The 72,089-nt window shown below is 41.1% G+C and overlaps 1 protein-coding gene and 2 long non-coding RNA genes across 39 annotated transcripts in view; 2 read left to right on the top strand and 1 right to left on the bottom strand.

Moving 5' to 3' along the window:
• Positions 1 to 233, top strand: part of SATB1 (SATB homeobox 1) — a 114,883-nt gene extending 114,650 nt beyond the window's left edge. For all 33 annotated transcript variants that reach the window (XM_083404817.1, XM_083404818.1, XM_083404798.1 and 30 more), the window contains one exon: positions 1 to 233. This exon is cut by the window's left edge. The gene's annotated coding sequence lies outside the window, so the exon portion shown is untranslated.
• The window catches only part of LOC310660492, a 16,911-nt gene extending 1,239 nt beyond the window's left edge, over positions 1 to 15,672 (bottom strand). Inside the window, exons 1-3 of one of the 2 annotated variants that reach the window (XR_014503430.1) lie at positions 15,347 to 15,672; positions 3,436 to 3,511; positions 1,461 to 1,550 (exon numbers count right to left, since the gene is read on the bottom strand). This is a non-coding gene — a long non-coding RNA (uncharacterized lncRNA). Of the gene's footprint in view, positions 1 to 1,460; positions 1,551 to 3,435; positions 3,512 to 15,294 lie in introns of both variants that reach the window. The other variant, XR_014503431.1, reaches the window with a different exon arrangement.
• Positions 15,673 to 19,758: 4,086 nt separating this feature from the next.
• LOC310660491 lies at positions 19,759 to 45,062 on the top strand. Of its 4 annotated transcripts, XR_014503427.1 has the most exons (4): positions 19,881 to 19,897; positions 33,040 to 33,128; positions 39,666 to 39,802; positions 44,375 to 45,062. It is a non-coding gene; the product is annotated as an uncharacterized lncRNA (long non-coding RNA). The 4 variants fall into 4 exon arrangements; XR_014503426.1 differs by lacking the exon at positions 33,040 to 33,128 and having other exon boundaries at positions 19,759 to 19,897; XR_014503428.1 differs by lacking the exon at positions 19,881 to 19,897 and having other exon boundaries at positions 32,896 to 33,128.
• The last annotated feature ends 27,027 nt before the right edge of the window (positions 45,063 to 72,089 follow it).

Genomic DNA, 72,089 nt, shown 5'->3' on the forward strand with positions numbered 1-72,089 from the left:
TTGCAATGTGTCTTCCTTTGGTTTACAATCAATTTTAAAGCTACAGCTGTATAAATTTTCTGTATAAAGGTGTATTTCTTTTTTATGAGTTTATTGCTATGAAAACACCAGTTATTTTGTTACAGCTGGCTGTTTTTATAAGTGTATCACAATTTTCTTTAAGCAGAAATGTTCTGACTAGGAGTGGTTATTGACTGTAACTACACAATTAAAATTGTTTGTATGGTATGATACGACAGGGTTTGTCTGCTTTTATATATGTGTTGAAGTAGCATCCTAAAACATATGTTGGTACTTTTATCCATCACTTTGAGAGAGGTTTCTTCAATTTGCCTCCTTATTTCTTATTTTCAATGACCTAAAACTATGAATCTGACAAACGGATACTTCTAAAGGAAACCCAGTTTTCCTGTGAAAATCATAACCTGTCTCGTCTTGGTTTTAAAAGTTGCCTGCCCAACAGAGATAGCAGGATATTATTGAGTCAAAAGGCTATCAGGCAAAAACATATTTACAGTTCCTGGCAGTAATGCACTTATAATGGATGCAGCTGGTTTTGTTTTACAGTATTTGAATTTATGATAACACTGTTCCTTATACTAATGTATACACATGTTTTGCTTTGTTTTTTTAAAAAAACCATTAATAGTCACAAAGTAAATAGGAAAGACGTACAATCCCTTACTAGGCAAGATTATTTTTAATGAACATTAATAAGCTGGTGATATAGAAGTAATAATTATAGGGTTTTGATTTCATATGGACTACATGTTGAGGCTTGTAAGAGCTGAAGTAAGGGAGACAAAAGAGAAAGCTAAAGAATATTGGTATGTTTCTCCAAAATAAAAGCTTATTGAGGAGCCTGAGAGTTCCATTAAATGTTTAAATAGAAATTTAAAGTAATCATGCTAAAAGGATTTAAATGATTACAAGCATTATGCCTAGAATAATTCTTCAAGAAAGTGTATTTTAGGAAAACGTTTTCACCATGTGTTTTGCAAATAACACAAGAAAAATTCTACTTCCATTGAAAACTGGTTTATATTTTGCTAGTGTCTGCCATCTTGTTAGCACTACCATTTTTTCTTTTGAAAGGAATATGTCTGACAATTCAAGATGTGCAATACAATACCCAATGTGCATTTGAAAATTCTTCAATTTCTACTTGCCAATAATTGTTTTTCTTCCCTGCAGGTTGTTTTGCTTCCTTTTAGTTTTTCACTGTTGTTGTTAAAGCAGGTACATTAAGATAAATCCAACTGGTGCTAGGTCAACAGCTGATGGAAACTGGGTATGTCCGCCAGGAAACTAATGCCAGATTTATGCTAAAGAAAATGTATCAGTGAAACTCACTTGGGTGTTAACATGTTTTAGATTGAATTGCATGTGTCTGTTTGAAGAAGACGGGGGCAATTAACAGTTCTAATTTAGACAATGATGGGAGAACAGGTAATACTTACTTTCAGTCCATGAAGTAAGAAGGCCTCTGGAAGGTAAAACATTGGTCTGCAGGTGGCACGAGACTAAGTGGACTCAAGCTTCAAATAGCCCTTGAAGGGAAATAATAAACAAGTGCTCTTTACTTGTCAGTGAATCAATATTTTCTGCTTGGGAAAAACTATTGGTGTTCTTGGAAATGATGATGTTCTGTATTAAATAAACTCCTTTGGGTATGACTACTGTTTCAAAAGCCAGAGCCTGAACAGAGGATAGCAGCAACTTAGGCAGATATGAGTGGGAAAACAAGTGTCATAAAAGGCTTTCTTATATGGAAATACAAAAAGCTAGCACCAATTCATTCAGCTTCAAACACGTATTTGCATCACTTGAGCACTTATGCTTCTTTTTCCAAGACATTGGAGTACAGAAATGGTCTTGCAGTAGTGTTTCACACTAAGCACTATTATGCAATAGCAGTATCAGGTGGTTGAGTACCTATCATCTGGAAAGCAAAATGGGACTCCCCACCCTAAATTGAGTATTTTCTACTTAGTTGTATGGGCTCCTTAGATATGCTGAAATATAGAAATCTGTATAAACAACACAAAGTGGGGAGATCAAATAGACAATATGTGGATTGGGTAAATGTTGAGTGTCCGTTAAAAACAGAACGTTGGGGAAAGGGGTAAAGCTGCCTGCTGGAGCCCCTAACAGCTTATTAAATCTTCAGCAATTTAGTGTGAATTTCTCCTAATACATTTTTGTATACAGTTTCGACGGATGTACACATTTTTGCAAGCAATTTCTCCCAATACTACCGTAAGTCGTGTGTTCATTTTTATGCAAATCTTCCTCCATTATATGTATTTCAGTAAACATTGGGTGGAGAACGGATAAATGCAGATTTTAATTATGGTTGTGTTTGGATTCTCATTTCGAAAAGTGAGAATTTTGATAGATTCAGCTTTAATTGTAAACTGATTCAAATTTCTCTCCATCCCTATTGAGAGGATAAAGTATCAGTAGATGCAGTACCTCATTTCCACATTGCAAACTTCCAGTTCTTGCATATCATTAATTTGTTCTGCATCCTGCTGAAGCTGATTCTTTAAAAATAGAACAGGGTAGTCTTTGAGGTGCCACTAGGCTCACACTTTCTTTTCTCACATATGCGACTAGATACTATAGCATCAATACTGAAGCAATCCTAGTTTTTACATGTGAAGGTTAGCTTACAGCTTCAGCATATTATCATGAGTTCAAAATTTTGCATAACACTCTGGCTAGTGTTTGACAGCATTAAAGTGGAGAAATGACAGAAAGTCACATTCTGTCCTAATGGCCTTGAAGGGTGAGAACTATGGATGCATCTTGTATTATTCTGATTTGATTCTGTTTCTAAATAATTAACATAGTAATGACATAGCAGATACTCACAGTTCCAGTTGTGAATGATAAGATTCGTTTGATGATAATCTTATTGATTTTGACATAAGACAAGAGCGCCTTAATTTTTGGCTTTCTGCAATGAGTGATTTCAGAACAATTGTTTGAAAGATTTTATGAGCTGCATTGTATGGCTGGGATCCAAGCAGCTACTTTTAAGTGTACCCAAAAGCTTGAGAATTCCCAGTGGAATTTTTGGCTTTTTTTCCTTTGGAACAGATTCCCTCCCCCATGCAATGTACCAAAACTGCTTGTAAATGTTGCTTTAATTTAGTGTTGGTTGCCATATTGCCAAATTTTGTCCAGATTGTAATCATGCCACCCAGCACCTATTAGCACCAACAGCTGGCCTAGATCCCTAGCTTTCATATTTCAAAAAGAGCAAGTCTCTAGCCTTTGTATAACTCAAGATATGAAGCAAAAATATGCAGGAGCTATTCCTCCTAGTTACATTTTGAGAATCCCCTTCCTGCCTCTTAGTGTACTTAGCCAATGACTGAAATTAAGGAAGTACTAGTCATAGAGATGAAAAAGTTAAGAGGGACGCACCAGTTGTCTGGACTTCCAGGTTTCATTTCTAATCTTCTTTTTACTTCTCTGCTGAAGACTTACTGCCTACAGAGCACTGTTGAGAAAACCAGAATTTAGTGTAGCTGTGACAGAAGATAGCAGGGAAAACACGAGTCATGCTGTTTATAACTTATGCAATAAAAAGCTTTTGTTTTGTTTTTTGTTTGTAAACATTTGAAAATAATACCCAGCCAATGCAGATAAAGTTGATGCAAGACCATGGATTACATCAGCTATGCAAAGTAGCAGAGTGTTGTTAGATCCAGGATGCATCCTGATTTGTTTGCATGGAGGTTATCCATTAAACAGTTATCCAGCCACCAATTGCTATACCAAACTTTATAGTGCATTTTCGTGCCATTTTTCCTTACTACAAAATGTCCAGTTTTTAAATGTGACTTTGTTGCACCATAGCACTTTAATCTGCTTTAACTGCATAAACCCAAAGTTGTTAGTATGCAATTGAATCCCTCCTGCAAAAAGTGACAGTCTGTAGGGGAATCTATATTGTTAGAATGGTGAATGAGTTGCAGTTTGATTGGTTGCTTGGTTCTCCAGTCAAAAATACCCTCTGCAAAATATATTTTGGGTCTCAACAAAGATCATTTGACTTCCATTGCCCCTATCAGTCTTCCATCCCAAATCCATTACTTAGTTGCACACACAGTTTTATTTTGCATTGACCTGTATTAGCCATATACACATTGCACTTTCCCCAGCATCACGTGACTATACAGTGGAACCTCGGGTTACAGACGTTTCAGGTTACATACGCTTCAAGTTACAGAAATAGTGCTTCAGGTTAAGAACTTTGCTTCAGGATGAGAACAGAAATCGTGCTCCGGCAGCGCAGCAGGAGCAGGAGGCCCCATTAGCTAAAGTGGTGCTTCAGGTTAAGAACAGTTTCAAGTTAAGAACGGACCTCTGGAACGAATTAAGTACTTAACCCGAGGTACCACTGTACTAAGTCCCAACCGCTTGAAGTTAAAGGCTCAAATTGCAGTCTCTCATGCCTTTTCCCATATGTACAGTGATATCCTTGGTTATTTCACAGGGGTGCAACAGGTTAAACTGTAGAACCTACATACAGTCTGAAACGGTGTTTGACCTTGCCTTCAGATACCCCCCCAAATTTGGCTTCCTATCAACAAAAATGTATGGTGTTTATTAATGCTAGATCATTGTTTCACCTTTGTCTAATATCCTGAAAAGAAGCATGTCACTCCATCAGTTTCATAGGAAAGAGCTTATAAATATATAACCTTTTTCGTTAAGCATCTTTAGTTGGAGTCAGAAAAGGCTAAGCTTCCTTTCAGAAATCCATGTTGCATATTATGCAGAGTGAGTCTTTTGAGTTAGGATGGATGAATGAAGAGGACAATCTCAGTTTATTTCTTATTTTTCCACCCTTAAATCCAGTTCTTCACATCAGTTTATGATTTCTTAAAAAGTCATGGGAATTCATCTACATTTTAGTGCAAATGTTTCCTATTATATAATTTTTAATGTGAAAAATTATGTATATCTGGGAAATTGCAAAGAAATTCTTCATAAAACAATGCATGTTTGTATGCATTTGTACCAAGGTAAAAATTTTTATGCACACTACTCAATATGCTGGAGGACTGTATAGCAGAATTCAGAGAAGTGTAAATTTCAAAGAGTTGTGTTTCAGTTCACGTATGTTTTCGGAAGGTGCAAATTAGATAAATAGGCCTTCTAATGCAAACTGAATCTAATTTATTCCCCACCTCTACTTATGACTTTTTAAGATGCCTGAGATAAGCTTATGGTTGTCAACCAGAACTTTCTTGCCAGCTTCTAACCCCAGAACCATTTCCCCCATGATCCTATTTCCCAGTCCCCCACTTTCTCTACTTCTATTCCCAAACCTTGCTTCCGCCCTCTCCTCCCTAAAGTGTACTGTTAGTGTTGCCATATATCCGGAATTTCCCAGACTGGATGAGGAGGGTAGAGTTGGCCGGGAATTATAGTTTCTGAGCAAACCTGAGTGAAGCCTGCCTCCCTCAGGTCCGTTCGTCAAGCCATGCCCCCCTAAGGCTGCCATGGATAGGCTCGTTTGAATCAGCGGGTTTGGCGGGAACCTATGAGCCTCCATGGCAGCTGAAGGGGGCGTGCTGCACTCAAAATGGTGCGTTGCATTCAAGCAGCAAGGGAAGCACAGTGTCAGGCCACAACCATTGCTTACCGAAGAGGTACGGTAAGCTGCCATTGCCATACATCTGGAATTTCCTAGACATACCCGGGATTCGGCCATCAGGAACAGCGTCCAGGCGGGAATCACTGAAATGTCCAGGAAAATCCAGATGTACTGTTCAATGAAGAATAATAGTGAATGTTCTAAAAAGGGTAGGGGAAATACTGCATCAAATTTAGTAAATTATGCTGCAATCACATACCAAGTTAAGAAGAACCAACTCCCATTGTTTTCAATGTGGCTTACTCCCAGGCAAATGGGCATACAAATGCAGTCTCTATTATTATTTCACAGTGATATCAGATAGACCTAACTTTTCCAGTAGATCCAGCTTTGCCTTAGTTTGAGTTTTTCATTTTTAAATTGGGAGAGCTGACAAAGAAGGGAAGGCGTCAAAGTGCTCGTTAATTTGTTATGATTTCCTGGGTCTTCAAAAAGAAGTCTTTTGGCATCTTACAGATTTTGTTGGTCTCTGCCACAATGTGTCTGTGAATCTTTAAAGTGTCATGCAAGATTCAGCTGCTGCATGACTCAAAAGTGGTAGGCCCTTTTCCTATAGCATTTAAGAGAAACTTCATGTGAACACATTAATCGTGCCTTGCATTAGAAAAGATTGACCCTGCTTGAAGAAATAAGCCTGAGAAGAGAGAGGGAAAATTTTTACATTATGAGGACGCTTTCCTTGACTCTCCGTTGGTGTATTCCTTAACTACTAGCCCTCAGAGGGCACATTGTCTCTGGTGAAAATGAGCAAGATCTTATGCCTTTTTGTCACCCTGGGTGTTTTCCCACTGGTGAAACATCAGAACTAATCAAATGTTTAACCATTTTCTGTCAACAAGTTTTCCCTTCCTGTTTGAAAAAGTCCCCCCCCCCCCATCTTTCCCACTAATTTTGAAAAGTCCAGTAAATGTCTGGTTTCTTGAAACGAAAAGGCTGCCGTTAAATTTAATCCCGTTGTCAGAACCTGGGTTAGTAGTAGATTAATAGTAATAAATAAAATACTTAAACTAGCCTATCACTTTTTGTCCTGCCCTACTCTCAAAACCAATTAAACTTAGTATATGAGGAAATTGCTATAAACCATTTCCAGGGCAATCCTATACATGTGTACTCAGAAGGAAGTCCCATTTAGTGCAAAGGAGCTTACTCCCAATAAAGGCAGTATATGATTGTAGCCTAAGCATCATTTACAACAGGGGCGGGGAACTTCAGAACCAAATGCAGCCATCCAGACTTCTGTATCCATCCCATGGAAGTCTCTCCAGGCCATGCACCCTCTAGGCCACATTCTTCTCCCTTACTTTCCCAGGCCCTGCTCTGTGCTCTCCTTGAGTGCTTGCCTGGCTGGCATATGTTCCTGAACTCTTGCTTGTCTGAAATGAGTGGTGTGGGGATGAGTGTGCAGAAGAAACCTCTGTGTGGTTGGAACATATAACCCATGATACAAAGACAATACATCCCTTGCTCCTCCTCCTCCTCCTCCTCCTCCTGCCTATCGCCCTGCCTATTGCTGGCATTCGGCCCCCAGAAGGTTACCCACAAGGGAATGTGGCCCTCAGTGTTCCCTATTACTTATTTCCAACCTTTATCTTATTTTATTTAACATATTTATACTGGTGGTTTTTTTAAAGAACCTCTCCACAATGCTGCAAACATATCATATACAAAACAGAGTTTAAAATTTTAACAGCACAATCCAGTGCAAGCTTGCTAAGAAGTAAATTCCATAGAATTCAATGAGACTTAGTCACAGATAAGTGTGTATAGGATTCCACATTAGCTCTTCCACCCTTAAGAAAAACCAGTGAAACTAGCCAGCACAGGAAAACAACAGCCCCAACTAGCACAGTAACAGCAACATATCAGCAGCTCACTTAACAGTGGCATTAAGCAGCAGGTGCAAGAGGTGTCTTCAAGGCCCACTTAAAGATTTGTAGGGATGGGAAGCAAATGCCACAGATGTGGGGCCACATAATCAACCAGTATGAACACTATTTTGCAGGTGGGCATTTGAGGCAGAGAGAAAGCAAGGGTGAATGGTGTAGATAAAACTTCTAACATGCTCAAGTGTTGTCTTGAACATGATCCCAGGCCCAAGTTTGGTACTCTGTCATTCCTTCTGGCCATGCAATACTTGATTGGCAGCCTCAATATTTCATCTATCTACACCTCTTCGGAATACACTGTTTAAATGGAAATATACTTCTTCAAATATCTGCAGTAACAGCAATGGACAGAAGACACCACCTGCTTTTCACTCTTATGCCCACAGGCAGTCTCTTCACCCCTTTTAATGAAGAGAAATGTCACTCGGTTTCTTTACATTTTCAGCTAAGAATTGCTTAAGAAGATCTTGAGCAAAGCCCACTCACCCTGCTTTGGAGGCAGCAACCTTGCAGATGCTTAAACTGGGCATCTCTAGATCTGATGTCTCTACTGAAATTAATGGAGTAGTCTGTCTAGGTAGGCGGCAGCTGATCACATTAAAACACCAGTTAAAGAAATACCACAATTTGATATGACTACTGTTTGCAGCCAACCTTTCTTCAAACTGCCTCAGGTAAATCACCCAGCACCGTCTCTTTCCTCCCCAATAATAATAATGCATTCCATATGTCCTTTAGAACACCAAGTGCCTGTTATTTGAATACACATGGTATCAGTCCTTAAATTAGAATCTCTTGCAATCTACCTGAGAAATAAAGCTCATACTGAAAAACAAATATTTTTTCACATTCTATTTTAAGCATATACTTGAGGTCCCTCACCCTGCATATGAAAGCCAATGCCAAATATTGGGAAAATTATTTGTGCTTTTTCTAGGAATTATTTGTATCTTACCGGGGGCGGGGGGGGGGGGGAGAGACTTCTACACATATTCTAAGAAGTTGCAAATCCTTTCTTAAAAGCTTGTAAAGAAAATGACACCAACTTTAATGAAAGGATCAGAGTCATGCTATAGCCTGCTGCCATTTGAATAACAGAAATGTGTCTATTTACTTACATACATTTATATGTCTCCTATGCTTCATAACACTGAACTCAAAATAATTTTAAAAATTGTCCAGTTGCACCTTAGAGACCAACTAAGTTTGTTCTGGGTATAACCTTTTGTGTGCATGCACACTTCTTCAGATACACTGAAACAGAAGTCACCAGACCTTTATATATAGTGGGAGGGTGGGGTGGGGTTTTTCTCAGAGGGGTAGTAGGAGATGGGTGATTGACTCAATGGGTATGGTAATCCTGTTGACAGCTGTTAATGACTGCAATTAGTCCTACAGGAAAAAGCAAGGGATAGTATGAAGATGACCAAAAATAGCTTTAGCATATGTAATGACGCAGTTACATGTGGCTCCCAGGCCATCTCTTGTAGAGGCACTGACCAAATCTAGACCTGCTTGGCTTCAGGAAGGTGGTAGCCTCAGCTCCTATCAAATCATACCCAGTACAGTGGTACCTCGGGTTAAGTACTTAATTCGTTCCGGAGGTCTGTACTAAACCTGAAGCTGTTCTTAACCTGAAGCACCACTTTAGCTAATGGGGCTTCCTGCTGCCACCGCGCCGCCGGAGCACAATTTCTGTTCTCATCCTGAAGCAAAGTTCTTAACCTGAAGCACTATATCTGGGTTCGCAGAGTCTGTAACCTGAAGCCGAAGTGTATGTAACCTGAGGTACCACTGTATAGGCCCATGTGGCGAAACATGTTATCCTTCTACAAAACACATCTGATGCTCTAACTATAAACACAATTGATTAGCAACGCGTAATGCCTTAATCGGGATGCGGGTGACGCTGTGGGTCAAACCACAGAGCCTAGGACTTGCCGATCAGAAGGTCAGCGGTTCAAATCCCCGTGACGGGGTGTGCTCCCGTTGCTCTGTCCTTGCTCCTGCCAACCTAGCAGTTCGAAAGCAAGTCAAAGTGCAAGTAGATAAATAGGTACCGCTCTGGCGGGAAGGTAAATGGTGTTTACGTGCGCTGCTCTGGTTTGCCAGAAGCGGCTTAGTCATGCTGGCCACTTGATCCGGAAGCTGTACGCCGGCTCCCTTGGCTAATAAAGCAAGTATAGCGCCGCAACCCCAGAGTCGGCCACGACTGGACCTAATGGTCAGGGATCCCTTTACTTTTACCTTTGATGCCTTAATCATTATTCAAAAATACGTTTAGGACATTATCTTTATTAAGCCAACTAAAGGGTATGCAAGCTTTTAAGTTGCCCAGAACTCTTCATCAGGCTACATCAAGGTGCTATGTAGTTCCAATGTGTGGAAGAAGGAACAGGCAGGATAGGTGGTTCAGAGCCTGCCCATGAGGCAGAGTGATGGGCCCGCCTCAGATGGTGGAAGTGCAAGAGGTGAAAACAGGCATGTGAAATGGGGCTGCAGTATAGAAGGGGAAAGCTGGGGCAATTTCTGGACTGGGCTGACAATTCAAGCTAGTAAAGTGTCTTGTGGAAAGGCCTGGGGAGTTTGCAAGTGGAACAAGCAATGTGGAAGAACCCTCCTAGTCTAGTAAAAATTACAACTTGCTTTTCAACCCATGAAGAAAATGATACAGGGGGCTCCTGCATACCTTGGGCAGCACAAGGTTTCACTTGGCGAATAAGGTGGGCAGCCACCATTCACTAGGCTAATTGTATTTATTGAGAACTGATACTCAGTCTTCAACAAAAAGTTTCCAGAGTGACATACTGGAGCTAGGTGCTCCATGAGAACCAGGCCTGACACCTGCCCTTGGCATCCTAAGGCCACTGCCCAGCACTGATGCCTGTCCACTCCCTTTCTAAAAGTATTTGGGTTTGAGACTCAACATTTCACTGATGGGGAGGGGGGGAGGCTGCCATTTAATTTCACCACAACGCATGGCAGGATTGTGGAAAAAATTAAATTTCAGCTCCTAGACATGCTGAACTGATTTAGAGCATTGCTGATGCTGCCACTGCAGCCACCAGGTGAGCATTGGTGAGCATCAGGGTCCATTGAGGTAGGAGGAGAGTCAACAAAAGGCACTTGGCTAAGAACCCCCTCAAACTTGGAATTGTCCCTAATGCATGCATCCCCCATCATCAAAGGCTTAATTTCTTCATGATTTCCCCCATTGTCGAAGGGGGAAAATTCCCCATCAGTTTCGGCCTACATATGTGAAGCTAAACACTGGGTAGGCAGCTTTGAACTAAGCCAGAGAGTTGGTCTATGGGCCTCTGAGAGAAAGACTGCATTATGCAGATTCTGCTGAAGAAATCCAGATTGTGGCAATATCGAGGGAGTTAGTATTCTATAGTTAGATGAATTTAAAAATTCCAACCATCATCATTAATGATACTATAAAGAAGGAAAAAATAGAAATAAATTATAAAGTGGTGGGAGCCTCTCCCACTTTCCTGTTAAATGCATCCCACCAGGATTTCTAATATGCTCTTCTCCAATAGTGCAAAACTAGCTGGTTTTACTGACTCCTGAACATTCGCTCTGCTCACACATCTTCAAGCCCTTCAGTTGGCTGGTGCCTCGGCAAAGGGGATTACAGCCTGCATCTGGAGATATTTGGCAGCACAAACACCAGCCACCCTCGAGATTGCCAAATTGTAGGCTGGTGTGACACATTGGTTGGAGCATCCTGCAGGTGCTCTCATTTTTGCCTGGGACTGGGGCAGCTCTCCGATGGCTTTGGGCTTGGTAAATTAAGCTTATTCAGCCCAATGTTTGGGTCCTGTGCCAAACTCAGCATAGCTGCACTACAGACTGATCTGTGGTCCTTGTGACGCAAGAAGAGATGCAGTTGTGAAATGAAACCCTGCAGGTGACATCTCTATGAAATATGATTCCCCCTCTATTAAAGGGTGTGTTTTTTCCAAAATCCAGTGAAATACATATACTGACTACACTAAACTACATTCTATCCTAATTGCAACAAAAACTAGAATTTCCTCCTGTTCTCAATTTTGTCAGCTGTGTCTAGTTTGAATACTCCTGCTCTTTGCCCCAAGGGTTGAACACCTGGTGATTTTCAAGAGAAGGATTTAAAAGTGGTTGTGAAATATGTTAGCTAACACATGCTAATATACTGTAGTATCTTGTGTAGATAAATGCAATATGGGTATGTTCTGATTTAGTAAGGACGGAACACTCCACTCCTTTAGCCTGCTCTTCATGGAACATACAAATGTACAATGAGAGTGAAACTGTATTGTGAGATATTTCCATTAGCTTTGTTGTGTAAGCTTCCAGTCCTAGATGCAAAGCCAGGGAAGTGGTTGCCCAGTCTGGAATTTTCTTCTCTGTTTGATCAGAGTTCAGTTACTCTGTTCCGTTTGAGTATTGTTCTAACATTTAAAAAACTGAATTTCTATGGCTACGGCTACATATTTGTTTATTATCTTACAATACGCCTTTGGGGATTTTCTGACCATCTTGAGCAAAAGCACAAAATATTTATAATGTGATACTGACAGGTGATACAAACCTCATGTTCATTCATTTGGAATACTATTTATTGTGCTTACGGGCAACTCCCCACTTGTGTGCAACCATGCACACGCTGGTACTGGGAATCTGGAAGTGGAACCTGAAGTGGGGAGCACCCTGTAGAGTCCTCATGGCTTGCAACTAGACCCTCCCCAGAAGCTCTCCTTGCTAGCTGGAGGTGCAGCAGGGCTTTGTTGAGGCAGTTCAGCTTCCCCGCCTAATAGTTGTGTGTCAGCTGAGCAGTATCAACAAAGCCCCTCTGCCCCTCTGCTGCAAGGCTCCTTCCCTGGAGCCTGAAGAGGTTCGAGCTATGGGGAGTGTCTCCTTGCAAGCCATGAGGACTCTCCAGGGTGTTCCCTATTTAGGCACATTTTGACTTGTGCGTGTAATCTCCCTCTTAAGTCAGGAGTCACCTGTATATACCACCTTTCTCCAAAGGCAGTTTACAATTTTAAGGGTCTCTGAGAAACCAACAGAAGTCATGCTGCTAATGAATCCCTTGCAGCCGTGTCTTCCGCCTCAAGTTGGTAACTGAAAAAAGGATGCAGAGTGAAGGCTGGGGAAAAAATCTGTTGACCCCAGGATGTGCATGTAACAATTGTCACTGTCTTGCACTGATGCCTAGAGGTCTCTGACCACTTTCATGCAGTATATCTGTCCTTAAATGGGTTCATTTCAGACTGGACATTGGAAGACTGGTCTGAAATTAATCTGTAGGGAACAGAGTTCTCTAATCTGGCAACAACTAATTATAATCTGCATCATCCCCAAGTTTTATGAGACTGAGGTGGCCAGTGTTCACAAGCAGTTGCATAAGGAACTCATGTGAGATACTGAAACTCAGGACAGTAATGTAGCCATACACCTATATTCTGGTAGCAGATATGTTTGAAAATGACTCTCAAGCAGTGTGAAAGTCTGCTAGTTTTAGGTTTGCTTTTGTGGGTCAGATCTTCAATTACCTTATATAATGCTACATATAGCTATAAATGTACACATACAGATTACATAATAGATTTGTCCTTATCTTTAGCCATTTTTCACAAACACCGATATAAAGAAATTGAACTTTGCAAAATATAGTGACAGGAAAAGAAGACCCACAGAGAAAAGCAATGCACAATGGCAATATTTCTATACAATTATGAGCTATAATCTATAGATGCTTTCTCTATTTTCTTTTTTTATTCCAAAAATTACTCCCATGTCTGGTGAAACTTTGCCAGCTCATTATTCAGTTGGAAAAGCAGCTTCCAAAAAGAATCTATTTTTATCCCTATGTATTGAAAACCATGTTTTAATTTAGTGGGTTAGCATTCTGCTTAGGCCCTTTAAAAACATGAGGCTCTTGCCATGGTATTTAAATCATCAGTGGGGAGAAAAAGGGTGGGTTTGGGTTCTGCCAAGAATTGGCAAAACTCATTTGTTTCACTTTTTGTCGTCACAGGCACCCAAATATCATGATGATTAGCACAATGGAATAAACACGGGCTCTACAAATACTGTCCATATTTTTATGGCTTTGCACAGTTAGAGCTTGAGGAAAAACAGGCATTTCTTTAGAAATTCCTGGGCTGCAACCATCAGCCCTCCTGGAGCCACAAAACAGCATCTGGGTCAGAAAACAGCGCGTTCCTGGTTTCCACGCACTCGTCAACAAATATAAATGTTTTTGCAATAATCGAGAAATTATTGACCAAAGACAACACCCCCTTTCTGATAAACGGTAGAAATGTTAATACTCTTGGCAAAATTATTTTTGCACTAATTACTGTATCCATCTGCTCCACAAGATTGATTAGACTGTGAAAATGTTTGTTCTCTTCTCTCCTGCAAGGATGGGCCTCTCCTTGGCGCTGGAGGAGTCCTGTGTTGTGTCTGTGCAGAGATGAATATGCAGTTTTAATCAAACTCAAGCCTAGTTCATTTCCACTAAAACCAAGGTATAGCCCTACAGTAATAATATGAAAATATCCAATACATGCAGATAGTATATTGGAAAGTTGGTGTCCCCTGCTCAGTTGTTTCAGTCTTAGAGAGAAAGCAGCCTTTTATGCTATGCACAGATTCTCAGTTCCATGGAAAATATTGGTGGTGGTGAAGTCTACTAAAGAGCCCAGATGCCCATGAAGTCTTTCTCCCACTGGAGCTCAGCTGCAGAAACACAACCTGTATTTCCTTCCTACCTCTTGGCAATGCACTTCCCAAGTGAAGAGCTACATGTCAATTAGCTCCCTGCCTCCATCGGCACCTGCAAAGATGGCTGGCCTGTGATTGGAATATGAATGCCAGCCAACAAGTAAATCCCTTAAAGAGGTGCAGAAGAATAACATCCTCTCCTCCAATTAAGCTGAAATCACTAACTCTCTCTGGATCGCTACTTGCTCTAAGTTCAAATGCCACCTCTCGAACAAATGGGAAATACACATTACATGCAATGACAGGCAGGGCTACTGCTGTACAGAGCTTATCTATAGCTATTTGATGTTGAGTCCAAAAGGAATGTGTACAATCAGAACATAAATCTCTTAGATATGCAGAAACAATGAGGAAAACCACCCAGAATCTGACAAAATCTAACATGGCACTAGCTTACCAAGCATAAGACACACGGGAGAAAAACCTTCAAAGAAGGGAAGAAAGCAAGAGATAACCAGAAAAGTAAGCAAAAGTAATGGAGGCCAGATGAGATTCACTAAAGAAAATAATTGTGATGTGGTGAAGATAAAATAGGATTGTGATTAGCAGTGGCTATAAAAACTGGACTTGTTCTAGTTAAAAACCTCTCAGCATTACAGATGTTGATTGCTTTTGAAGTGTGACTTCATGTCATCTGTGGTATAATAAAAGGGGCATGGGTTTGCAAATATATTACATATGATTTCATGGTAAAAACTTAGAATAGGCTGTAAATTTCTAATACTGAATTTCTTAATCAACAGAATTTTATAAATTACTGGAATGAACTTTTTGTTCAAAAAACATTTTAACATATTATGTTGCATCTGTTCATTATATTTATTTCATTTGGTTTAAAATACAAATAAAAGACAACTTAGGAAATATGCAGAACCTATTGTCTACTGCTGGCAGAACAAAGTCAAAGGACTTAGCTCACACACCCAAAATGGAGATTTGCAACTAACTCACTCTGGAATTTTATGGTGAAGGATAACAAAATAAAAATAAACCCAAAGGGTACCCAATGAAGTCCTGTCCAACCATTCCAGTGTTGTGAAACGGCACAGGTTATGACAGCAAGTCAATAAGAGAACAGTTATTATCTTCACAGGGCTAGAACTGGCCCACAGTCTAGTTATTTTTTGCCTGATTATATACTGAAATCATCTTAGCTTCATTTCAGAATTGTCCCTTGGTTGCTTGTCTCAAATATCTTGACCTTTCCGATTGCCATGAGCCAACAGTCATTTACTTAAAGACAATTGACAGATTTTCTCTGATTATGACTGAGTAACTAAGTAGGCCCAAGAGGCTGCTGAGGCAAATCCATAGTTGTTCTGAAGAGCAGGTTTTCAGCTGGAATGCAACAGCTTTGAAGGAGCCAAGCAATTCTGATTGTGTGTTCAAATCTATTTCGACAACACACAAACTTAGTATACCTGCTGCACACCAACGGGGTCCTTTCTTTGCAATGTCCACCCTTCTTACGATTACAAATGAATCAATTTTTACAAAATAAAAAACAAATCTTCCAGATTATAGCAAATGAGAGTAGACCAATAATTCATTCTACTTTCTCATGTCCACACTCTATCCAGAATATCCAGAGGAGACAAGGAAGCTGCACAGCTGACAAAAGAAACTTACAACTAAAACAGTGGATAAGAAAATAAAACCACAGGTCATGAACGTGATAGCAATAGGAAAATATGTTTTGTTTTCTTCACCTGTTAACTCTACAGCAGGGATTATCTACGTGCAACTATAGCAACTATCTATATGTGGTAGTCTTGATGTCACAGGACTATGGTTTCCATTTCCCCTGACCTTTGGAGCCCAACAACATCTGGAAAGCCACAAATTCCCAGCCACCCCTGATCTCCAGCTTATCCCCTCAAACACATCTTGAGCAATTCCAACTTAACAGGCTTCAGATAAAGAATATTTTCCCCCCTTGTTGCTGCCCTCCATAAAATCTGAAGTGGGAAATAATTTTTAGGGGACCACTCATTGCATGGGGAAAAATAATAACAAATTGTATGAAAAATGAAGAAGGCAAGTTGTTCATGCGGTAGACCTCATATGACAGGCAGAAGAGATGTGGAATAAGGGGGTGTGGTGTGAGTGTGATAAATGCTAATAAATTAAAGATGACCTAGGTCTGTTTGAGGATAAGAAATGGAAGGTAACTTCAGTGTTTCAATGAACATTTTTGTTGTGAAAAGGGGGCTTTGCGGAAACCCAAAATGTTTGCCAACAACTTACCCTTTTCATTTATTTTATTTTATTTATTAAATTTGTATACAGTGGTACCTTGGGTTAAGAACTTAATTTGTTCCGGATTTCCATTCTTAATCTGAAACTGTTCTTAACCTGAGGTACCACTTTAGCTAATGGGGCCTCCCGCTGCCACTGCCACACAATTTCTGTTCTCATCCTGAAGCAAAGTTCTTAACCTGAGGTACTATTTCTGGGTTAGTGGAGTCTGTAACCCGAAGCGTCTGTAACCCAAAAATACTTATCCCGAAGCTACTTCAACCCGAGGTATGCCTGACTGTCCTATAAGCCATAGATCTCAGGGTGGTTCACAACATTTGTATCTACTGGTGTTCACAGTCCTGCTCAACTGCTTCAGCGCCATTTTTTGTTTTTAAACTTACAGCCTTGTTCCCTTCAACAGGGACGACATCCTACAGCAGTCTAGCAAAAGGCAGTGGAGTGAAACACTTGGGTGTGAAATTCTCAAGCATGCCAGAGATCCATTCTTCCCTACATAGCCAAATATGGTTGGCAATATGATGGCATCATTGTTGTTAGGAAAAAGGCCAAATGAAGGACGGGGGGGGGGGGATGACATCAGCACTGCACCACCAACTCAGTATCAGGAGTGTGAGTGTCCTAGATTGCCTGAATATGGCCTGGCACTTCCAGCAGTGATAGCTGGTGTGGACTAGACCCGGTGGGTGGCTAGGTCACAGGGGTGTGGTCAATGAGGTTATGGAGGCGTGGCCAAATTATGGTTTTCTTTCCAGCCTCCTCTCTTGCAAAGATACTTTGGACACTTAAAATGGCATTTGTAAAAAATATTTAGCACCAAACTATTGCATTATTCAGATAGGGTTCCTGTTGACGCAGTTGCTTCTCATACTGAAGTCTCTCACTGTCCATTTCCCCTATTTTTAGTCACAATTCATTAATTTCTTGCATCAACCCCTCTGTGTCTCTGAATCTATCTTCATAGTTTAGTTGATCCTTTATGTATTTGAGTGTTTAATTCCTGGTTTTAGCATTGTTATCGGTCCATAATGTTTCAGGACAGACTTGCAATAAGTTAAATACTAAATAAATAAACAAGTTTGTTTAGTTAGGAAATAATTCTTCTCAGGGCTGGGCAATGAGGGAAGTGTACTTGTTTTATCTCATGTACAATGGAAGCCACTCAGTGGTAAGTACATTTTGTTTCTGTTTCATTTCTATTAAAGTATGACTGTTGTAAACCCTCCTTGTCTTTTGCGGTAGCAGTAGCTGCTCATTAAAATCAGTTTATAACTTGCTGCTTGCAATTGATTTGTAAAAGCACTAATTGCCTCAGGTATAAATGCCCAATTTACAGTACCTGACATCAGAAAAATAACTACCAGTCCCCCAAGATCAGTTATTGGCTGCCCTAGCAGGCTGTTAAGTCACATGCCAAGCACCTAATAACCCCAAGGGTATATGGCCGGAGAACAGTTGAAACAACCGCCCCTTTTTCCTGTGTATTGCTTTACACAGTGGCAGTAATTCACTAAATTGCTAGAGCAGCTGTGTTTACAGACCTGTTTCCATAACCAACATAGTGTATACAAAGTCAGGGAAATCTGGGTTAAAAAAAACCTCAAGGAGAGCATGGCCTAGAGAAGGTACCAAGGGCCAGAAAGAGAAGTCCAGAGGGCCACATTTGGCCCCAGGGCTTGAGGTTCCCCACCCCTTGGGTAGAAAAGTAATAAATAATTTGATAACCATCTTTGTGAAAGAAATGGGTGCTCAGAGCAGAGTGCCCTGTAAGGTCACATGGTCAGGTGGACTGTGATGGGTCTGTAATCTTATTAGTGTGAGGTATTCATGATATCCCATTCAACTCATTTTTCTTCTTGCTCACCTTTGTTTCAACCTCATCAGGAGACCAGCACAGGTGCCTGTTCCTAGGTACCAATTTCTGGGTCTTCTACATCAGTACAGAGTTCCAGCAGTGATGTTCTCTTGCGGAAGCAATTTAGTTGAGAGATGCCTATTCCAGCTCTGCAGGATTTCTGCTGCAGTTATTAATACCCAAAGGGCTGTTTTAAGTGTGGCTCTATTAGAGGCTTGCGCTAGAGTTCAGCAACCAGCAATTCTTTTTATTCGGTCTCTGGCTATGCTTTGATATAAGACTTGTGAGAAGAGACTATTTTCCTCATAAACTTTGCAGTTTGTTCTAATAATCACTGTTTTGAAGTATTACTTCTCATCCCATTGTTGATATGTATGCATTATGGATGGCATTGTTGTCAAACATTCAGAATGACAATGAAAAACGCAAGTGAAAAGAAAAGTTGTAGTTGTCTTTTTCAAAGCTGTCTTGAACTGCCTAATTAGTGAATGAGCAACCAAGAACAGTTAAAAATCTCTACATAAAAAATTACAGATGGATTCTCTGCAATAAATGACTGTTTGTCCATATGTGTGTTTACATATGTATGTATGTATCTTCAATGGTGGGAAAAAGAGGAGTCAAAATGAAAGGGGGGGGGGGGAGAGACCCAACAAAAGCAAGGAAGTTCTGAGCTAAGAGAGAATCCTGGTTGCCAAAACCAATTCCCCTTACTCAACCAAGCCATGCACACCCTTAGTCTAGGAATGGCTGTTTACCCAGTCACAGGGTGGGGGGCTGTTCCAGCGCATCATGGCAGAATCTCATCCCCAAGGAGCAACGCTGGGGCTAGGTGGCCAGCGGTTGGGGAATCCCTGGGCTAGCTACTTGGATTGGCCCCAATTCCTTTGTCATACTGTAGTTTTAGAGGGAACAGGGCAAGAACTGAGCACCTTTGAACCATTTGTCTTGTAAGATGGGGCTTTAGCTGTTAGCCTCCGATTTAAGCTATTTTTATGATCCCAAATTATAGAATCAGATTCCTACCAATATAGGCTACCCAGTTCACTCTACTTTACATGTAACTTTTGAAGTGCCATTCAATTTCTCATGTCTTGTAATGACTCCTCATCAAATGCTTTGTTTTGCAATCCAAGCAATTTCACAACTGTGACTAAAGGAGATGGATCAACTTCAACTAAAAGATAGCCATGATCAAAGACTGATAACAGCACTTATTTATTAATAAAGTTCATAATAAAGAATGCTCTGTGGGAACTTGCCAAAGAGATGTTTTCTAGGTCAAGTTATTACATGTGCTAAGCACCGCGAAGCTATTATAATTTACCTACACTTAAATAGAAGGGCAGTGAGTGAGTACATCATATAGAGTTTGGGGCCCCAAGTCAATGTGTCTTTGTATAATTCTTGGAGCATTTGGGCTGATTCATATGTTTAAAGGTAGGCCCATATTTCACCGTCTTGTGGAATCAAGATTTTAGAAAGCTGATGGAAGGGAAGATGAAACAGTAATAAGCTCTGTGTGAAAGTGTGTCTGTGTGTCTGTGTGGATAAAAACTGATAGATGTGCCATCAGCTCAAAATGTAGATCTTCTTGGTGACAGTTGCTATGTGAAATGTTATGAGATAGAAATTATTGTCATAATTAATAATAGGTAAAAGTTTTCCCTTTGATGTGCTATATTCCATATTCCTTAATTAAGAGGTTGTGCCTGTGTTTATTACTGTAACTTTCTATTTTCTCTTATTGGTTCAGTTGCCACCCAGAATCCAAACTCCCACCAGACTTAGGCAAAACTATTAATACTTCAGTTTAGAAATCTTAAATTTTAAATCCTTTACACATGGAAGCATACAATATAGACATCCACGGCTTTAATCTGAATACACAAACACATACACAAATAATAGTACAGTGGGCCTGCCACTTATGCAAGGGTTCAGTTCTGGGGGTCCATGCACAACAGCAAAATCATGAAAAGCTAGGAAGCCCCTGGAACCACCCCCTGCATGACCACCCCTACTTGTCCAGAGCAGGCCAAGCCCTCTGCCTCATTTACCAGGTCATGCAAGCAGCTTTCCCTCATGTGACCTTCTCAGAGCCCAGAAAGCAAGGCAGAGGAACTAACAAGCTTTCTCTGTGATGGGTTTTCCCTGCTCTCCATTCATTCATTTTTCAGTCATAACCACCTAAGTAAATTACACGTAAGTGGCAGGCCCACTGTATTTGGCATTCCTACCCAACTAGGAATAATGAAATACTGTGCGATAGTAATACAATAGTAATAGTAATCAAAAGAGTTACTTATTAAGTAACTTGGACAGTTTGAAAATAAAAGTTAAAAAACTGACAAAAATGTCACTTTAAAAGACTGTGGACATACAATATTACTTGGAAAAGAATGCTCACCAGCTGTTTTGAACAGCAAAGCACACTTTATATTCACTATAGGGAGGCACAAAAATAGCCTCCCAATGGACAAGGATCTTAGTCTAGGCTTGCCATATGTCAGGAAAATTCCTGACATGTCCTAGTTTTGGGCAACACTATCTTATTTGTGACCATAAAGTTGATGGATTGCTATGTATGTTTTTAAATTCTAGTTCACAATACTGGATATTCTCAATTGTCCACTATAGATCCAAAGCTATAGATCCACCAATTCATTGGGTACTTGTAAACCATTACAATCAGGTTATTTGTGAACTCTCTGTAGTCCTAGTAACCTTCAAAAGCGATAAGAAATTAAGGTTTGATCCTGGCTTGTTCTTACTAACCTTAGTTGAAATTAAGCACAGTTCCCTGGATTTGAGTAACATGGGAAATGGTGGTTAGCTTAAAAGCGAAAGCTCCTCTTCTGACATAAAAAAGAAAAAGAAAGCAGATGGGAGAGTGCATATGTAGATTTGTTCACAGAGGAGGAAACCATGGTTTCCTACTAATTTTGAAGCAGGTCAAAGCCACTAAAACAGAAATGAATATTCCTAAGGGTTCCAGTATATGACTTCCAGTACACGACTTAACAACCTCAACTTTCCTCTGAGCAAAGTTCAGACAGAAAATTTGCTGCACACCAAAAGATCTCCACTCAACCTTCTACATAGTTTTCACTTTGTGGGTCTATCAAGGCCAATTGATCAATATCAAATGAGGTCATTTTCACCAAATAATAAGGTAATTACTTTATCAGCATGCCCCTATTGATGAATTCTGCATTCCTTTATACTTGATCTTGACAGTTATTTCACACATCATAGTTGCCTTTGTCATAAGATAAATGTAATTACTGGAATAGCCCCAACATTTTAAAAATAAGCTTCACTTGCAGGTTTTTAGCAGTGCCACTCATCCTGTCAGATTGTGTGGTTTGAAGTGCTATGAAGTCATGTTTAGAACTGAGGCCCTATAGAAGAGATTTTATCACATTCCACAAAACAGATGGTCAGGACACTAGAGCACTGCACCAGAGCACTTTGTGGGTGGAATTGGTATTATCTCGAGTGGTAGAGCCATAGGATTGCCAATAACCCCTATAAACCAAGTATTTTAGGGCAGATTGACAAAAGGAGGTTTGGTTGTCTCGTTCAATATGTATGCAAGTAATTAGGAAAGTGAGCAACAAAATCAGTTGTTATTTCAGCAAACTGATAGCACCCACTGCCATATCTCTAGCAACCCTGGCACAGTGAAATTGATATAGAGACCTGATGAGGGTGTAATGTGGATGTGGGTTAGCAAGTGTCACTCAACACAGACAGCACATGAATAACACTGGTGAGTAAGAAAAGACAATCTGAGGTATATATAGTGTTTGCTAGAGATTATCATATTGTTATAGAAAATTTTAGGGGTAGAATTTAGGGGGTGTCAAAGCTAATTTCCTTAGAGGAAATAGAAGACCCAAGTGTGTAATAGGGCATTACCCACTAATAATCTTCTGTTCTTAGCACATGTAAAAGCTATTTAAGCAGGCACACTTCCTAGGTTGCGTATTGGACACTGAAGTCCTAGTCCAAATCCCTTTGTGAGATGACCACCTGGGGGATTAGCCATGAGGAGTTCAAAGCACCAAAGGAAATGGGTTTTAGAATACAAATGAATGGAATCCTCCCTGCCTTTCTCTGTATATAAAAAGGGTTTAGTTTAGTGAAGAGGGTTGGCAGTGAAGTAACCAGGAAGCAAAGAGGAACAGTTAGGTTGTGATGTGCCCTGCACATCAAAAGAGGTTGCACAGAAAGGATGCTGATGCTGCTACTATGGAGTAAGCTAGAACGTTTTTGGGTGTTGCTGCTGTGAGCCCCTCCATTGAAAGCTTCTGGTTATATATGTGTAAATAAAACATATATCAAAAAGACACTAAGGCCTTCTATAGTCTCCATTGTGCCTTATTGTCCTGACGGAAACACAAACCTGGTTAAATGCCAAACAGCAGGAATTTTGTACACTGCTCAGCAGAGATTGGGGGGGGGGTATACCAACATCAATATACACACCAGGCACCAGAAGAAACAGAGACTTGCTTTTTGGGTGCACTACAAAGAATGCTCTCCAATAACGTAGTCACCTCTTCTAGAAGCAGATAGCCCCACAGGCTGTGATGTTGTTATCCTGATACGAAAAGTGGTATGGAATATGGCTGTATATATATATTAGCTAATTTTAATCTGCAGGCCTAAGTGCATCAGATCTACTTATAAGCTTACTTACAGTCAGGTTTAAGAAGCTCCTCCACTCATCTGCCAGTGAGCCTATTTCTTTTTGCCCTGTTATCTTCCTTGCCCTGACTGCTCATTCAGCACCTATTAGTTTCCATCAGCTACTGCTTCCATGTGTTCTGCCATGCCATCTCCTATCCAAAAGGTTTTTAAAGTCTAATAATACCCCTCCCATCTGGCTGGGTTTCCCCAGCCACTCTGGATAGCTCCCAACAGAGGTCTAAAAACAGAATAAAACTTCAAACATTAAAAACTCCCCTAAATAGTTGCAGAACAGTCAAGAAAATCTATAGTTGGTCTCACACTTGATTAGTTTTCTTTCTGATGACTGAAATTGAAGCTGTTTTTGACCAGGACCAGATTATTGAGCAGGCTGCTGAACAGTTTGATCTAATGATCAGCGTGTTGGACTAGGACCTGCGAAACCAGGATTAAAATCCTCACTTGGCCGTGAAGCTCACCTTGGGCCTGTTACTGTCTCTCAGCCTAGCCTATCTCACAGGACTGTTATGGGGATTAAACGAGGAGGGGGAGAATGTATCTACAAACCAAATGTCTGGTGGAAGATGGAAGGCAGAAGATGAATTTCCTTCAGAGGTACAAGTCAAATAGGGCCTTGCTCCACTTAAATGTTGAACACCTGCCTCTATCGCCCACCTCCCCTGCCACCCCCCCAACAACCTAGCATATTAATGGGTGAAAACAGTGGATGTGGCAACAGGTTCTCTCCAGTTTTGCAGGGAAATATCAATTCCAACAGCAGAGGTAACTACCACCACAAGTTCCAGAATCCCCCTGGCAGGATAATTGTGTCAATTTCCACAAGCCAAAAAGCCCTCAGACTTGGCACATTTTCAGTGAGACAGCCATTTCCCCAGATGTGTTATTTTTCTATCTATAGGTCCTTTTTATGTGAAACACCTTTGCCCCATTTGTCCTTGTTAAGTAGTGCAGTCCCAGAAAGGCTCTCTCGTGTTTGTTTTTCTTCAGAAGATGCAGATCAGCTTGTAGAAATTATAGGAAACAAATGGTGCTTAGACTGCACAGGCAGCGGAAGATTCATGTTCTCTCCGTAAGAAATAGTTATACAGCCATTGCACAGATATATGGGTATACTGTGCTTACATGTTGTGAGAATAACCCCCTTTGCCCTGATCTGTGGATCAAGTTGCTAATGCTTTGTTCGTAAGGATTTGAACATAAGAGGCGGGGGACCCTGAACTGTTTAAATCTATCACTAGAGGATAAAGTATCTACCAAAGTATTAATATTAAAATGATTATGGGAGTGTTATCAAGAGTGCCTTTATCTTCTGATTGCAAACAATAGCTGCCTGAAGGAGAGTGATACCCTCGAGTATTGTGGGATGAAAACCAACTGCAGCTTTAGAGCCACATAAAGTCTACTTGTGGCTTCAAAAATCAGAAGAAAATTTCTTGAAACCACAATTATGAACAGTTAGAGAGTAAATGAATCTATTTTTCATCACCTTGGGCGGTGAAGGGAAAGCATTTGAGAGTTATATTGATAAGAGAAAGAGAGAAGATATTCAAACACATTTAATGTTTGTTTAATTGATTAAGCTAGATTTGGAGCATTTGAGACTTCATAAAGGAGATTTTTTTTTTGCATAAATATTCAAATATATGCAACAGCGCCAGAAGATTAGTCTCTGTTGTATGCTGTAGCCTGAAAGTATCCAAAGTTCCTCTCTAAATTTTTAAAATTTTATCTAATTTTTAATCTATTTAAACTAGATTAACTAATTAATCTGATTTTCTAATACATTGCCCTTCAATATAAATATTCCCAGGGCAGCTTACAAATTGGTTACCACTGGGTGGGTTTACTACAATCAAGACAAGGGGCTGTTAGCTCTAGTCAAGCACCCTATAATGCCAACCCATGCAAAAAAGGAAAGAAAGAAGAACTCGTCAGGTATCTCAGACTGATGCAAGACATAACAGCAACAGATCTGTTTCTTTAACTGCTGTTACACCCAGTTCACATATCTTTAGATGCAAAACACATTGAGGATTGGGATCCCAGTTTCAGCAGTGGAAATGGCACACTAGTGGAATACCCCTAAACCCTCTCTGCCTTGTGGTAGGTGCTGCCTGTTGGTGAATGCAAGAGGGTTAACCTGATGTTCACAATAGCCCCCCTCCCCCTGTTGTTGATCCTTTGGACCCATCACTCAGGCACATTTTATGCAGCCAGGCTCACTTGTAAATCAGAGGTCGACTGAGAGAAAAGTATCTTTGTAGAAGCTGGGGTGGGGTGTAGCCATGGGTAGGGGAGGAAGGGTTCTTTACCCCTATTCTGGTACCCCTTTTGTTCTTGGGGGAAAAACCAGACTCCTCATTACCCCTTTTCAGTGTGACTGGGACAGACTCCTATTTGAAAGGCAAGTCCAACACCATCATATTTCGTAGCCAATGCATCATGGCACATGTAAATAAATTATCTGTGCGCGCGCTGGAGGAAGTGAGTTGAGTAACATTATGTGATTAAGAGTGGGGGGTTAATTGTGATTCCTAGAAATAATCATTAGTGTGATATGGGGGCCTATTCAAAACCAACTCTTGCCCTGCAACCTTTGACATAACTCCCCAATACTCATGTTTTTAATAGTCATGTTCTGTAACTTACACTGCTAATTGCCTAAGCATGTACAACTGAAACAACTGCATTTGCTTCTCAGTTTATCAATGCTCCCACTTCCTTCCTATGTTTCCAGTGTTTAATTTCAGACTGTAAGCTCCTCAGGGCAAGGAGCTGCCTTCCTGCACACTTAGGGTGCTATATAAATAATAATAAAGAATAAGTTGAAGGGCATTGGTAAAGTGAGTTTGTGGAAAAGAAAGCAGATAACACAATGCTTTTCCAGTTTCAAGACTTTATCCCACCTCTCTGGTGGCAGTCCACTGAATAGTTCTGCCAAAAAAATAGAAACAAAACAAAACAATGCACCATTTTTAATCCATGCATCTGAGCTAGTTGACATATGAATACCTGGTGGGATGAAGCAGTTTTGACCCAAGCTTTCAGCTCGGTACTTTGTCATCTCCCTTGTTGCACATGGTCTAGAATTTCTGTTGGCATAGTCAAGACCTTGTGTTGTGTAGTTTAAGAGTAAGATGAGGGGGACCCTAACCCTATATTCCTACAATGCTTTCTGTGTGGCTTTCAGCCTAACCTAATTTTTAGAATGGTTGTGAAATAAATTTGGGACCTTTAAAATTTATATGCTGACTTGAATTCTTTGGAGAAAGAAGAGGATAAATACGTATATAGTAATTGGAGGTCATGGTTTGATAACATCATTTCTGTGTTGTTTCTTCTTCTTTTTTAAAAAAATAATATTAAATTTCTCAACATTAAATATTCCAAATTATACACAATCAAACAATCCAAATATTATGCCAAATTATTTTTTTGAGGAATCTTCCCATGTTCCGAGTTTGGGAATACATGTTTCAGTGCCCTTATTTTCTTCAAAGAACCAAAGTTCGTTCACATCAAGCCATTTCTTAAGTTCAAGAAATAAGAAACAGAGAAGATAGGGGTTTTCCAAAAACTGGAAGAGAATTCCCATCACCAGTTTGGATAAATTGATGCTTTTTAAAAAGGGGACGGGGTTTTCATAGTAAAGTTAAGTGCAAGTGAATATTTATTTATCTACTGCCTTACATTTAAAAAGTTACATTTTGGGAGGCTTCCCCACAAAAAGAGGAATCAGTAGAATATTTTAGATTTTATTAGTAAATAAAGATGTAAGTACATGAACATGCTGCAGAACGTATTTTAACTACAGTAACATTCACTTTAGTGGAGCTGGGAGAGATGCTTAATTCTTCAATTTTCAGTGGTTCATACTCTAAAGATTTTTTATCTTACTTTGTTACCTGAATATTCCCAACTTTGACCATATCTCTTTTAATGCTGCTTTGTTTCTGGATTTTAATTTTAGAATAATCCTGTTACCACAGTACCCTAGTCATGAGCAATTGTTGCTGTGTCTGTTTCTCTGGTACTTTGAATGAATGGCTGTATGTTCATAAAAAATCATTTCTTCTAGAGTCTCTCTATAAAAATACCCCTTAGAGAGGACCTATCATTAATCTTGAGCCCAGAAACTATCGGCAAGGGTGGCAAAATGGATCATTGAAAAAGTGCCCTAAAGACAGTAATAGAATCATTTGTCTCTCTTTCATTAGTGCGCCTCTCTCTCTCTCTCTCTCTCTCACACACACACACACACACACAATCAAATTGGGACTACAGCGAAGAAGGTTATGCAGTGAAGTTCATACAGTTGGAGCTAGAAAATGTAAATGTCTTTAATAATTCTCAGATAAATAACCCTGAATATATTGCCTTTAAGTGCTTCATTTATTTCAACGAAATACTTCTCAAAGAAGTGCTCCAGTGTCAGGCCATAGAGAGCACTTTATAAAGGGATATTAATTATATCCTGAAACTTACAAGTGTCATTGGATAAGAGTCCTGCTGTATAAAATACCAATATACCATTTTACTCCATGACTAATTTCAGCTAGTCCAAATCCTGAATTTCCAGCTGAGAACTGGAATTATTTAGCAATTATTTAGCGGAGCATAAATATTTAGAGACAGTTTGTACTAACAAATCTTGTCTCTAGGAGCCAGGCCCACAGCAATATTCGCAGTGCAAGTTTCCCTCATATAAATCAAGCCTCTAACTTCACACCTTCCTTATTTCATCTTTACAATTTTTTGCAGGCTACCCACGCTTGAATATTTATGTGCCACTGAGTCTAAGGTTCTGTGCAATGCCAGCACTTTGGTATATAAAGTAGGCTACTTAGTGACCTGTGAAATAATCTATAGAACATGTTTTGATAGTGGAGACGTGTGTGTGTGTGTGTGTGTGTGTGTGTGTGTGTGTGTGTGTGTTTTAATGTCAGTCCCAACCTGATCCCATAGCTGTTATACTGGCAATTAAATCAACAGAACAGAATGCTAGGACAGCATTGTCACTACAGTGTCACCACGAAAGCTAGATGAGACATGGCATGATCCAGCCCAGGTCATGATGGATTCTTACAAAATAATTGGTGGGTGGGGAGGAGATTTAAAGCACAATATGGATGGGCGGAAACTGTGAGCTAATGCCTTCCCTCTACCACATACACACGCTAAGACACACACATGTTTTTATGTCATCATTCTTCTGGTAGGGGTTATTTCTGGTCACATCATCCTGGTCATCATCCTGGTCACAGAATAAAATTGGTTTTACTTTCAGGGGGAAATTTGCATCTCCAGGAGGGACTAGGAAATACAGTGGCTGAGACGCAGTACGGCAAGGGGGCAAGAAAGGGCAATACATAACTCACCTATGCTCCCTTCTAAAGAACTTTTGCTGTAAGTTAACATCATCAGTACCCTAGAGTCTGTCAAGACTGGCCCATATGGGCAGGGGTACCTTTACCTTTACCTTTAACATCACCAGTGGTACATACTTGGGGTAGTATTCAACCAGGTTTCGCTCAGAGTTGTTGGCATCTGTCTGTCTCAAGAGACAATGGAGTGCACTTCCAGGGATGAAACCGAACCACTGGAGAATCACAGAGCCCGCTGTGGCAGCGAAGACTGGTAACTTTTACTTGCTGCCTCCCGCCTTGTTTTGCTGCATTAGCAATACATTTGCCACCAGCTTGGTTGCAGGAGTTGCTGGAAGGAGGCACACAATATGCCACCCACACTGGATTTGTGTAGGGTTTATTCCTTAGCCTTTTCCTTCCCCAAAGATGTCCCACAAGGCAGCGGGTACAGATTTTTCCTCGGGGTTTACTCCCAAAGACTTTTTTACAAATGAGTAAAGCTACAAGGCAGAGGAAGTTTAGGATCAGTTTTCCTTCTCCTATATGAGCTACCTTCCCAGGTTGACAAGCCCCATCTGCCCCTCACTTCCCTCTACAGCACATGCAGTAGCTGCCTTCTTGACTGTTGGACCCACTATCGGTCTCCTCTGTTCAATCTGCTGGAACCTGTCCTCACATACAGGGGAAGTCACTAACTCAACAGGAGTTTAGACCCATCGGCTACCCTCCCCTGGTTTAGCCTGTCAGTCGAAGCCATTTCCCAGGGTGTGGCCGTTTTATGCTGACAGCTTATAGGAGCTACAGGTGAGAGCTGAGTGCAGGTTGGGGACCAAAGGTGGTCAAATTACCATAGAAGGAGCACAACATGTTCCCTAACTGAGGTACTTCCCCTTCACTAACACCCCATAACACCCTCACTCAGAGTAGACCCACTGAAATCAATTGATCTACTTTGAGTCAAACTTAGTTGGATACTACTTGGAACTCCATGTAGTTTTCATGATTGTGCGAGGAAGAGGCCAGGTATGTACACTCCATCCCAGGAACTGCTGCTCTTCCCGGACAGGAGGGAAAATAATGCCTTATGGAGCAGGGAAGCAGTATAAAATCTTCCACTAATGCATTAGTAATTTTGCATTGTCTTTTTCCTATCCATGTTAATGGAATTGTGACCCCTGTCTTCTAATTCAGCAGATGTGCTTCATCAGTGCATACATATTAAATTTTTAACCTGCCTTTCAAGGAACTCTGAGGTTCTCCTCCCCCCTTCAATCTTCTTAACAACAACCCTATGAGGTAGGTAAGGCAGAGAGAGAGAGAGAGAGACCCAAGATCACCCATTAAACTTCATGGCTAAAGTGGGCTTTGACACCAGATACCCCCCATTCCAGTCTGACACTAACCACTACAACACACTGGTTCTCCACATGCAAGCTAAACTGCATATGGCAAAACTGTGCGGACTCTACAGTTTCAGAGTGGGGGTTTCATGCTCTCACTGCTTAATACACCCAAATAAGAGTGCAGGAAACAGACATGTGGTTGTTCTCTGTGACAAATTCTTAATGGGATGGGTTTGCAGCCGAGTAAGGTAAAGGTAAAGGTACCCCTGCCCCTACGGGCCAGTCGTGTCCGACTCTGGGGTTGCGCACCCATCTCACTAAAGAGGCCGGGGGCCAGCGCTGTCCGGAGACACTTCCGGGTCATGTGGCCAGCGTGACGAAGCTGCTCTGGCGAGCCTGCACCAGCGCAGCACACGGAAACGCCGTTTACCTTCCCGCTAGAAAGCGGTACCTATTTATCTACTTGCACTTAAGGGTGCTTTCGAACTGCTAGGTGGGCAGGAGCTGGGACCGAACGACGGGAGCTCACCCCGCCACAGGGATTCGAACCGCCGACCATGCGATCGGCAAGTCCTAGGCGCTGAGGTTTTACCCACAGCGCCACCCGCAGCTGAGAAGTTAAGCACAATAACAGGACTGGTTTGTCCCAATGGCATTATAACCCTTGGGATGAAAAAAGTTCCCCACCCTTGCTACAGCCTATATAATGTGACTGTGTAACACTCTGAAACTTCACCTTGGGGACTAAAAAAAAAAAGGAAACCAATAATAAAATGCATTTGTTTATTGCTGATGATAAAGCTGTGATAGGTCAATTATTTGTGCATGCCACTGCATTTGACAAAATGGTGTATCTGGTGTAATTCTCAGGCATAAGTTGAAAACTGTGCTAGAATGAGAAACATCTTAAATCTTTATTAGATGGCGATATTAAAGCTTCACTGATACAGAAATATCTTCCATCTGGGTCCCTCTTTCGTTGTTGTTATTGTTGCTGTGAAATGTCTATTTCCCAAAGGAATATGGCCCATTTTAACCTGCTGTGGGACAGAACACCTGTTCCACATATCACTTCATATGTATAATGTACAGCTCCACCATTATCATGCAAAGCAGTCAGGGCAAGTGAAATGACGGCTTCATGGGACGTGCAAGATTTAAAAGCAGCCACAGTTCATTCATTGGTATATCTAGCAGAGAGATTCCTACCCACCCACCCCCAAATCACTATCTTTCAGCCTGCTAGGAAACTTGTGGAAGCTCTGCTCTCTCCTGTCCCTCCTAATAAAAGGGGTGGGGTGCAATAAAAAATAAGCTTCCTCCTACTGTTACAGATTCACTTCTGCCTTATTAGAAATCTGCTTGCAAAGCCAGTCTGTGACATGAGCCAACTGTATCTTGGCTGCCAGTTACATATGATAATGTATGGTCCCAAAGTGGATAGATGGCTGTAATTCACTTGAGGGACTCTGCTTATGTCATAAAGCGCTTGAGCAGTTTATGAACAGCAACAGAACCTTAAGAGTGAATTACAGCCCTGCATTCACTCCTAGGACATCTGTTGTTGTTGTGTTCAATACAGAGTGTATGGATTTTTAAAAATAAATTAGAAGGGGAAAAATCCTCCTTCACCAAGTCTTCAGTTTCCGAAAATGTTGTGCTTTGCTTTAATAAAAAAAATCTTCATCTGGAAGTTGCACCTGTTTGGCGGTTCTGGGACAGGTAGATAGTCCAAACCTCTTAAAGGAACATGTCTCCATTCCTGAGGGCGGGGAAGGGTCTGTATCTGTAACAAAGTGCTGCTGTTTCATAAGAAAAGTAAAATTAATGATGGTGTTATCCTGCCAGCTAGGGCTGAATAAAACAGTAGGCTAATTGTGAACTATGTAATGGTCCCAAGCCACCTTTGTGTTGAGCATATTTTGTCAGATGCCTTACAGGGCAAGGATTATGTACCCTCCAGATAATGTCCATATAATGAGCTTACACTATAGTATTAAATGAACACATCAGTCCTGGAAATCAGCCCGGGGGTACAGTTTTGCACGAGAACTAGACTTCTCAGGCTGTTACTATCACAACCCACCACTATTCATTGAAAGAACCCACTGCAATGAAATTGGTTAAAACCAGTGTAGGTGTCCTTGGGGATGTTAACAAAAAAACAACCTCAGCAGCTGCCACTTCTACCACAACATAGTGGGGAGGAGGGGGTTAGGTACACCTGTAAAAATTTGTTATTCACCTATTTGGGATTCCTTTCCTTTGTAGAAAATAAAACCTTTAATGAACAGCATGCCTTGTTTTTTCTCTCTCTGCTAGATTTGCATAATATTTCAATTTATGGTGGCCAGCCATGCACTGCCAAAAAAGGGGAAATGCATCACCACACCACTGACTGGTCCTTTCCAGATGCATTTGCCTGGCTGGCATGTTATTTATTTATTTTATTTACAAATTGTATATACCACTTCATTATTCACATTTCAAAAGTGTGTACATAAAAACAATAGACGTAAAATGAGCCGTTAAAATAATAACTTTTATCATAAAAAGATTTTAGTTTTTATGCTGGCTGGAACAAGACAGTCTTACTCGTGCACCTGAAGTTCATCAAGGAAGGAGCCCACTAAACTATTAGGAGGTTTGGAGCAAGGTGCCACCAGTAAACTGATGGTAGCCAACTCTCTTTCTCTGTAACATCTGAACTGGGAATGGTTAAAAAGGCCCTGGACTGGTGTCTGGATGCAGTGGTGGGCTGGGTGAGGGCTAACAAACTGAATATGAATCCTGGCAAGACCAAGGCTCTGTGGGTGAGTGGCTCCCAGGTCTGGGAAGTCAGTAAGTTGCCTGCCCCAGATGGAGTTTCTCTCTCCCTGAATGTGAAGGTGCACAGTTTGGAGGTGCTCCAGGATTCAGTTGTATCACTAGTGATGCATTCAGCACCAGATGGTGAGGGAGTTTGTTAGGGAACATAAAGTGGTGTGTGAATGGCTGTGTCAGTAAGAGCAGAATCTATTAACTTTATCAGAGGGACCATCTATTAAATAATCATGTACTTGCATTAGGCTGGCTGCAGGACCCAATGCTTCCACCATTGCCTTCTCAAACAGAAAGGCAGCAGCAGGATGATGTCTCCCCTTTATCACTACAGAGTGACAAACAGCAGCTCTGCCTAGTGAGAGAAGACGTGAGATAAAATGCGGAACCAACATGCCTCAGGGAGGCATGGGACTTCAGAATGTGAGTTATCATAGCATCTAATCTCCCTTAATCCAGTGCTAATGTGCTTGTGTGGCTATCAGGGTTTAATGTCACAAATTGTAAATGGGCCACTGTTTTTTGGAACAGGAATGAAAGGCAAACCATCTTTTTCATATTCAGCCGTGAAGGACTATTCATGGTCTATGATTATAGAGGACCTGACTTGGCTTGCATTATAATGTAAATCCATACTTAGTTGCTCCTTTCAGTTAAAGCCCCAGCTAGTTTATTTTCTGCTCTACCATAAATACTCTAGAAGACTTTCACCCTGAATTTTTGGTTTACTCTACTTTTTTCATGAAAAACAATTTTAGAATAACGTATTCTCCTTTCTTGAAAATAATTTCAGGTTAAGAGAAGAATTTTGGTTTATGAGTTCTAGTTATGAGATTTACTGATCACCACTCTGATTTCCATATAAAAAGGTAAAGGTACCCCTGCCCGTACGGGCCAGTCGTGGGCGACTCTAGGGTTGTGCGCCCATCTCACTTAAGAGGCTGGGGGCCAGCGCTGTCCGCAGACTCTTCCGGGTCACGTGGCCAGCGTGACAAGCTGCATCTGGCGAGCCAGCGCAGCACACGGAAACGCTGTTGACCTTCCCGCTAGTAAGCGGTCCCTATTTATCTACTTGCACCCGGGGGTGCTTTCGAACTGCTAGGTTGGCAGGCGCTGGGACCGAGCAACAGGAGCGCACCCCGCCGTGGGGATTCGAACCGCCAACCTGACGATCGGCAAATCCTAGGCGCTGAGGTTTTACCCACAGCGCCACCCACATCCCACTGATTTCCATATACAGTATGCTTTAATCTGGGTTAGACAGAATAGCCTACATTAGTAACATATGGAGACAATGAGGCTAATAGATGTAATATGCAGAGGGGGCATAAGACTGAGGACAGAGGCAAGTAGTATGCTAAGTGTCTGTCCCACTATGAGGCAAATCAGCAAAAACAAGGAGTGGGTTTGATGAGTAAACACAAATAGGGCCTCACTTTGCAGCAAGTTGGTTCTGATTCAAGAAATCAATTAAATAATTAGAATTTACAACCAACAACACCCCCCCCCATGGCTTCAATGTTTCTGGAAATTTTACACCTCTGTACCTTAGTTACATCCATTAATTTCAGTAGGTCTATTCTGAGTAAAATTTAGTTGAATACAGTCTATTGGATACAACCCTATTCCCCATTGTACTTTGTGGCCCTTACTTCTGAGTAGAAATGTATAGGATTGAACTGTTAGATTTAAAAGCATATATCTTAATAACAATTGGAACATCACCAATCCTAGCTTTGTTGTTTCTCCTCAGTTGCAAAGGAAGGGGATTAGAGTGGGTACATGCAGGTGAAATTATAAGTGAGCACAATATGTGAGACTGTATAACATAGAATCATAGAATCATAGTTGGAAGAGACCACAAGGGCCATCGAGTCCAACCCCCTGCCAAGCAGGAAACACCATCAGAGGACTCCTGACATATGGTTGTCAAGCCTCTGCTTAAAGACCTCCAAAGAAGGAGACTCCACCACACTCCTTGGCAGCAAATTCCACTGTCGAACAGCTCTTACTGCCAGGAAGTTCTTCCTAATGTTTAGGTGGAATCTTCTTTCTTGTAGTTTGGATCCATTGCTCCGTGTCTGCTTCTCTGGAGCAGCAGAAAACAACCTTTCTCCCTCCTCTATGTGACATCCTTTTATATATTTGAACATGGCTATCATATCACCCCTTAACCTTCTCTTCTCCAGGCTAAACATGCCCAGCTCCCTTAGCCGTTCCTCATAAGGCATCGTTTCCAGGCCTTTGACCATTTTGGACATGTTTACAACCTGAATGGATTTGTATGTGCCTTAATGATATTGAAACCTAGATTCCCCCCCCCCCATTGAACTCTTGTGAGTTTTCATCATTGATGTTTTGTCTCTGCACCAAGCTCAAAGGCCTATCCTCATAACACCTTCCAAAGTGAAAGCAAGTGAACAGCCAAATAATTCAAATATCTTTATCTCATGGTGGAGCTCTCCCCAGTCACACCACAGGCATTAGAAACTCTTTGACTAGCACATATAGTCTCTACATCATAAATTGTGCTATGACCCTTCAAGCAGCAGGTTAGCTGTTTTTTCGTGATGTACCATACCCTTGCAGATTTGATCATCCTCAATCATGGAGCATTTCCAATGTTGCTGTAACACTCAGAGCCATAGTAGCTCAATAATCTGACTTTGTGTTAAAGATCAGCAGCTTGATTCAGCAACCACTGAGACTGGAACACTATATTCCCACTGCAGTTAATAGACTACTTTTAATCATGAGTATCAGCTCAGTCCTGTGACCAGCAGATAAATGCTTATGATGATGCATATCAACATCTGCACATCATTGCAAAACATTATGTTCTGTCAGAGTTACAGCATTATTGTGCTGGCTTCATAGGCAATTACGCACCAATGTTTAGCACCTGAATTCCAGTAAGTTTTCTGGCATATTTAAGTTTCTGGAGTTAGTTGAAAACCATTGCAACCACACATACAGCTTGCACCACATTCAGATAAACTGGCCAAACAACTCTTTACAACAAGGCTGAAGACTATATCACCCAGCTGACACTACCACTTAGCTGACAAGAGGCAAGTTATGTGAAACCTGAACCTACAACCAATTAGAACCAAGCAAACTGTGTGAATGAACCCCTTGGCTATCATATCCCTTAGTAGGTTAATAGAATCCTGAGTATGGGATTAATGCAAAAAAGTCACCTTGATTCTTTTGTTTTTCCTTTGTTCTAATCTAGCATTTCATTATTCTTACCCTCTAAAATTCAATAAAGCCTCAAGGTCTATGTGCCAGATCAGAACTTATTAAAATACCACCTTCAGTGTTTTTCAGACCTTCCAAATATCAAAGCAAGTGTTGAATTAAACATTCCTGAAAGGGAATGCTTCAAAGTACTGTTTAATATGTTTAGGGTTGCCCTATCTATCAGATTGGCTAATCTAACTAAATCTAGCAGGATAGGGGGAGAAATCCACTTGGCGCCATGAACTACTGGAGAACACTTTCCCCTTTCTGACTACTAAGCTTGCTGTTTAATTATACAAATATTTGTGGGTTTGGCTACGGTGAGTACTAATTTGTTATTCTAGCAAAAAGCTTCAAATTGTTTGGAGCGTGCTGGGAAAATAGTCACTGCCTTTACGCGCATGACACGCTAAGCTCAAGAAAAACCACTGTGCTACTGAGGGACCTTACAAGTAGGTGCTTGTAAAGAAAATAAGTTAAATTCCCAGTAGTATGCTGAAAATCACAGCTTGCAAAGACCTGCCTAGTGGGCACTGAGCAAACATGCTCACTTGCATATTGTTTTTCAAGTTGTCACTAGTTAACATTTCTTATTTTTCTAGTAAATGATGTTCATAACGTATGTATTTTTCTTACCTTTAATAGAAGAACGTGGATCTAGTTCCTTGACATCTGCTGTTGATAGTGTCGTAGTTGATATGTCTTCGGTCTAAACCAGAGTCGGGGAACCTCTTGTCTTCCAGATACTTTTGGACTATAACTCCAATCATTGTTATGCGTTGTTTAGAAGTGCAGTGCAATGTTGAAACTCATAAGTTTGCACCAAGCAGAGGTAGCCTGGCAGGCAACAGCCATTCAGAGCCTAACTTGTCTCTCTTGACTTTGGCTATCTGCCTTACAACTATATTTTGATCAGTGCTAGAGACAAATCTGAGCAACTGCTAATTCTTATTACTTTAACATGTGAAGGAACAACTATTGTAGCTACCACTAAATAGGCCCTTCTTAATTTGCCTTGTCAGTGGTTACCACAGCAAGAGCTATAGAGATGTTAACAAGTGAAGACCTGAGAGGATGTGTTTCACCTGGCACCAAAAATGTGTAAATGGAGGCACCTGGGAGAGATAGGAGAGCATTTTGCAGGTGGAGGGACCTCTGAAAACAACCTTTCTGCCTCACCACAATCTGGAACAATATACTGTAGTTGTGCAATTGCCCTTGATTTGCCAGCATCGCTCCCATGCTTTCTTTGCCAAAAAGCAAGTAGCTAATTCACTTGATGTCCACTTTCTTTGAGATGTGTCCTGCATTATTGAGATTCAATTTCATGTTGGGCAACTGGGATTGGGCTCTGGTATGTTCAGGGCAGGACTATGGGATAGAGGTCCAGGGCCCCATGCCACAGAATGAGCAGGACAGACCCCAAATGCAGCAGAGCCAGCTCACAAACCTAAAATCTAAAATGACCTCACTTGCACCACTGATAGGGAATGTGGCGGAACTGAGCCCAAACACAATGTAGGAAGGAAACCAGTGGGCAACTTCATAAAATGGAGGGGGGGGGGGGACTGCTATTATTAGTTGTTGAATTTCTATACCGCCCTATACCCGGAGGTCTCAGGGTGGTTCACAGAACAAAATCAAAATATAAAACCACAAAGTATATAGTCTAAATAAAAACAACAACCCAATAACACCTCCCCACACACACAAAACACCACATTTTTAAAGGGCATAAGATGTCAATCAAATCAACCAAAGGATTTATTATTTCACAAAAGGGGAAGGAAAGGAGCAACATGGGTAATTCAAAAAGATTTACGGTGAGTCCCTAAACTAAAGTAAAAAAGTGGGGGGAGGAATGTGTGTTGTAATTTATTTCTCTATAGGGTCTCTCAGAGCTGTCTCTGGCTACACAGTCCTGGGCTGGGGCGCAGCTTGTAGGCCTCAGTCTCTGTCGCTCTCTGACTGTGGAGCTGCTACTGTTAAATTAACACTATATGGGGATGGGGACAAGAGAAAATTGCTGTCATATCCTGCACTGTCTCTGTTTGTGCTTCTTTTTATTCACTCTCTCTATAGTCTCTTTTTCTCTCCCCGGAGCTTCACCTATCCCCTCCCTGAAGCTCTTCAACCAATTTACCTCAGGATTTCCTCAGAACTCCCTCGCAATCTCCTCAGAAACCACCTTTCAGCTCCCTACCACAACCTAAGTGCACCCCCCCCACACACACACAAAGGATGCTCTCCGGGCCTCCCACTGGGTGTTGCACTTTTACAAGACAGCACGTTATTCCGCGGGGTTTCAACATTTTGATTCTTCCTTCTTTCACCTGCTCCCTTTCCTCTGTTGGAATCTGTTCTGAGGGAGAGTTGAATGGACATTGTGGTAGGTGTCTTCACAGGCAAAGGCACGAAAGTGTCAGAGACTCCCTTCTGCCAATTAGGATCTTTTGATTTCTGCCAAATCCCACCCCCAACTGCAGCCCCCTGTGCCACAAGCCATAGAGTCGCTCCAGGAAGTCCCCTAACCCATAGGAGTGCTTTTCAAGGCACACAGGACTGTAGTGGAAACAAGATGCAATGCCTCCTTGAGTGAGAGCAACTCCACTCACAGCTTTCTGCATACTATTGAACAGCTGAGTGATGAACTGGGGAGTCCAGTATAAATGGAAAGTATTTGGGATGGGGGATTCCCCCATTCCCTGGAACCTGCTTTCGGTTTCGTCATCCCGCAGACCTGGCCCGGAACCAGTTTTGCTTGTGAGGATTTATGAGGCCATTTTTCCAAAGTCTCTAAGCACTTTTTTGAGCTAATTTACTCTCCCCCACTCACTCCCCACCCTATAAACCCATCATCAAATTCTTCAGTGGTGCTTGCTGCTTCTAATTTGCTTATTTTGATGAACAGAAAAATGCAAAACAGCCAGCAGCTTCTCATTTGCCCAAAAAGGAAAGCAGAGGAAGTCTGTACAACAAACACACAGGAAGGGTGGCTAATGATATAGGAGCATCACATACGCGGCAATATGGGAGCATTCTTCTCTTGATGCATGAGAGACTTTAGCACGTGCATTGGATTAATGGATGGGAGACAAAGAAAAGGGCCTTGAATTAACCACAAAAGCAATCTATGGATGGCAAGTATCTCTATAAAGTGAATATATAGCATATTAATCATAAAGCAAGCAGCTGAATGCATGTAAATTAGAAAAAAAGGCTTGTATATAGGATACAGGGCATGCAGAGTATGTCAAAGGATGCCTGAATTTCTGCGGGATTTGCATACAGAGGGTGAAAAATATTGCTTCTTTTTTTAAGAAAAACAAAGTAGTTCAAATAAGCAGGTCTTTATAGTAATTTAAAGTAGAATGGAAACCAATTTTTGATCATATACACGATGATAAAGAATATCGCAATATGCTTTGTCTTGATTCCAGTCTTCTGACCTTAATCATAAAGAATATGTTTTATTCCCAGATGTTATTACCATTGTTCTATTGGGGTGGGGGGGATATTTCACAAAATGTCTGTTTCACTCTGCTGTCCATTGCCTGCTATCATAGATATTTGTCTGAGCAAATATCTCAAACATTCAGTTATGTTCTGCCTTCTCCAAGAAGTGGGAAGGTCGTCATCTACCATGTAAATTGCCTTTGTAAGAAAGGGCACTGGGACATTACCTTTGGAATAATCTCTTCTCTTACAAATGCAGAGGTTGTCCAGGCGTTCTTGGAGCACAGAAGCTCTGCTAATCCTAAAGCAACATCAGACCAACACGCCAAAATTCCTGGCAAATTCAATAGCCAATAGAAAATTACTCTGTTTGACAGGATGCAAACAGAACGTGTACGGTGAGCATTCTTATGTCCATTTGTTTCTTTGACCTCTACTAGATTAGGGTGTTTTAAAACAGAATATTACGCTGTACAGCCTCTATCCAGAGTATATTGCCATTTTTCACATCCTCGTTCCATTTGGAAGCTATCAAACTTCTTTTTTTAAAAAAAGTCCTTTGTTGTCATCGTCATTGTAAATACATTTTTTGTATTTTGCCAAAGTTTCTTTGCTTCACCCCACTGCCCACAGTCTGCCATCATGGCTACTGGTCTGGAACAAAGCTCTCAAACATACTGAAAACTGGCAAGAGGAACTATGCAAAGCAGAACAAAACAGTAAACCAGCCATTAAGCAGAGAGTGGGGGAAAACAAAATAATGTTGAAAATCTTGGGAGAATAATATTTACTTCGGGCAGACTCTTTCTTAAACTCATGAAGCTTCTTTATCTTAAGGGTTAGATGTGCAGGGTTTGGTTTATGAGAGACCTATGATTAAATCCTGGCTCAGCCGTGAAATGCATTGTCTGGCCTTGAGTATATCTACAGTTGCCATATTTCAAAAAGTAAAATTCCTGACACCCCCAAAGTTGCTGAGCTTTGGAGTTGTTTCCACTGTTTTTCCCATTGTGTTACATCTGGGTTTCCCCTGACATTTTGCCGATTCGGCAACATTCCCCCCAACGCCATTTTTACACCCCAAAAACAAGACATGTCAGGAATTTTCCTGGTGTATGGCAAGCCTAGTATATCACTCTTTCCCCCAACCAGCTCAGAGGGTGGCTGCAATACAGTATAATTTAAGGATTTATTGAAAGCCATGCATATCATTCTTAGTACAGCTGAAAAGAAGACTGCATTTATACTTAATGTCCAAGGGTGCAAGAAACCTTGGGATTGAATTATATAGAAGTTGTATTTCCCCCCATTATACCCCCTACTAGAAGCAACATTTTAAATCACTTGCCTTGTGTCAGATACTCATATTCACCCTAATCTTGAATTGTTCAGAATATGCTTAGATGGGCAAATGTATATTACATTCACTAATAACAGGCAAAACAGATAAACAGCCTTACACCTCACATTACATATTCAATTTCCCTAGGCATTCCATATCTTTAGAGACAACACCTATTGCTTATTAGATTTATCTGAGTGGGTCTGTCCTGCATTGGACATTCTGGCCTATTGGCTAAGACAGACTGTTGCTTTCGTAATGTTGAAACCTAAGAAGAATTGCATTTATAAATGTGGAACTGGAGCTGCCTCGGATTAATGGCCTTCCACAGCTGAGTTGGAGTTACTTGCCAGAAGTTTTCTTCTGGCCTGGAAGATTTCTGTTCTAGAACCATGACATGAAATTGGATCCAACTGATCATGATAAAAATTGTCCTTCCAACATTCCACTGACAATTCTTTAAAACATCAGAGCCTTTAATAAGTGGTGCGATCTGCACAGGTATGGCTCTACACCTACTCTAACTATAATCCATGCCAACTTGGGCCAGTGCAAAGCTGGAGAAGCAGGTGTGACTATTACTGCAATAAGCGGATCTGGAGTCTAACCTTTCCTACACATGTACTGCCAATCTAATTAATGTCAGCTTATAAATATACTTTGCTTAATATATGTTCCCAGTATTGACTAATACGTACATTTATACTAATAAATCTTGCTGTCACAAGATGAACAATTTGTTTTATTATTTTCTGCATCTGCGAGATGATATCAGGTCACACTAGGTACTCATACTTTAGGGATCAGGGTTACCATCCTGCCTGTTGTAATGATGGAGAGCTTTGTTCTTTAGGTATGACACCACAAAAGTGGGTGTCCCTGTTAGTCACTGATAACTTGCATCTTTATGTCCACATCTGTTATTATGATCAGGAGGACAAACCAGATCTTTCAAATTAATTTCATTCATTGGTTGTGCAGCATCCTTGGGTGGCATTTTCTGGAACGGCCAATTTGACTCCTCTCTGGCGCCTTCTAGAGGCATCAAAGTGCCATTTCATTGGTATGATGTCTGCTATCAATACAGTTGAACTTCTGAACCGTGAAGCTAAGAAGAGACTTCAGCGTGTTTTATATTACCTAGGATATAAGTGAGATATAGGACCTAAATCCACAGGTTTTTGGACTAGGTTTGTGGTGTGTGTGTACTCACCACATACTACCATTCCTATTCCTTTCTCCATGGATAGAAATAGAACTTCTCTACATAATAATTAAGTGCATTCCAGATGAAAATAACAAAAGGTCCTAAGGTAGCAGTGCAGAATGAGACAAGCTCGTCACTGACTTTGTGGCTTCTGCACAACATCAAGGCTGAGCTTATACAGCCCACTTCTATAGTTAACACCTGTGTAACGTTCAATAAACCAGTCCCACAAGTCTCATTTGGTATCTCCAAAGTGTCGTCTGTTACGTTCCTGTCAATGATGGAGCACATAATTCATTTAGAGGGGCAGGTTGAAGTGTTCATGAATGACAAATTAAGATTTACTCCTAACATCCCTGATGAGGTCTTGTTGCATTTTCGAGGTTTATAGATCTGTTTCACGGGAATGTTCTTGATAAAGTTGCATTTGTGGGTTGTTTATTCAATGAACAAAGTAATCCATTATGTATTTGTATCTGGTTTAGACATGAATTGAGATCAGGAACTTGTAAGAAATTATTCCTAATTTTTGCACAAGTCGGAACAAAACCTACCCACTCAGGGAGGGGAAATCTGTTTCGTATCAGACTGCATGGAATGTGGCCCTATGTACTTAAAAGGTTTCCAAACATAAATGTTTGACAGCTCATACAAAGGCAAGAAAATCTCTAGTAAAACTTAATAAAGATAAAATAAGATATAACCCACACATAGAGTTAACCAAACAATGTTGCTATTCCATATCTCTCCATCGGCCCAAAGTAATCTAACAAGCTTATAGACTTTCTAACAGCTTTCCTGCTCTATTTTCTACTTCAAGACTGAGATATAGTTATAGCCACTTAATTTTGTATGATTCACAAAGTGATATAAAAACTACTTAAGCCAGCATACAGGTGCTTTAATCAGAGAGATTCTTTTTGGCTTTGGTGAGTATTCCAGATTCCTGTAAGGATCCATGACAGAAACTCTTCCACCACTGCTCTACCACCATTGCTCTATAATTTGGATTCTCTGTCTCACTTGCAAGGCTGGTGATCTTTTAACTGGTCTGGAGCAATTTTGCTAAAGTAGCTGAGTAGCTGAATACCCACAAAAGCAGAGTAAAGAAACTGAGCAGAATCAGATGTTGTACCAGCCAGGAATTTTACAGCCATTCTTGGTGACCTATCCTTTCTTAGAGCATTACCAAAGTCCTTGTAAGTGGAGCTCAGTGATGAGAATACATGCATAAATGCTTTCTGATCTGGACTTCCACTCAGACTTCTTCTTGCCAAGCCTATCTATAGATCAAGTCACACACAAAGGAACAGCCAGTTACAAATCATTTCAGTTCAGATTATCACAGGGCCTCACCCTGGACTATAATACGTGGCATTCCACATCTGCAACAGATGCCACACTTCTGAATGTTCTCCATTGCAACAGCCACCTTGGCTGGATCTAGACACATCAAGAAATGTTTCCATTTAAAGCACTGTAAATTTAAACAGGGAAAACTGGTAGAGAAAAACAGGACACCACATCGCCATCTGGTGGCACAATGTTATATTGCATATACAAAGCATATAAATCCCCTTTTCTTTACCAGTCTAGCTGAGTCCCTTGACTCCAGTACCCTTCACGTCACAGCAGTGAAAGTATGTGGAAGCCAAGACATTTTGTTTTTGGATTTTAATATCTCTGTTATGTTGGTCTGATGTATACATATGCACACACACATTTAATATATCATGTATGAAAATATAGAGTTGCTCCATTGATTCCCACTGCTGACATTCTGGGCAAGTGGGGGGAAATGTGGCACCTTTGGATATGTTAATTGAAATGATCCCGGTTAAGTTTCATTTCATGGATCAATAAAATCCTAGAGAATGGTGTTTTGAAACAAGGCAATTATGAGTTGTCTTCTTATTGCACTGTATACACACATAAGAAATATTCACTATGTGAAACTTACATAGTTAAAGTAGTATTGTGACTTTCGCTTGACACTGTCACATTAAAAGCAAACATAAGAACTGGGCTTTTAGGAGTTGCTGGTTTGTTAATAGTTCACCTCTTGCTAAACAGCTTTTTCTGGGCATTGCAGCGGATTGAGGAAAACTGCAGTAGATTGTGGTTAAGAACTGGACCAATAGAGCAGAAAAGGTCCTTGATTGTCATGTATTTGCTAACAAAATCTTCATAAAATGCCGGATTTTCAAGAACAGATTGTAAAACTCCTGCTTTCCCGACTTGGGAATACTGTAATGCACAACCACAACACTGGACTTAGAGAGACTTTGTTTTGGAGCAAAATCAACCCAGAGATAAATCTTTCCCTTTCAGGAGCTAAGCTTCTGATCTGTATCTTGAGCTACTTGCTAAATTTGTTTTTGCTGCTAACAAAATTCTCTTACTTACTCTTTCCTCTTCCAGAGAGTTGCCACATTCTGATGGTCATGACATTTCTCCAGCCTAAATGAAGTACAGACATGACTGTTCAACTTTTATGTCCTTTAGAATGACGAGGTGTAAAACACAGGGTGGAAAGGTGAACTAACCAACCTGGCATTTGCTTGGCTTGTTCACCTTCAGCATTTTAACCTTGTGTCTTGACTGAGGAAATTTGTCCTTCTCTGATGGAATTATAGTGTGGCCAATATAAACACAATGGCCAGCACCAATTCCCAGATGTTTTCAGTGTGGATGCTTCATGCCAGCTGCTTGTTCAATCAGCTTCGACTGAACGCTGCCCTGTGGTAAACTCATTGTAGACAATCTTCTTTCCTGCAGTGAAGTGATGGTTTAACATCCTCCTAAATTATCCTCCCCCTCTCTTGCTCTGACTGTTGGAAGCAATGCTAAAAGATACTTGGAGACTGTAGTTTATGTGTGAAGCAGACAGATTGCATCTCTAACATCTAACACGCAATAACAACAATAAAGCAGCCTGACGTGTGTTTTTCTGTGTAAACAGTTTCTTCTGAACATGGAGCCAGTGAAATGTTTTGAGATGTTCGACTTTTATTACCGTATTTATCATCTCTTTTGTAACATTTCCTCATGGAGCCACATTTGTGTATTTTACATTGTCTGGAGAAATAAAAAGTGTTTAAACATAAAATACTGATATGATAGGCATTTTATGAGAGGCCCCCCCCCCCGGCAGTTTGTGCACACGGACAAGTCGTGCTGGGACAATTTTTAAATGATGTGAGTAGGAGTTCTGTAAATATCTCTGTTCCAAAACTTAGTGGGAAAAGTGGGGCCTGGAGCTAAAATAACAGTGAGAGGGAAAGAATAGGCTGACTGATTATTGGTGCTTAAGAAAGCCAATATAGAATTTGCAATTGTGATTTTTATTTTTAAGTGCAAACATGATCAGGTGGTCTCCCCAAGAAATGCATATGTCTAACACACATTGGCAAGTGATGACATATGACAGTAAACTTGCATTTCATTGGTACAGGATGTGGTATATCCAAAGTCCAGAAATCCTGCCATGAAGTCCTGTTTGTGACATGCATTTCCAAGGCATGAGATAGGTACAGACTGACAAAGATATTCAGCAAAGACTGGAGCACATCACACAAACAAAGGTGTGGTCCATGTAGCAACTCAGCAAGATATCACATCTGTATCATTTCCACTCTCCTATTTAAAGGGACCAAGTAATTGGTTTAAATGATTTCTAGCTAATTCTAGATCTTCTTTATTGAAATGTGCCTTATAAATTAAGTACAGTGGTGCCCCGCAAGACGAATGCCCCGCAAGACGGAAAACCCGCAAGACGAAAGGGTTTTCCGTTTGCAGAGGCGCTTCGCAGGACGAATTTCCCTATGGGCTTGCTTCGCAAGACGAAAAATGACGAAAAAAATTGAATTTTTTTTTTGCTCCAAAACCCCTTATTTTGAATCGCTAAGCTGCTAAAAGCATTTTAGCAGCAAAACCGCTAATCCCCCACCCCTTAAAAAGCCGTTTTTAGCCCTTAAATCGCCAATAGCGCTAATAGCGCTACTCCGTCAATGGGCTTGCTTCGCAAGACGAAAAAACCGCAAGACGAAAAGACCCGCGGAACGGATTCTTTTCGTCTTGCGAGGCACCACTGTAATTAAAATTCCAAAAGATAAGCTAATTTCCCTTAAAAACAATAAATTCAACAAGATTACATTTCTAACAGGAAGCTTTTGATTAACATGATAAGGAGATCACCGAATCCCATAGATAGTTAATTAATTAAATAAATGGACCTTTGTTTGTTTATTTATTTATTTATTCATTTTTTATTAGTTGCTAATGGAAGATAACAGTGCAAGCCTGTTCTTGGTATAAGCTTTCGTGTGCTTAGAGAGCTGAAGGGCACTGCTGGCATTATTGGACAAACAGGCCAAACCCTACGCCACAGGATAAATGGACATAAATGTGACATCAGGAATCACAAGACAGAGAAGCCAGTAGGAGAACACTTCATTCTCCCAGGACATTCAATACAGGATCTCAAAGCAGCTGTCTTATTACAAAAGAATTCAGAAACAGACTTGAAAGAGAAGTTCCTGAATTACAACTTATCACTAAACTGAAAACTATGGAGAGACCTGGTCTTAATAGAGCTATTGGATTCCTGTCTCATTACGTATGCTAATCATCTGCATACTATCCCTTGCTTTTTCCTGTAGGACTAATTGCAGTTGTTAATAGTCGTCAACAGGTTTACCATATCCATTGAGTCAATCACCCATCTCCTACTACCCTCCTGAGAAAAACCCCACCCTCCCACTATATATAAGGGTCTGGTGACTGTATCTGAATAACTATGCATGCACACGAAAGCTTATACCCAGAACAAACTTAGTTGGTCTCTAAGGTGCTACTGGGGGACACGGGTGGCGCTGTGGTCTAAACCACTGAGCCTTGGGCTTGCTGATCAGAAGGTTGGTGGTTCAAATCCCTGCGATGGAGTGAGCTCCCGTTGCTCGGTCCCTGCTCCTGCCAACCTAGCAGGTTGAAAGCACGTCAAAGTGCAAGTAGATAAATAGGTACCGCTCCGGCGGGAAGGTAAACAGTGTTTCTGTGTGCTGCTCTGGTTCGCCAGAAGCGGCTTAGTCATCCTGGCCACATGACCCAGAAGCTGTCTGCGGACAAATGCCAGCTCCCTCAGCCAGTAAAGCGAGATGAGAGCCACAACCCCAGAGTTGTCCGCGACTGGACCTAATGGTCAGGGGTCCCTTTACCTTTACCTTTAAGGTGCTACTGGGCAGGTTTTTTTTGTTTTTATATATATGTTTCAACTGCATCAGACCAACACGGCTACCTACTTGAATCTAGTGCAAGCCTGATCTCCCAGTGGAAGGGAGAACCGCAAACAGTGGGTGCCATAACAGAGACGATCCTGCTCTACGGAACAGCCAAGGATACTTTCTGAAACTGATGACTCCGGCATCAAGATGCATATTTTGATTGTATAGTCACAATTTAACTGTTTTCACTTGATTCTGACAACAAAAATGCACACAACACAAAGGGAGAAGTGGCTTGGGGAGATAAAACATTGTTGTTCTTTTAATTTCAGTAGGAATCCAAGTAAGGAAGGTACTTGCTTTCTAAAGGAGAAAGCTGCTAGCACAGTTACATTATTTTAGCAATCGCTCAACATTTTCCTTCCTGAGCTGTACTGTCTTTGCCCAAGGCATTTTTAAGGCAACAGGAAGAGCTCCTAGCTGTGTTTAAAGTTTGTATTTAATTTTGTCTCATCACAATCTCACTAAATAATTGCATGCTTATGACCTGTCCTAGCTGTGAAAAGGGCAGACAGATTTTTATCTGGTTCATTTAATTTCTTCTGTGCCTGGACTCTTATGAAGAGTTTTGGGAACCCTGTTGTTCTGCTCTGTTAAATAGTGCCCCATATCTGAAGCAGGCAGTGGAAAAGAGGAACAAGCACAATGAAATTTAGGCCTCTATTCTATTCTATTCTCTCCAAAAAGGGTTTAACAAGATTGGTCCATTTAAAATGCGAAAAAGCCCCCCACCCCCAAAATTTGAAAAGCCATTGACTACTTGACAATATGTATTCTGTGCTGTGATATGAGGTGCGGGGGACGGACAAAAATCTCTCTAACCAGTTGCATGTATCATTCATTAACTAGCTCCCAGAATTAAGGTTTCTAAGTGGAAAATTAAAATCACAGTTATAAAGTATAAACTTTTCTTTAAAGTCATCAATCTCCTCAAAATATGGATTGCAGGATTTTAGCTGGATTAACTATACATAGATTATTTTCACATTTCTGTGCTTCTCACAGTTGCTTTGCAGGTGTTATTTCTCAAATTTTTATAGAAGTTGTAAACTTTATTTCTGTTGTAGGGCAAAATTGAACTGCTGCTAAGTATCCTGTTGTATGCTATTCTATTCTGTTCTGTTCAGCAGCTTTTCCTAGTACACTGGTATCTAAGGAGCGTGAAATATCACATTGCCCTATGATATGTCATAATAAATAAATAACTGAAACAATCTATCTTTTGAGTTGAATGGTTTTTGTGCCTATCACCACATCTCCCTCCATCTTGCTTCAGATGTTTGTTTGCGGCAGAAATTTCCTCTGGCACAAATCTTCAAAATAAATATGTGGATTCCTGAGAAGTTCTGACTGAAATCCAACACAGCTTTGATGTGTAGGAGCAGACAAGAAGGGAAGGCAGGGCCGGCCTGAGGCAGGCTGAGGCAGCTGCCTTGGGTGGCAGAAGCTCATGAGGCAGTGCCCCCATGGATACCGCCTCTGCCAGACATTGCAGGCAAGGGAGGCTTCGGTAGGAGCAGAACAGCACTTTCCCATTTTGCCTCAGGCTGCAAACCGCGATGAGCCGTCCCTGGCAAGACAGCATGCGGACTGATGTAGTATGGGTGCAGCAGTGGAGACAATCTGGTGCTCCTGCCACTGTGCCTACTCCCAGCTCCCCACTGCCTTGCTCCACCCTCAGTAACTAGCAGCCGTTACTTCCATTGTGAAGTCAAGTGAGCAACACTGCCCCAACCCTCTGGCTGCTACTGGTTTCGATTGCATTTCTCGGGGAAGTCCTACTCACTCCTAGGTTGGCACTTGATTTTGCTTACAGGAGAAAAAAAAAACCCACAAAATTACATTAATACAATATGTCCCATTATCCATACTAGTTTTTCACTGTGAAGTACAGTAAGCCCTCAATTTATGCAGGGGTTATGTTCCAGGGATTGTGCCTAAAGCCAAAATCGCATCTAGTCAAAACACATTAGGAGCAATGGCAGGTGGTCAAGCCAAAGTATTTTTTCCTGGATGCCCACCAACGTTTGGTGCCCCTTTTAATCTTTTTTTTTCTTTAAAAAAAAATGTGAAGTGCATAAAGCTTAGTGCACACAAGTTAAATGCACGTAAGTTGTGGGCTTACTGTACGTAAACATTTTTAAATCATTTACCCAGATACTAATTCTTGTATTTCAAATCAATGAAAGCCTCTGAAAATACAGGGTATGGGCAGCAGTCCAAGTCATTCCTGCATCAAACTGGCCTTGATAATCCACAGACACTAAAAACTACCCCAGTCATTATGTTATGGGTAAATTCAACAAGCAAGTACCTTTGTCTATAATCTTCATTCTTGCTTTAAGATGGCAGGATAGAGAGCCATTTGCTTAATTGGAATTGCTGTGCTTTGAACTTTAAGCAGGCACCGTCAATTCTGCAGATTTGAGAGCACTTTGCAGGCATTAATTAGTTAAATTTAAGAACATAGGAGACTTCCTTATACCAGGTTAGACTATTTGTTCACCTAGCCCACTGTTGTCAACCCTTGACAAGCCACAGTTCTCCAGAGTCTTATGCAAAGCTCATTCCGATCACCTGCTCCTCAGACCCTTTTAACTGGATTTGCCACAGATTGACTATGGGATCTCTCATCAAGCATGTTTTCTACCACTGAGTTATACTTTCCTCTTCCTTTGAGAGAGATAATGTGCACTATCTTACCTTAAACTGACCCATTAACAAAAAGTTTATAGTTCTAGGCAATTTCTAGAACTCCAGAAGCAGGCAGCTTGTGACTATGCAAATGAATGTCATAGGAGTGAGCAACGTGGTAGCCAAGTTTGCTGATAATACTAAATTATTCAGGCGGATAAAAACAGAAAGGAATTTGTGAGGTGCTCCTAAAGGATCTCTCCAAAATGGGTAAATGGGTATTAAAAAGGCACACTGCAGTTCAATATGAGGAAGCGAAAAGTGATGCACGGTGGAGTTAAAAGCCCCAACTTCACTAATGGGGTCTGAACTGGTTGTAATGGATGAAGAAACAGATCTGGGCTTGAGATGGATAGCTTAATGAAAATGTTGATCCATTGTGTCGCAGCTATGGAAAAGGTAAATTCCATGTAAGAGACCTTAGGAAAAGGATGGAGGATGGTGGGGAAAAATTAAAACTGTCTGTATCAAAATTCATTTATAATTGCTGCAACCACACTTGGAATTCTGTGTACAGTTTCTGCATCTATCTATCATCTATCTATCTATCTATCTATCTATCTATCTATCTATCTATCATCTATCTATCTATCTATCTATCATCAATCTATCTATCTATCTATCTATCATCTATCTATCTATCTATCTATCTATCTATCTATCTATCTATCTATCTATCTATCACAGAGCTAGAAAAGGTGCTGAAAAGCACAACCCAAATGCTCAAAGGACTGGAGCAACTTTCCTAATAAAGAAAGGTTACAACGTTTTGTGCTTTTATTATGATGAATAAATAAAGGTGAGCAAACAAGGATATTATAAAGTTGTGTGTGGTGTGGATAAAGTGTTACTAAGAGACGTTTCTCTCTCTCATAATTCTAGAACCCTGGGTCATCCAATAAAACTAAATCAAAGGAGATTTAATACTTATAAAGTAAATAATTTAGCCACAAAGGTGTGGTGATAGACACCAATTTGGATGGCTTTAAAAACATTAGACAAATTCATGGAGAATCAGGTCATCAATGACTGCAAGTCATGATTACCATATTGCCTCCAGTATCATATGAAAGCAACTTGCCTCTGTATTCCAGTTCCTGCGGATCATGAACAGGAAAGTGTTATTCCTCTCATGTCCTACTTGTAGGGTTCCCATAAGCATCTGTTTGGCAACGGTGATTGGAAAGGCCTTCAGTTTGAGCCAGCCATGCTGTTCTCATGTTCTTACCACGGGGACAAGAATTGCTATTACATAGACTCAAGTCACTATAGAAAGTGCTCTTGCAGTGGTCCTGTGTCATTCAGGCTTGCAAACTGGATAGACATTGCTATTAAAAAATAGCAAGAGACAGAATGATTTAGGTAGAGCTCTCAGGAGACTGAATGTGAAAGCAGCAGGGAGCAGACCTAGCATATATAGATCACTTAAAGCACTGACCTTTATATCTGACACTTTTCTCAAATCCCACTTTTTATCTTAAGTGAAATGGGATAAAACCTTTGGAATATTCCATCTCATTTGAGCTTCTGGGATTCATGTGGGCCGTAGACATCCCACAAGAAAGAGAAAGGTCATACATTATTATGAACATTCTTACAGCTCAGAAAAACACACCCACCCTTACATACACATACCCCCAAAATGTGAGGCAGTGCACCTGTGTTGATAGCAGACCCACAGTTTCCACGATACACAATTATCTTAATTCACTTCCCATGCATTATAAAGAGTGAAGGGACATGTAAAAACTTTCATAGTGATGCTCTTTCCTTTATTGCTGTAGGCAGGGGGTGGAAGGATCTATGGCTCTCCAGATATTGCTGTTGAAGAAAGTTACAGGAAGGTAATGTCTACCTGTACTTTAGATACCAAAAACAGTTTGTCTGCTATTCTATGTGAGGACATCAAGCCTAAGGATGTGGAGAGAAGAAAGAACCTTGCCTTTCAGGGAAATTGACTTCTACAGCTTAATATGGTCCAAGCTAGATGAGATGGCAGAGATCCATAACAGGCAAATACCTGTGTGAGAAGGGGCAGAACAGGGGTTGGGATGTGGCACTGGGATATCTTCATATTATTTTACCTGATGAAATTGTCCCTCAAGCTATCTGTTCTGCTAAGAAGAACTTATGGACACAGCCATTAGCTTGGGTCAACTTCCCTACAGGAAAAACTTTGTTAATCTTCCAGAAGACAGAAGACTCAGTTCTTTTCTGCAGTAGGCTAGCGTGACTACCTTTAAGGCAAGCGCAGGAAAGGTTAGCCAGGGCTAGTGATTTCTAAGAGAGATGTGCATCAGATTCAAATGAATCCCAAGGCAAGCTGGGACTGGATCTAGACACATCCAAAAAAGTGTTTCAGGAAAACATGCTGTAAACTTTATTATGGGAAATCGCGTTGGCAAAAGACAGGACTCCACAGCGCCATCTGGTGTCACAGTGTTACAATGCATATAAAACCCTTTTTTTACTAATGTATCTGAGTCCTGGGTTCCTCAGATATATTTTGCATTTGTCAGAAGCAAAGCTGTCATCTCTAAGTTTGCCAAACCGCCTCCAAGTTTACCATAACGCCAGGGTGGTGTGGTGGGGGGAGAGCAAGTACTAGATTGGGGAGAGGGCATGGAGGAAGAGCTCCATTGTGATAGGCAGGTCTAGTTTGTAATCAGAGGGGATGGTTTTGCTAGCACTCTTCAATCCCCATGCTTTGGAGGAGGGAAAAGCTTTGCAAGACTGAAACTTGCAAGCTCAGGAGGGTTTCCAATGCAGCGGTAGCTGCACCACTCCATTAAGCCCAGCAGGCAGGGACTAGGATTAGGCCTGCACCTTAAATCATCTTCGGGTGGCGTTCACGTCACTTAAATATTGAATGGGAACTCCTTTTGCAACTTGTAAGATTATAAATCATCGCCAATGTATGTGCTCTTCTTCCCCACCCCACCCCATTTATTAACCTTGGCATCAAGTTATTTGCTTCTGTAGAAATAAAAAGCATTTACTACCTTCTGCAAGGTATTGCACTAAAACATCCATTTATATCTCTGCTGAATTGCAAACGTCTCCCACTACATTGGCACCTTCTAGTAGAGAACCAGAGGCTTTAGTCTCTTAAAAAATTATACTCATTTCATCATTCCATCAGTTTTGAGGTCCCACTATATTTACTCCTAGAGACTGACACAGAGAGAGAGAGAGAGAGAGAGAGAGAGAGAGAGAGAGAGTTGTGGCGTACGAATACGTCTGGCTGGAGGTATTTTCAGTCATGTCAGCATAATGAAAGTAGATGAGTGTGTTCAAACTCTGTTGGAAACAGTTACAGTTGCCAGCTGTAGAACAATTTACCCAGCAGTGCTGGTTTGGAATGTAAAGTGGCCTTTGCTGTGTGTTAGATTAGTGTATATAGCATTTCCCCCTCTTTTCTTTAATCTGCTTCTCTTCTTATGCATTGTTTAGACCTAGGAAGAGCACCATGGATGCAATCAACCAGGCATTTCGGCAGCACAACCTCCATTCATTTCGATAGGACAATTTTTTAATATATACTAAAAAACAAAACAAAAAACCAACCCATGCAAACCTCATTAAAAGGAATGAGGAATGCCAAAGGTATCCACCCTACCTAACAGATCCTAAACGGATTTACTTGGAAGTAAGTACTATTAATTTTAGTGGAGGCTGATTGCTCATCTCTGCATTTTTTATTCAACAATAGCCTGCTCAGCTGCAGCACATGAATGAGTATGCCATAAATGGCAGAACTTTGAACCTGCCCTGAACAGAAACTCTCTGGGTTGGGAAATATAGGCTGAGTGCAGTTTGCAAATAATTTTATTTGGTGTGCTTAGGATTGCTGTGGCTGCCTCTATCTGAAATGAATGGGCTCCATACTCCTTGGTGTAAACACCAAACCCGAGAAGCACCTGTGGAGGATACCAGCAAACTGATGTCTGGTGAGTAGAGAACCATATAGGTGGGGACAGATACTGGAGATGCTTGAAGATGGGCCCATGAGTCCCCGCCCCCTGGGCAAGGTCTCCAGTATGCCTGGTGTTCCCAGACTGTACATGAATGTCACAAAGGCTCAAAGCCCTGGTCAGTCCAGGATGCAGTGGTAATTTCCCCTACCTTCAGCCCTAAAGAAGTGCTAAGAAAAATCCAAGTATGGTTCCTAACCAGCACACTAAGCCCATCTTATGTGTATCTTGCATAGTGCATTTTGTGCTGGAGCTAATAGGTTCTTGGTCTCCTGACAACTGTGCTTGCTGAGACTACCATGTACAAGCTTTGAAGCCCCTGAATAAGGTGCATGGGTCAAGGAAGCCCTGGCCTTTACTGAAAAAAGATATAACGAGGTAGGGAATAACTGCTACAGTGAAGTGGGCATGGCTACGACATCAGCCAGGCTCTCCCTGTCATGCGGGAGCTCACCCTGTCATGGGGATTCAAACCGCCGACCTTCGATCGGCAAGCCCGAGAGGCTTAATGGTTTAGAGCACCTGCATCCCATAGACAGAATATACTGCTCATTAGGTCCCAGAGGCAGAATCTTGAGTGACAGGGTGACGCTGCAATTGTAGGCTGCCACCCATCCTTAACAGGCGCTGCTTTCTCCCACACACTGACACAGGGGCACAGCTTGAGATTCCCAGACATGACGGGCATCTGGAATTTCCCCAGGTCATTTAGTTAATGCAATTTATCAGGGGCAGCCTAGATAGGACTTTTATTGCACCGTTACCTAAGGGTTGGGTTTTATTGTGAACGCAATGCACGGGAAGGTAAGGTTTTGTCCTTTCTTCTCCAATCATAATCCTGGTGGAAACTGAACACCCCCACATTGCATATAGCTGTGGAAGTAGAAAAAACCCCTAAGTACAAAGGAGAACTGGGGAGAAGGCCAATAGCCATGTGAAAGGTTGATTCTTATCACGATTATGCCTGACAAGAGAAAAAGTTGTATCTCCCCTCCCTATATGTCCCAGTGTCCTCAGTCCCAGTGTAAATTGGGCCTCTCACACTTAGTATTCAATGTTCGAAATCTCCAGGTCTGACTGCTAACAACACTATAAAATAACTTTCTAGTTTGGTCCTCACTCTGCTTCCATCTATAATAGCTGCACAAAACTTGATTACAACCCTTGAATCCATTTTCACTTGGGTGGTAAGCTTTAAATTTGTCTCCTCAAAGGTCAGTGCTGAACACATATGCCATCTGCATTGTGGCTCTGCAAGCCCTTCAGTCATAGCAAATGTCGTATGGTGGGGGGCTGTCAAAAACCCTTTTTAAAAAGTAGTAAAATAAGATTCTTCATTGACTTGGGGGGGAATGGTTTGTGAAAAGAAACATTTAGCCTTGTTGGAACCCTTCATTTGCAAATAACACTGACAATCACACAGTGGCTATTTCTGATACAAAAAAGAGTGGCATAAGTGCAACCATGGCATAAGTGGAAACTCACATATGCTGCTGAGTTGTCCTATTAATGTTAATGGGATTACTCCCACAAAAGGGGTTGCATAATTACAGTCAAGTTACAGTCAAAACATATTCCTGTAGTTATCAATAGCATGTTTCTCCACAGTATGACTGATGCTGTCATATATAGAAAAAGCTGTGAAGAATTCCACATTAAGAAAGTCATTGTAGCAATGCTTGTGAGGGTCTCTGCATTTCTTAGCAGACAGAAGTTATCTTGCAGACCACTATCATATCTAAGACACAATAAAGAGGTTGATATTTCTGCTCTAAGAAAGGCAACAGAAGCCTGCCGAAGCCATGCAACCCCTTGCTAATTATTGACCCTATCTTGACATCTTTACTCCTGTTGAGTAATGTAAATTCTTCTCTGACATTTGCCTGAATTTCTGCATAACAATCCACATGTTTTTAATATAGGTATTTTTAATAAAATCCACAAATATTATTGTATTGTCTGTCCCACTCCTGGGCAGACTAGAGCCAATTTGCAAGAGGTAGGTTTGCATGGAATCATGTTATCTGCCTCTTTTTGTTCAATGAAGAAAGAAATAGATTTTCAGCACCACTTTACATAACAAAATAACATGGAGTGGTTACTGAAGACCACACCCCATAACAGATGTTCTAGTAGCTGATATTCAAGTACGCAGTACAAGCATGACCCTATTCTCTACCTAGCTTCTCTTTTTCAACACATTGGTTGTGAACATGCTTTTAAATCCACCTCCTTACTAGTAGTCCTTAGAATATCCCAGAAAGTGTAAATGGGCAAAATAGATATTGCTTGTAGTAAAGATATGGGATCAGGGCACTAACTCTAGCTAAAATGAACACTTCTTCATTAAGTCTCATCTTCGGAAGTATTGTATTAGAGTCATCTCAGATTTGTTGCATTACTGTGATCATAGGTAAAGTGACAGTCTCAGTGATTGCCATGAGTAAAACGAACCATTTAGGGTTTCCATTTTTGAAAGAAGGGCCTCATGTTGGGTAGGCTTTTTGACGATGAAGCTTGTAGAGAAAAGATTGTCTACCTCAAGTCATGCCCAAATGGTCATGCTGGATTGAGGAAATCTGTGGAAGAGTCAGTATTATTATTATTATTATTATTATTATTATTATTATTATTATAATATCCAGGTTGCCATAGTCATTTTCTTTTAGTACAGGAGTAGTCTGTGTGGTGCCCTCCAGATGCATGGCCAATTTGGGAGGAATGATGGGAGCTGTAGTCCCACAAAAACTGGAGGGTACCACATTGGCCATCCCTGCTCTAGCAGCCAGCATGTTTGGGACCTGGTTCCATGTATAGATCACATGTGCATCAGAATAAGAATGGCGGGGGGGGGGGTGTCTCCAAAATACCGTAAAGAAAACCCTTGCATAAATAGTCCACAGCATCAGAGAGACAAGGTTCTGCTTTACATGGCATTGCAAAAGTCTACAGAGATATGGCCTACTAGTATCTAATTGGTATTTCAATACCTTTAAGCTGTGACCTAAGGAGAGAGAGAAAGGGAGCAGAGGAAAATGTTACAAAGCAATCTGCCTTATGATCCTAGCGAGCAGGACAAATGCATCTCTGTATACTGTACATACATAAACAGCTTGCTCTCAGCTGCCATTTTATGTCGCTATACCTTCAATTGCAATTACATCAAATCACATTGGCATTACAAAGATTTGTGGCAATCTCAGCTTTCCACATCATTGACAGCTCAGGAGATGCATCTGAAATTCATAGTAGCCTCATTGCCTATGGCGAGAGAAATTCATGCTGCTAAATTTTTATTTTAGAATTCAAGCTGCTTTCCCTCAGTCTAGGGCTCCCCCATTTTTTAATCTTTTCCTGCCTCGTACACTCCATCAGAATAACCAGCCAATATTGTTAAACTGTCAGGTGGTCTCTGCTGCCTCTGAATTTTATCGGTAGAAATAAATACGATAGCATTTTAGAAGAAGAGAAATAAAACAATTCTTTTTTGGGAGAGTAGGATTTTTGGAATAAACATAATGAAGATCAGAGGGGGAAATGTGTGTAAACTTTAACTTGGTGGCTCATTTCTTTCTTTCTTTTTTAAAAATATCTTTTTTAAAAAAGAAGAGAAAGGTTGGAAGAGAATATTCAGGCTGATTTACTACACAGACAGATAGGGATGCCAGCCTGCATCCCAAAATTGAACTGCGTTCAAGGGAAAGAGAATTTAAAATCCCAGAAAGAAGAAATATTTCCAAATTAATGGCATTGCCCGAATGCCTTGGCTCTTTGCACCCCACCAGGAAGGTTTATTATTTTCTGGTAAAATGTTGCTAGAATGGGGAGTGGTAGTCAGTGATGCGTCAGAGCTGCTCTTTGAAGACATTAAAAAGCTGAATGCACAACAAAGAACAGATGTTCCAGCATGCTTTATTTATGCACCCATCAGCAATCTTCCAATGACCACAAAACACAGGCTTCTCTCCCCCACGCACTGCACAATATTATTTTCTGATCAGCCCATGCTATATATTTTTCCTGTGTCTGAAGACCTTAGTGACTGTGGTTGTTGTTGTTGTGGTGGTGGTGGTGGTGGTGGTGGTGTGTGTGTGTTCACGCGCGTGCACGGATGTGTGTGTATATGTGCTTGAAAGTCTGCCTTCATCAAAAGCGGCTTCTATTGAACTGTAGAACAGGTGTGGATTCTGCAATTAGATCACATTTCAGGAGGGCGGGTGGAAGAGAGAGGGAGAGGGAGAGAAAAGAGATGCTCAGTGCTCAGACAGACAGAGGGTAATAATGGCGGTGAATTCTTCACAGTCAAATGCAGCACCATAGCGACCAGTAACAATGAAGAATAATAGGTATTAGTATTAGGGTGATTATTTTTAGTTTATGGACTCATTTGATTGAATACTGCCATAAGGCACTGTTAACGTGTGTTCAGGGCTCGCCAGCCGTAGAGCAAACTTGTTTTACTGGTGCTTAACTGAGATTCTCATCTCTCTCCCACCCCCTCAGCTGACAATTGGAACAAAAAGTAACGATTAGGAAGCGAGATGTGATGCAGATTAAATGTTATAATGGACCAAGAGCCCGATAGGTTATATGAAAAGCTCAGAAATGGTCTTTAAAGGCACAGTATTTATCTCCATTTTGCATTCGTCTAAAGGGCCTCCATCTTTTAAACATAAAACTAAAGGGCACTGGATCTATCTCTCTCTCTCTCTTTCTCTCTGGCACAAACAAAAAAGCATATAACTTTCCATCTGTAATAAGGAACCTATTTGGTAAGAAGCATTCCAATTGTTTTAAAGCTGCACACTGTAAATACATTGTTGCATGGCACCCCAATCTCCAAGTGGTTCGAGATTCCAGGGGTTCCGGGTGCTTACCCAGGATTTGTGTTTCCTTTTGAAAATGAGGCACAGGAGAGACTGTGCTGTCTTTACAATATATGGTTTATTTACACATATACACGACCTGAGCCTAGATGAGGGGCTTCACAGCATTAACATCCCCAAGGGGTCTTGTTTCTCCCATAGCCACAGCCTTGCATTTAAACAGAAATCAAACATTGCTCTCAAATGTTGTTCCGACTCTCTCTCAGGCTTGATGCTTTAGGTCTCATCACTGCCAAACTCGGCTCTCAACTTTTTCTGTTGAGAGGGGGGCCCCCACCCATTTGCCATCTCCACCAACCCACCATCACAGCACCAGGAAGCTAGCTTGGCTTTATTAGATTTTAACACTTGGTGGATCCAGAGATTAGAAGTGTCTGGCACCCAGCTTAACACTCCAAACTCATAACAATATGCTAAGCGCAACACAACCGCCAGACACAACCGCCGATTTAAAGAGTCAAATTCTCAGAAATACACAGGCTAAGCACTGAGCAGGTAGAAGCTGACACGTTTTTATTAGAAGTCACAGAAAGCTCCATTATTTATCGTAAGCTGAGAACCCAGAACAAAGGGTTTTCAAGGGGATATGAGAATGGCTTTAGATGGAGCTGCCTAGAATTGGCGACTGAGTTGGTCAGAAGTCTGCCACTATTTTGTGGTGTGTTTTGATTTATATAGAACCAGAGATATTTTTAATTGAGAGATAAAATTTTCCTTTCTAATTTGCTCTATTCCTCAGCATTTCCTGATTTAGTTTTTGTAATGAGCACTCACACTTTACATTGTGGAGCTGGAACAGGAGCTGGCTTGCCCCTCAGTGTTAATTTTTGGAGGTTCACGCCCAGCCTCAGTAATCAAGTTTCTTGCTGGGAGGTGGGGCCAGCCCCATTTATAAATAGGGGGTGGAGCCGACAATAGCCAGGCAGTCGGCTCTGGAGATTCACCCTCCCTACCCTCCCTTTGTTTAATGTTTCTTGTTTGCAGGTTAACTTTTTCTTCCTGTTTAGCGAGCACTGCTACGATGTTTGACTGGTTGCTGTTGAAGGACAGGGAAGAATTTTTCCTGCATTAGCAGGTTTTGTCTTCCCTGTAGCAATTCATCACAACTTTGGCGGCTATGGTCTTGGTGGAATCCTTCACTCTTTTCTTCTCTGTAGGGGGGGGGGGGCTGAAGTGGTGACTCACCCCACTGCGGCGGTGATTCCAGGGTCCCCCTCTTAAAGGGATTATATATATATGGGTGTCACTGGCCATACACTGAAAGGTCGTCAGTGTGTGGGAATATGGGCTTGGCTGTCTGCTACACTTACGTCTCGCAGAGCACCCCCATATCCCATTTACCCTGATGAGCCCCAGTTCCCCCCGGCTGGGGGGCTGGGAGGGATACACACCCAATGCCTAAGCCAAGGTCTTCCTACATTCGGAAGTTTAATAAAGTTGTGGCCTAATTTTAATTCCATATAACGTTGTCAGAGTATTTATTCCTTCTTTATGATCCCTGGGACTGTCGCCGCCTGGTCATGCAATGTAGACAACCATTTATGTGATCAGAGCACTTCCCTCTTACTATGCCAGTTTTCTGCAATTTTTTACCTACACCTAATTCCCATGGAATATATATATACAGAATATATACAGAATATATATATGGTTATGGTGCAGAATTTGTTTTAAAAAGTGATCACCCCACATTTGGCCTTCCTCAAGCAGTGAGGAGTATTGACAAGTGACATTGGTACTAGGAAATACTTCTGCAATGTGTGGCTAACTGGTCACAGCCCCAAGCCAACTCATCATGGAAGACTATTTGAAGGACTGATCGGAGACCTGGTAAAAAGAGGTTCCTGTTTCTTTATGCTTATGGGTGGTTTGTTGAATGGACAATTTGTCTACTGGGGGAACGGAGACAAATGATCTGCCATATGAGAGAGTAGAGGAGAGAAAGAGAGAGAGAGGTCAAAGTTAGCTGGAAACTTGAGGCTATTCAAGTTGCTCCCTGGGGATCTGATATTGGCTGTTTCACCTTCTTATAAGGAGTACATATCCCTGCACTAGGCTCTGCTTTTATAGATTTTAAAGTAAGGCAGATATTATGACGCACTTCCAATGACATGAAACCCTACAGCTGGGTTGGAAGCACTGCTTGGAAAAGTGAGAAGCATGTAGTATTGCACTTTTTCTCACTGGCCGGTAAGTTTGCTTCACTGCTCATTCACAGAATAGCAGATCAGCACCTGACTGAACAGGATGCACTTATCCAGTCCCCTCCTCATCCAATGCTGCACCGTCCATGTGTGTGGACGGTTATAAATAGTTAAATGTGCGTACAAGTTTGTGAAAACAACATCTAAACCTTTCGATTCTATCTCCACATCCATCCCCATCACCTAGCAGCCATTCCAGGTGGCAGAATCTGGGTTCCAGGATATACAGTATTCAGCTAGGTTGTACTCAGAGCAGACCCACTGAAATGATCAAACCTTAGTGAGTCATGTCTATTATCGTCAATGGCTGTATTCTGAGTAAGACAAACATTGGTGACAACCCATCCGGCATTACAGGCTCAAGGTGATCAGAAGGGGGGGGGGGGAGACACAGTTAGTTGGTTATCCTCCTGGACTCTTGGTACGTTGAGCCTGTGTTCAGTGGCGTAGCGTGGGGGGTGCAGGGGGGGCCGGCCGCACCGGGCGCAACATCTGGGGGTTAGGGGGCGCAAATCCACAGGTTAGGGAGCACAAATTACTTGCCTTGCCCTGGGTGCTGACAACCCACGCTACGCCACTGCCTGAGTTTGTGCAGAGCTAAACTAAGAGTACCACAATGTTTTGTATTATGAGTCAAGACTATGCTGATAACAATTTGCAGATATCTTTGTGGATGCAGAATGCTGTAGTGACATATGGAATGCACAAAACCTATTTGTATTTATTTACTTAAGAACATTTCTAACCCAGTTGGGATGAAAGAAAAATCTGCAAGGGACCTACAAAACATGTTAAACCCTGCATCATTATAAAACAGATAAAACAAATAAAAAAGTCAAAATTATCAATGCGGTGTCCAGCTTTGATTACAAAATTCAGTGGTAAGAGAAAGCCTGGGAGAAGAAAAGATGTGTAAAACAATTAGTGGAAGAAGCATCCTGGACACAGAAGGAAGAGCATTCCGAAATACAGGGTGGCAAGAGAAAACGTCTGCTTCTGAGTCACTGTCAAATGGTCCATGAGGCATCCTCTGATAATAAGTTCTCCTCAGGTGTTCTATGTGATCTAAGAGGTCTAGATATGGGCAGACAATATTTCAGGTAACCAGGTCAGGAGTTGTTCCGGGCTTTGTATGTCAATAACAAGGTCTGGAACATGGCACAGTAGCTAAAGGCAGCATCATAAAGAGACCAGGCTTTGTCAAAATCCTGCAGAGGTACAGCATAATTTTTTTACTTAAATAGATGAATATAAGATCAGAAAACATCCACTAGTACCACCTGGTAAAATAGAAAATCCCAGCCACCTGGTACCTAAAAATCTGTGATAATTACATTTTATTTCACACAGATGATAAAAAAAAATAGAGTTGAGCTATATTATTTATGCTTATGATGTATCATTTTTGAAAACAACATGTTATATCCAGACAGTTCTGTCATCACCATGTCATCTGAAGAGTTGCTTTTATCATCACCACATATTGTTTTCACAGCATGCATTATTGACATGATATTCTTACAATAGCTACCTCCTGAACTGCAACAATCTGACTTCATGGTAATTAAAGAGGTATGCTAGCCCTGTTACTATCACAGCATAACGGTGACCCACAACACATATGAAAATCACCTATCCAGCTTAAGCACTCTACCCAGTTCTCTGTAATGTGTGTGTAGAAGCTAATGAGAACATAAGTACAGAAGGCGGCTGAGGTATTGAGCTAGCTCTCTATGGTACATTCCTAGGCCTCTCTCTATTGCATTGAATAATGAAAATGAAGGATTCTGGACAACTCTTCAGCAGCTCTCAGAGGAAAGCTGGGATCGGAGAACTTTGCAAGAACAGTTCTACAGTATATACTTGTCACTCAAGTGTATTCCTATTGATATCCCTAAAGCAAGTGCTGGGGAAAAGATCAAGTGGCTTGCAGATACATCTCAAGTTATGGGCAAACCAAAAGTCTGGGACAATCTAAATGATGCGGAACCTTTAGTAAGATAGGAGTAGTGATCAACTGGGGCTCGCTCTGTACACTGGTACTTTCGGCCCAAGTGGAATTGAGTACAGTACAGTACTAGCATGAAAGAAGTGGTGGTGCAATGGCCCCTGAGGATATACAGGTAAAACCATATCAGAGAGAGAGAGAGAGAGAGAGAGAGAGAGAGAGAGAGAGAGCATGCTGAGGCCAGTGGAATAGCTTCTCCCCTCCCATAGCACATTAGGAGAGCATCTTTGGAAGGTTCAAAGCTATGGATTCAAAGCTATGGAGACTTGTTGGTGAGCCATAGTAGGGAGACATTCACCTACAGAATAGAGAAAAGTACAGTGGGGAAACCATGGGAGGCAGTGTACAGAAAAAGGAATGGTATGTGCAGAAGAAGAAAAAGCCTTAATGATAAGCAGAGTCACAGATTTCTCCAGGAAAGAATAAGGGACTCCAAGGATACCTGGTTTGCAATGAAGCAGGTGGGGAAGCTGACAATAGTCTAAGAAGGATGACATTTGGGTAAGTGCAGTTTGTCGATACAAAAACAGATGTAACATTGATTTCTTCTGGTCTGAGCTTTCATAAGTAATAACCTACTTCATCTAATGTTATATACCGTAATATAACCTGGAAAGAAATATATTTCTGAAACACAATACAACTTAAGTAGAGTTAACAAAGGTAATTCTTCTGTGTTCACCTTGATCAGGAGTAGTTGACACAGTGTCTTCAACAAGGTGTAGACTACAACTCCTATCATGTCCGACCATTAGCTACACTGACTGAGGTTGATGGGAGTTGCAGTCCACAACATCAGGAGGACATTACATTTGTGTTACCTACCAGTGGTAGGTAGAGGCGGCCTCACAAGGGGTCATGCCTGGAGTCAAAACTGGGTGGAGCCAGTCTTGGTGAAAAATACATATTTGCCTGTCAGAATTAATTTTATCCATTTTCTAGTTCTGAGTGGCTTTTTACATTGCGCTGCTTTTTGGAGGAGGTGGGTTGTAATTGAGTCACTATAAGTGCCTACATACAGTAACCAGAGAGTTGTATAACTGCATTGTGTTGAAAACCGTGCTATGCTTTTTGACACACTTGTATTTAAAGGATACAGGTAATTCTGTAAACATATTATTATCTGTAAATATTACCTGCTAAAAAGATTTTCTTTGCAGGAATAAAAGCGAGGAACCAGTGGTGATGATAGAATTACAGAAGCCATTTTAACAAAGGTTTCGCCAAAGCTTTCATCACCTGTGTACAGTTCACAAAAAAGGCCGTGCTTGCAGCAATTTTATCTTTTGCTGTTGCTCTTTTTTTCTTGTTGTCACTGCCTTTCCCTCTTTCCGCCTCTGCATCACCTACACCATTTGAGCTAAGGACCGCAGGTGTCCTTAGGGCTATAGGTTGCCCAACACTGTTCTAAGTGGAGGGTACACAGGCTATGTACATCAATTTCCTAATCGTATTTACTTCTAAACAGCTAGGATTTGAGAGTTTAATTTATTAATGAGATTAGAAGCCAGTGCTTTTTTTTCTGGGGGTACCCCTAAACATTTTGCGAATGCCTCATTTAGGGGCAGTATTTCAATATGAGTAGGAAAATGAGAGTACCCCTAAACATTTTTTTTAGAAAAAAAGCACTGTCAGAAACTTCTCAGGAAGGAGGACAAGAACAGGAGAAATTTCACAACGTGAACCCTTCCATAGACAACCAGCTCCAGGGATGTGATTTAAATTATTCCGCTATGTTTTGTTTTGTACAGCAGCATCACAAAAGTAGAATTGAATAGAATGGGGTAGTTTAGGGAGAAAAGAGCATACCGGAGGGAGAAAAAACAGAGACAGATTTTTCCCCCTACCCTTTCCCCTCCCAAGTAAAGCAACTGACAGGTGCAGCATTATTCTGCAGATGGACCAGGAGTGGCACAATACAATTATAAAAGTCTGGCACACATGTGCTTCTGCTTTACCTTACTTGCCAGCTAGCCAGTCTTTAGCCAGATTTTTGGGGACATCCCCAACAGTTGTTTTGCAGAGAAAGAGAGAGCGAGAACGAAATCAGTCCATGACAGAAGATCATTAGCCATTTTCCAAAATAGGCCTTGTGTCCTAGCCAGAGCTGTCCTGCTCACTTTCTCTCTTCAAATAATGCCTATTCATGTCACAAAATCCACATTTGCTTCAAATTCAGATGCGCTCAATCTTCTCAAAGAGCCGCTTTTAATTCACAAATGGACATGGGGAAAAGACTTGTGCTTGGTGAAATGTGTAATATTAGAAAAACAACAACAACTGCATCCATTTTTAATCTGAAAGATACTTTATAGTAGCCTCCCGACCAAGCACTCACTCTTGCCTTAGAGAAACAAAGTGATCCTAAGTTCGGTTTTAACCTTTATTCCGGCAAGGCTAGTTTGGCTTCTTGATACATAGAGCAAATGCCAAACAAAACTTTCTGTAGTAAACACCTTAACCCCCTTTCTTCTGCCTGTGCTGTCATTGCCACTGGCATTTCTGCATCAGCTCTAACTAAAAGCTTCTCTGCAGTTCAGGCATGCCGTGAAAATGACTCTTCAAGGGCAGGGAGATAGTAGAAAGGGACAGGGTTACTCCTGGCCTTTATGACTGTGTCCTAAAGTATGTGACTCTCTCTTTGTCCCTCTGGGTCCAGGGCACATAACTTTGTGTCAACAGGTCATAGTAATAAAATAAAAAAAGGAAGACCAGCTACATGTAAGTTAAGGAGAACTTGAATGTACCACTTCTATCCTAATAAAAGCTTGATTAAAAGTGGCAGAGATAATCCAAACATCTAGTGCAAAACTGCTCATGTGACCAAGAGCTCATTAAGACTTCTCTCTTTATGGCTAGATGCAAAACATTTCAAAACATGACTCTGTAATTGTGAAATGTAAGCTCTCCAAAATGCTTGTGCTGGGCAAGGCATGAAAGCCAGAGAGCTTCACTTTTTTGAGTTATACAAATCAAAGGTTGATAAGAATTAAATGATTATATTCGAAAAAGCTGGAATTCAGGTCAGATGTTACTGTTAGCCACTTCTGAATCATAACATCAAAATTATGGCAGCCATTCTGAAACACATCATGCCTGTATGAATGAGCATTAAGTATTCTCAGTATCAGCATTCTCATGACAGTTCAAACTTTGTTTCTGCCAAATGATCTGCATTTTTGTGAAGTCTGCATGTCTGAAAACATCCAGGGCCTTTAACTGAAATGAGCAATTAATTCTAATGAAGGAGTGACAGAAGCAGGCAAAAAATCAAATGAATTTTCTGAAGAAGAAAAAACAGAAAATGGACTCTTCTGCATATGGACCTCATCCATGTATCATTTTAAGCAAAATATTTAACCAGCCTCCAGCAGACTAGCCCTCTTCATCTATTGTAGTAGGTGGGGGTGAGGACCAGTAGCATCTCAAATGTGAAGAAATCTACTGTGACCTAATCTTTTATGAACATGTATCACATGAACATCAAATTTCAGAATCAAGTTAGCCTGGCAAAGCCTAAAAGGTCACATGACCAACAGACAAAACTGCCTGTTATCATTCACTATCATTTCAGGGGATGGACTGACCATTGGTGTGATCTAATGCAAGACACTCTTGTGACTTAGCGAGTGACCATAGCTCAGTGGCAGAGCACATGCTCTGCAGGCAGAAGGGTTCAAATTCAAGTTTGGCATTTCCAGTTATACAAGGGTTAAGTAGCAGGTGACTAGGCAGCTGGCATTTCTGCTGGAGACTCAGCAGAGCCATGCATAGTAGACAACCCTGGGCTGGTTCAGAAATGGTCCCACCTGGTATAAGGCTGGACTTCCTGAGAAAGCAGCTGGCGAGAATGAATAAACTAAGACTATGTGCACATTACCCCAGGGACAAACTCTGGTCTTTAAATTTCAGTGGCGCCCTGTGTGAGGCCAAATTTTGGTGTGTCCCTCACCTCTTGTCTTCTGTTCTGCACATGTAACAGTGGTACCTTGGTTTAAGACCAGCTTAGTTTATGAACAACTTGGATTTAGAACGCTGCAAACCCGGAAGTTTGGTTTGTGATCCTTGCCTTGGAAGAAGAACATGTTTTGCTTCCTGTTGAGTGTGTTCCATTTGTAAACTGGGAAACATTTCTGCGGTTTAGCTGAGATGTGTACAGTTCAGGCAACTGATGCATATGCACAGATGCCAGCTTCCGTGAATGCTCATTGGGTGAAGACATCCCCTTCCCCTCTCTAGCGTCTACAGCAACGTAAGAAAGTGACTGGAAATGCAGCAAGGGAAATGACCTTGTTGCTTTTCGAGCTACTGATCTGTACGTAGCCTCAGTTCTTCTGAACACCTCCTAGTTATGAAAAGATTCGGTGGTATTGACAACACAAGCGGTTAGAGGGGCATCTCTCTCTCTCTCTCTCTCTCTCACACACACACACACACACACACACCCTCGTATACAACACCTGTGTGGTCAATGTTGACTTAGCTGCCATCTCAGCAAACACTTAAAAATATTTTTGGATACATAAAATACTGTGAGATATACAGAGCTCTTTCCAAACGGCAGACAGATAAATCTTCTTTAATCTCTGCCGAATTCCTCAGCCTGCTCTGCACTTAGAGCTAACTACTATCATTAAAAATGTTTACTCCTTCTCCTGTGCATCATCAAATTGCACCAATTTTCATAACAAAATCTTTGCCCCTGATATAATTTGCTCAGCGCTGCAGATCTGTCTGGAAACTTTTTGAGAAATTTCTTTCTGCCCTGACCCCTTGGTACAGCACTATCACAGGGCAAAGCCTGCGGCTGAATGATCAAAAAGTAGAATAGAGAGAGAACTCAAGAATCATTCAGACCTTTGCAATGGAAAAAGACAGGATTTCCTACAATCTATATCAGAAATTAGAAATCAGACATGGAATACAGCAGTGCTTGCGCCACTGTGAGGTCACATGGATTATTCTGTGGGAATAAATGATCAACCTTATTGCCAAATCCTAAGCATTCTTAGCTGGACTGCCCACTAGGCTAAATGTTGTTCACAATTGTAGACTTAGGGGTAGTGCAGCTGTTCTGTGCAGGTCCCTTTGAAAGGAATGGTACGTTTAAAGCACCCTTGTACCACTTTAACAGTCATGGCTTCCCACCAAATATCCTGGGAACTGTAGTTTGTTAAAGGTACTGGGGATTTTAGGTGTGTGGTCACTTTTAACAAACTACAGTTCCCAGGATTCTTTGGAGGAATCCATGGCTGCTGAAGTGGTATAAGAGTGATTTAAATATATGGTGTAGTAACCTTAGTAAAACACACAGAACCACAATTCTATAGAGGATTTATGTTGGCATTTTGAAATGTGTGTTAATGTTTCTATGAAATGTTTTGAGTATAAATCATAGCTTTAGAAACTTTGCAAAAAAAACAACCCCAAAAAACTACTTGGCAGTTGCTGTTTAATTCTGTGGTTAAGAAAATGGTATTTATAACTGGTGAAAATGCATGTTGCATTCATTTTCAGTCCCTGCAGAGACTCAACATGGAATTGAAACAAAGAACTGGAGCTATACATTTCATTATAAAGAGACAGGAACATCTCTCGCCACACAAACCAAACCAGACCCTGCAATCGTCTTCTGAGGCCCTTCTTTGTGTGCCTCCTCCAATATAGCTATCAAAGCACTCGCTTTGGAGACAATGCCTCCACTGGAGAATATTTCTAGTTTTTAAATATACAACTCCACTGTAGACATGGTATAATATTTAAATTTGACTTCTGAAATCTAGATTCCCCCTTTGTTCTCTTCCATATCACCAGCCCACCAACTCACAACAACAGTTTATAATTCAGATTTTTTTTCATTGCATACAAATAGTCTGCATTCTTAGCACCTAATAGAGACGCCTTCTGTACACAGCAAACCTACATTTCAAGGCACATATTCAAATGGTAGAACATTGTTGTTCAATATGGAAGAAATAAGGAAAATTACTACTTTCTATACGAGTCGACATTCATTTGGTGTTACTAGCAGAACAAGGCATTTTTCTTAAAGTGAACTGAGTAGCTATATCCAAGATGTATATCTCTCTACTATTTATGGGTCACAACTAACTTTATAGTTATATATAAACTGTACTTCTGTGTGCTGTAAGAGGTATTCCCTGTCTCACAATAAAAATATTATGGAACACTGTATTTCCATATAGTAATGGCACTCTTATTTTACTAGTAGGAAAGGTATTGTACTAATTTAATTGACTATCATAAAAGTCTCACAAGCAAGATCAATATTTTATTTTCTCAACAGGTTTTTGTCAATGAAGATTTAATTTTCCATGCATTGAGTGTTTTCGTGTGTGCCGAAATCATAATCAGAACTACAACACGCTTTGCGGTTTGACTTTCCACATCTAAGGAGATTCTTCTGGCTATAGCAAGCAAATTTAGGAATCTGTTGTTCTGTCTGAATTGGTAGCCTGAATCCCTTTCACCCTGATCACAGAGATTGTGGCACACCCGCATACTAACATCCAATACATATCAAGAACCATGGACAGAACTTTGAGGCTACCTTTCTTCCATGTGCTGAAATCAGCTTTGGAAGTCCTGCTCTATAGTCTTCTGCTGCCTGAAATTCTGTTGGTGGGCACAAAAGACAGTGCCTCTTCTTGGATGTAACACAGCTTTTCTGCTATAGAACACAATCTCTAGAAAGATCCACCAGGTCTTTTGCCATTTGGTGAAAACATGACCTTTTCTGGAAGGTCTTTTAGAGCTTACAATTTTATTAGTTGTAGGCTTTTTAGTATCCCATTCTTCCTTTGTTTTTAGGTTATTTAATGGTTTTGATTCCTTAATCTAATCTTTGCCCTGTATTTTATGTGTGTTTTCTTTTAGTTTTTGCTACCCACCTTTTATTTCTTTTTGAAAGAATAAGGTACATCTATTTTAATCCTCGTTTATGAGTAAACTAGGATTTGTGCAAAACACAGTTTCCCATGTTGGGATTAAAAGAGAAGCTGCAGTTGTTGTAACCTACAAACCACAGTCAGAGGCTGCTCATCGTTTCTCACACAGCAAAGTCTGTGAACTTTATTGTTTCCAATCATGCCAACCACTCTTTTGAAGATCGTCTGAATGTGCCCTTAGAGTTAGTCCTATTTAAAATTTAGAAGTGCATATTCTAATCCCAACTTTGATTACCACAAATTTTTCATTTTCTTAATTTTCGAGGATATGAAGCACCATGGCAATATCACCCTATTAAACAGCATTCCCATTTACCAAAATTCTTACTATTTCAGGAGTTTGGATTTTATCCAGGCTATTTGCATAAATGTGGGTGTACAGAACATGCAGGAAATGAATCTGAAAATAAATTAGCACTAACTTCAGTTGGTACTGACTTCTCTGCCTGTAAAATATTAGTGCACAGAAGGTGAAGACAAACAGGGCATGGAAAAGTGAATAAGGAGCATTTAGGTAAAAAAAATAAATGCAGGCATTTACTCATCAGACCTCTTTGCAGCTGTTGGCCACACTAAACTGTACATCTAATTTGGAATAGCAAATCATCTCTGGATATCCAAAGAAAACCTATTTGAAGGCTCTCCCCCCTGCCTGCCCCCAGTTCTCAAATTCCAGCATAGAGAGCAACCTAATAAAGCACCATTGAAAAAAATATTTTCTTGATTGCAAGGATCTGCGCTCACTCTAGCAGGTGTCTGAATTGCTGTAAATCTTTCACAGTTCAAAACACACACACACACACACACTGCTGAATCAGGTCCTCAGAATGGAAACAGCAATACTTAAGCACCCTATATACTTTCTGAAATTCATGCAATGCAAAAGCCACACCAACAGCTCCACACTAAATGCTCCTGGTTGGAGAAGCTGCCCTGGATCGGTCTGTCCCACCTGTACTCTCCGCCCCTTCCCAATGGGCTTCTTCCTATTATGTCCAAGCGTATTATGCAATGGGTGGCACTGTGGATTAAACCACAGAGCCTAGGACTTGCCGATCAGAAGGTCGGCGGTTTGAATCCCCGCAACGGGGTGAGCTCCTGTTGCTCGGTCCCAGCTCCTGCCACCCTAGCAGTTCGAAACCACACCAGTGCAAGTAGATAAATAGGTGCTGCTCTGGTAGGAAGGTAAACGGCGTTTCTGTGTGCTGCTCTGTTTGCCAGAAGCGGCTTAGTCATGCTGGCCACATGACCCGGAAGCTGTATGCTGGCTCCCTCGGCCAATAAAGCGAGATGAGCGCCGCAACCCCACGACGACCTAATGGTCAGGGGTCCCTTTACCTTTACCTTTACTATGATGCAATGGCTCAAAATTCCAAGGGATGAAATAGTTCAAGAGGAATGGGTGGTTCTGAAAAGTGAAATGCTGAACCCTATTCACAAGCTTTATTCCAGTGAGTTTAAAAAAACTGGAAACAGTGCTGCTTTACACAGGGAACTCTCTGAGGACATGGACAGGAGCTGGGAGGCAGGTCCTATGGAGAATGATTGAAAGAGTTGGATATGTTTAGCCTGGAGAGAAAAGCTCAAGGGGAGACATGTTTGTGGTCTTCAAATATCTGAATGGCTATCATGCAGAATATGGCGCAGACTTATTCCTTGTTGCCCCAAAGGGCAAAACTAGAACCAGTGGATAGAAACTGCAGGAAGGCAGATATTGGCTAAAATTTAGGAGAAACCTCCTAATGGTATTACCTCTTCATCCATGAAGCAGACTCCTAGAGTTACTTAAGCAGATGCTGAAGAGTCATCCGTCAGGGATGCTGTAACTGCAACCTGCGTCACAGATGCTGCACGGAACATGAGGTTAGTCTATATGGCTTCCAAGATGCCTTCCAGGTCTAAGAGTCAAAATATGAATGGATAGCTCCATCTTTCCCAACCCAGTATCCTTCAGGTGTAGTCCAAAAGTGACCTAAGTCATTGGATATGTTGGCTGGGGCTAATGGGGGTTGTAATCCGAAACATTTCAAGGGTACCAGGTTGGGAAAGGCTGTCCTAGCATGTTGCTTAACTACCTGTGAATTGCTAGACATGAAATCTCATCTAAATGCCGGTTCTCT

Source organism: Podarcis tiliguerta, assembly GCF_965153285.1.
Source record: "Podarcis tiliguerta genome assembly, chromosome: 12".
NCBI classification, from domain to species: domain Eukaryota; kingdom Metazoa; phylum Chordata; class Lepidosauria; order Squamata; family Lacertidae; genus Podarcis; species Podarcis tiliguerta.